This window comes from Lepidothrix coronata, unplaced genomic scaffold (assembly GCF_001604755.1).
Source record: "Lepidothrix coronata isolate B3197 unplaced genomic scaffold, Lepidothrix_coronata-1.0 Scaffold260, whole genome shotgun sequence".
Classification (NCBI taxonomy): Eukaryota; Metazoa; Chordata; class Aves; order Passeriformes; family Pipridae; genus Lepidothrix; species Lepidothrix coronata.
In genome coordinates, this window is record NW_016690440.1 from 530,209 (window position 1) to 600,293 (window position 70,085).

General features: G+C 46.8%; 2 protein-coding genes across 7 annotated transcripts; one reads left to right on the forward strand and one right to left on the reverse strand.

Moving 5' to 3' along the window:
- The first annotated feature begins 319 nt into the window (after positions 1 to 319).
- On the forward strand, positions 320 to 44,910 carry NCOA6 (nuclear receptor coactivator 6). 4 transcript variants are annotated; one of them, XM_017835566.1, is made up of 16 exons: positions 321 to 538; positions 6,466 to 6,568; positions 11,811 to 11,962; positions 12,066 to 12,339; positions 15,180 to 15,335; positions 15,888 to 16,010; positions 17,412 to 17,540; positions 19,203 to 20,015; positions 22,796 to 22,942; positions 23,865 to 24,981; positions 30,772 to 30,893; positions 31,786 to 34,791; positions 36,335 to 36,403; positions 38,278 to 38,314; positions 41,179 to 41,327; positions 44,313 to 44,910. In XM_017835566.1, exons 4-16 carry the CDS (start codon positions 12,105 to 12,107, stop codon positions 44,357 to 44,359), a joined length of 6,150 nt encoding a protein of 2,049 aa, XP_017691055.1. In that variant the 5' UTR covers positions 321 to 538; positions 6,466 to 6,568; positions 11,811 to 11,962; positions 12,066 to 12,104; the 3' UTR covers positions 44,360 to 44,910. The 4 variants fall into 4 exon arrangements, with proteins under 4 accessions (XP_017691054.1, XP_017691056.1, XP_017691055.1 ...); XM_017835565.1 differs by having other exon boundaries at positions 320 to 538; positions 41,179 to 44,910; XM_017835567.1 differs by lacking the exon at positions 44,313 to 44,910 and having other exon boundaries at positions 320 to 538; positions 40,850 to 41,297.
- Positions 44,911 to 47,107: 2,197 nt separating this feature from the next.
- Positions 47,108 to 69,428, reverse strand: TP53INP2 (tumor protein p53 inducible nuclear protein 2). 3 transcript variants are annotated; one of them, XM_017835587.1, is made up of 5 exons: positions 69,241 to 69,428; positions 64,032 to 64,188; positions 59,915 to 60,248; positions 56,386 to 56,695; positions 47,108 to 54,891 (listed from the first exon to the last, which is right to left on the reverse strand). In XM_017835587.1, exons 3-5 carry the CDS (start codon positions 60,036 to 60,038, stop codon positions 54,639 to 54,641), a joined length of 687 nt encoding a protein of 228 aa, XP_017691076.1. In that variant the 5' UTR covers positions 60,039 to 60,248; positions 64,032 to 64,188; positions 69,241 to 69,428; the 3' UTR covers positions 47,108 to 54,638. The 3 variants fall into 3 exon arrangements, with proteins under 3 accessions (XP_017691076.1, XP_017691077.1, XP_017691075.1); XM_017835588.1 differs by lacking the exon at positions 64,032 to 64,188 and having other exon boundaries at positions 56,386 to 56,515; XM_017835586.1 differs by lacking the exon at positions 64,032 to 64,188.
- Between the last annotated feature and the right edge of the window lie 657 nt (positions 69,429 to 70,085).

Here is a 70,085-nt window from a genome sequence, read left to right on the forward strand (position 1 = left end):
GCAGCGCAGGCCGAGCCCGCGGCGCGGCGGCGCCTGGAGGGGCGCGGAGCGGTGCCGGGCCCGCGCCACCACCGGCGCAGTGCCCGGGCCGGGGGTGCCCCGTGCGCTGGGGCCGTGCCGGGCGCTCGGCAGGAGCCTGTCAGCGAGCGGCGGGGCTCGGCCCAGAGCGGCCCGCGGCCTGCAGCCCGCCCGGCTGGGGCCGGCCCCGCTCCGCCGGCGCTCGGAGCCCACGGGCTCGGCTCGGCCCGCCGGCCCCGGGACGGAGCGTGTCCGAGCCGGCAGCGCTGTCAGCCCCGGCAGCTGTGTCGGTGCTGGTCGCTCAACCCCGGCCTTTGTGCGGTGTCAGCCGGGCCGCGTTGACGTTTTGCTTTTGTTCGAATTCCTCGGTACCTCTTAAAACAGTCAGAGGAAGACTCTTCACTCATCCCCCGTTTGGTGTCTGCGTTTCTCTAGAAGATCTCAGGATGCTCAGATTTCTTCCAGCTGCTTGGGGAATGGAAGGAGAGAGCTTTTCTGTGGGTCTGGAAGCTGGCAGCAGGTTGTAGCTTCATGAGCTTTGTCTTTCCATAACTCCTCAGCCTCCTGGTAGACACATTTGTGCTCATTCCCCTGACTGAACACCTTACTAAAACTATTCTCACTGGAATTTTATTAGAGAAAATACAGTGCCTCTTGTTGGGTTTATAATTATTGTGCGTTGTAGCCTTTCTGGCTTGTTCTTTAGCTAAAGCACCTTTCAGTATTTCCATTATATATATATTTATGTATATATTTATGTACATGTGTGTGAAAACAAATCTGACAGAGAACAAATCTGGCATTTTCCAAAAAGGTCACCAAGTGTAATAACCACAACTTTTGGATTTAGCAACTCTTTTCCAGTTACAGCAAGTGGTCCCCAGCTTTTCTATGCATCTTGTGGAGAAAGAAACAAAGCTCTTGAGGCATGTTTCCAAAATGGCCAGGTCTGCTGGCCTGGGGACTGCACGCACTGCCTGCAGCAAGGCATCGAGGTGTCTGCTAGGGATTTGTATGCTCTTTAAATATCCTCTGAGCCATGTGGTCTCCTTGGAAAGTTAACTGGCTTTACGAGGAAATGTTTCACAGTAATACTGTGCCCAGATTCTCCTGTGAGAAAAAATGAGATCAGAACTGGGGAGGCTACACACAGACCTGTCTTCCATTGAGAAATGACATTTTAGTGTTTTAAACCCACAGAAGGACATTCAGTTTGGATTTTGGCTGGAGGATCTCCCAGCAGCGCTCTCCCACCGGTGTCTCCAGAAGGCATGTTCTTCTGTAGTTTTTTTACAACAGGTTTCCAAATGATGCAGTGATTTTACACTTTTCTAATAAAAAAATAGGTGCTTCCTTAAAATAAGAAACAGCTGTGTGCAGGGAAGCCGGAGCAATCCAGCTCCACCTGTGCATCTCTAAGTGTTGGTGTTTCCATTTTTCAGTGGCTTAAGAAAATACAGGCTGTGGAGGTAAATTCTGCTCGACAGCTGTAATACCACTCTTTGTACTGTTTGAGTATGATCCTGACAAAGGTTCCTGCCTTTATGAGAGATATTAAATGTTTCAACATGATAACTAAACTTTTAAACAGTTACAGTATATTTTTTCTAATACCATAGCATAATTTTGTGTGGAAGCTGGAGTTACAACCCAGTTACACAGACGCACTGAATTTAACGGGTTTATAGTGGCAAAGGGTTGGAAGAGTTAATGGGGCTGTAACAGTTTGATTGCTTTGGGAATGGTGAAATGGGGGTGTCTGTTTCAAAATCGTGTGGTCTCTGTTGAGAAATACAAATGCTGTGGTGCAGGGAGGGTGCGAGGGAGCAGGAGGCCTGGTGGTGTGTAGAGCACTGAGTAGCACCTTTGGTGCTGCAAAAACTGGGTTCAAGCATAAACCTTTTCCTTAAAGTGCAGCTAGAGCAAAATAGATGAGAGAGAATGTGTAGGGCTGGAAAAAGGTAAGGGCCAGCAGTGGAAGGAGAAATAATCCCAGATGAGACAGAGCTGAGGCAGGGAAGACGCTTTTTCAGGCTCTAGGTGAGGGGTTTCCATGTCCAGGTAAGCCTCTCCATTTCCGCCAGCCAGAGGAGCAAATCACCTTTGCTTTACTGGAGCCATGGATATTTTGTGTCTTGTCTTGACACTCTTACAGGCTCTGCTGTACCCTCCAGAGTGGGTCACTGATATTCTTCAGCAGGAGCCACTCCTTGCAGGCAACTGAGCGTTTCAGTCACATAGTCAGTGCTCCTAAGTTGTCCACATGGAGAGCTGGTGGTTTGGCTCAAGATGATGAAGGAAACTCAGATTGTCTTGTCTCCTGGCTAATTAGAGTGATGCTGCCGTAGTTGAAAATTCATCTAATCTTTGGATTGCATAGAAGGATAATAGTGGAAGTCTTCCAGAGGTCCAGGAGCCGGAGATTTTTCTCAGTCCATTGGGCATCCAGTGGAACAGCATCTAGCTGACTGGCACATGCAAAATTGCTGTTGTAATAATTGAAAATAGAAATAAGAACTGAATTTGTCATGTATATGTGGCAGCCCTGAGGTTGTGACATAGTAAATAACCCTTTTTATGCATTTGGGGAAAAAGAAAGGCAAGCATTGTGTGTCAGAGTGCTGCTGGTTTGGGAGCTGGAGCGAAGGAAGGGAGGCATGCAGGGGACTCCGCGGCCTGTGAGAGCCATCCTTCCTGGAACTGAGAGGCCAGTTGCCTGTTTCTGCAGCTTGAATGAGTCTCCTGAAGCATAGCCCAGCATAGGGGTTTGGATTGGATTTGTTCGAAAATGGAAAAGTACAGGAAATGAATGATTCCTTGTCTAAATAAATTTGTCTTTGTGTAAACCTATAATTTGGGATGGGAAAGTTGCCTATGCTGAGTTACATATGTAGGAGCCCAGGCTTTAGGTTTGATATATGAAAGGGAATCATCTAGTTATTCCCACCAAAAGATGCATGCTATTGAATTCTCCCAAGTCCTATGCAAATCATTTTAATTTTACAATTTTTATTCTTTTAAAAATAAAATGACCTGCCAAGACCACGCAACTGGTGTGAGATTGTGTTTCTCATCGTGGTTTCTGCATGGTGCTCACAGAGACTGTGTTAAGCCTTTGTGTTCTGCATTCATAGGATCCCAGAATGGTTTGTGTTGGAAGGGACCTTAAAGACCATCTTCTTCCAACCGCTTGCAGTGCATGGCAAAGTGTCCTTCCAAGGGTTTTTTGGGAGTGCTCTTCCCATCCCTGGGAGAATGCATTGCTCTCCGGTTCTGTTGTACCTGCGTTTCGTGAGAAGCTGATTACGTGGTTCTTAATAGCAGTAGTGACAATAAATAACACTTTTGAAATTTGATTCCTCCAAAAGCCCAGAACAGCACAAAATGAACTGCAAGTTTTTATACAGTCAGGAAACTTTCATCACAATCTTGACTTTAACCAAAGCTGTACCTGCTTCTGTTATATAAAGATTAGTTTTTTGGAAGGGGAAGGTCTCCTTGGTATTGAGTGTCTCATATCAAAGGATTTATGTGTTTAAGCTCTTTGTTTTAGCCTCAATCCTTTCTTCATCCTTTATATAATTTCAGAATTTAAAAAACTTCAGTGAGATTTCCTAGACATTTATTAGATGTAAGAAGGAATAATGTTGCAGTAAACAGGAGGTGCAGTTTTCAGTCAAACCTTAGTCCAGTACTGGTGATCACAAGAATACCTGGGCTGGTTATGTTGGTGTTTATGGAGCTCAGCAAGAATTTGCTGATAAAGGAGCACCTATGGGGTATGTCAGCCCAGAAAGGTCTGATAGTGGTTAAATTCAGCTTTAAATAAAAAGTGAACAGATTGCTACTTGAAAAGGCATTTTTTGTAACCTTGGAAGGCAAGATAAAATACAGTCTCTTGTCAAGATGCTCCTGATTTTAATTATCATCTCATTTTGTGTGCTGATAGTGGTGATGGATCTTTGTGGAAAGTTAGGTACTGCAGTATTCATCTGGTGCAAGTGATGGTGTGTTTCTTCCAAATGGAAATATCCTCTAACATGAGAAATTAGTAACTCCACTAATGGAAATTCTTTGACCTGTGTAGACTGCAGCTTCCAAGAGAATAGCTAATTCCCACTTAGCTTGTGCCTTAGGAAAAGACTGGCAGCTGCCTTGTTTGGTATCTTGGCTGCTGAAAGTGGGAATTTCTATGTGGATAACTTAGCTGTGTTTGAGGCTTGTTCTGGAGTTATCATCTTGCTTTTGAGAGAAGTCCCGAGGATCTCAGCAGTCAAATTCTGTTGGAAGAAAAACTAATATCTCAGCTGAGACGTGTCCATTACAGCTTGACTTGAGTCATGGGCTTTCAACAAACCTCATGAAACTTTAACAAACAGATGTTTCATTAAACCTGCTGTCAGAGTACATCAGGCTATCACTGCAAAAGGTGATATATGTTATAACAAGCTGTAATTTTCTCCTTGTGGAAAACGTTTGGCTTTAGATGTTTTATGCTTGAGGGCTTACAGGAGTGCAGTACTGTGTCAGTGTGAGTGAATGAAGCCTGCCTTCCTGGAGACTAACATGTTTTGTTTTCTTGGTGTTTGAGAAATCATTAACGCTAAACAAGTCTTTCTGTAACTGGAATGCTTCACAGGGCTGTTTTTATGGATTCCTTGGGGTCTGCTAAGGTGTGCGCTCAGTCTCCAGGTCTCTTACTGTAAGTCAGGTAACTTACTGTAATGAAAGTTGGACTTAATGAGCCAGTATTGATTGGGTGCTTTCCTTTTAGCAAATTTGGTCTCATCCCAAATGCGCAGTGGGAATGGAGACAGCAGCAGTTAATTGTTTTTCTTCCCATAGCCCAGGCTGACCATCCTCAGTTTCTCACTGGATCTTGCTAAGGCAGCTGGTCTCTCCCAGTCCCTCTTCTCTGGAGCAGTTGGGTGTCCACAGAGCATCTCATGCCCTCCTCCTGTAATGAGGGCCAGTTAGAAGGCAGAATTGGAGGAACAAAAGCCCCTCAGTTCCTTGCACCAAGGAGTTCAGATGATTTTTCTTCCCTCCAGTTCCCCACCCTTCAGCCAAATGTCCGCCTCACCCCGCTGTGCTAAGGTGCGGGTGCTCTGCGTGGGGACTGGCTGCTGCACCTCAGAGGCCTCCTTAAAAACAGCTTTTACAAGGCCTGGCCTTTCCTATCTTGGCATGGCTTTGGAGCTAACCAGCCAGTTTGTTATGTGACTCAATTTTAGGCCATCTAAAATAATCCGTGGAACATTGTTTTATAAAAAGGGCGAAAAAATAGAACTAATGGAGTATCTGCTGTAGAATGTGAAAAGCTTTTTTAGTTTTGGATTACACATTGAATTATATTAAAATTTCCTATTTCAGATTTTGGTTTTGCTCATCAACTTGGTGTCCGATCACAGTGTTTGGGCAGGTGCATATTGCTGGAAACAGGTCACTGCTTGTGATTTAGTCACTCAGATCTTCAACTTGGTGCCACGCTTCTTGAATTACAGTGATTATTTAGAAATAATCACAAGAAGATACTAGAGTTTGAAAAGTGTTAGATGACTATTCAAAGTGCTGCAAAGCATATATGATCTCATTTAATGTATTTAATGTAAATCCTCTTTCCTTCCCTCCAAGTTGCTGGGTTGGCAGAAGTGCAAAGGCTATGGCACAATAGGGCTTTTAAAGCAATTTTGCTTGGTTGTCTGGATAGAAGATGGCAAATTTCTACTTTGTCTTTCTGAGTCGTCCCTCTTCTGCTTCCGCTGTTTGTTTTTGGGCAGTCCCCTTCCCCACTGATGAGCAGGCAGGCACGTAAGCAGAAAATGTGCTTGCAAACCAACCCTGGGCTGTCCCTATAGATCCCGTTGATTTGAGGGGCGGTGTTTTGTTGTCGCTGGAGCCATTGGCTTTACTGCTGCGTTTTTATTACCCGGGGAGGCTTGAGTGCAGTTTAAGGAGCCCGTGAACAGGAGCAGGTTCCGGGGATGGATTCCCCTGCACTAACAGTGTCTGTCTGAGGTTGTCGTGTGGGCTCGGAACGTGCTGCTGGAATGAGCTTAACCTGAGCCAGTTTAGGCACCTGCTTAGCTGAGGGGCATTCTGGTTGTGCTGGTTTCTCTTTTCTGAAGATTAATTTAATCTAGATGTGTTTGTCTTAAGAAACAAATACCTTATTCTAGATAAAACTTGCCCTGTTTCATATAATAAAGTGTTATTTCCAGGCAAAGGGAGTATTCCATTTTCTATCTATAATGAAAGGCTGATTTTTTGAGATCCTCAGTTTTGCTGTTAAAATCCAAACATAGTAACATGTGCTTTTTACATTACTAAGGAGAGAGTTTGATTTGGTACAAAACTGCACATTAAAAACGGAGGTATTCACCATTATATTTCGTATTTTTGTTGTTTTGCATCATTGTCTGATGAAATGTGGTGGTTTTCTTTCAGGATTGCATTTTTGGGAGTTGCTGTTTAACCATGTTTGCCAGTCTGGAATTACCTGAAGACCTGTTTCACACCACAAAATACTAAAGTTGTGGAATTTGTTTTGGTAGGTAAAGTTAGCATAGGATGCATCTAAATACTTCTTGTTCTTACCTGTGCCACTGGTACATTCTCCCTTACCTGTGCCACTGGTGGGCCCTTGTCTTCACTGCAGGGCTGAGCTGCTTCCAGAGCTACCTTCCCACTCTGCCATGCAGGGTTAGGGACATTTGCCATCAGGTTTGTGGCTGTTTCCAGACCTTCCTCCCAAAGAGAACAATTGAGGTGCATTTGTAGTGCTATCCCTCTTTATTACCAAAGTTTGAAATTCCAAATTACTGGAACTACCCCTGGCTAAGTTGTTTCAGAGGAAATTTTACTGCATGTTTAATTATTTTTATTAGTTTATTTTTAGGTATTCGTTCATGTTACACCACTGATTCTTAGCCTTATTTAATCTCCTTGTGTGAGAAAATGACATTTGCCTAGAATATGTTTAAAAGTCTTTTTTTTTTTGTTTAGAAGTCTATCTTTGCCAGAAACAATGTCATTTTAATCTTTGTGTCATGGAAGGGTCGTGGGTATCTAGGTTTATTACTTGTTCAGATTTAACAATTTAACAGATCGCTATGCTGGCAACAAATGAAACAGTTGTAGGAGGATAATGTGAACAAATCTCCAATAGAAACAGTGTTATGATCAGTGTTTCTGGGTCTTAATAGGTACTTTAAATGTAGCCTGTGTGACTGTGTGGAAGTACATGTTATGGATTGAAAGCCATTCTCTCAGCAGTATTCTGGCAATGCTGAACCTCCTCTGCCTCCATCATGAAAATCTTTACATATTTTTCCCACTGGCACCTAAAACAGAGGAACCAGAAAACATCAAGTGTATTATCCAAGACATGCTGTTTTCCTGATTTTTTTTTTCTAATAAGTTGCTTGAAAACTCTCTTCCAGTGAAGGCAGAAGCAAGGAAGGTTCTGTATCCTTTGGAGATTTTGTTGCTACTGCCGTCCAAGACTTTTTCTTCTCACTGTCAGTTCTGGGTTCACCAAGGGATTTGACTGTAACCTCATTTCTTCCTCTTCCTTGTTGTAGCTTTAAATAATGGTCATTGTGGGGATGAGGACTCTCTTCAGTGCTAACTTGAACAAGTGCTAACTTGTGCCATCTGCTAGTCCATCCTTCCTTCTGCTCTCACCCTTCCCAATATCTTGTGTAATTTGGAAGAGTACGGTTAGAAGTGTAGAGCAGGATTTTAGTACTTTTTATTTAATTGGGCTCCCTGAATATTTTTTTTGAGAGAGTGCATGTTCTGATATGATATCAGTTGTGAAAGTGTTTATTTTGAATACATATAAACAGCTTGTAAATCAGTAGACTGTGGGACAGGTGATCTTAGAAAGCATTAGTTTGGTTTGTGTGCTTTGTGTCATGTAAAATGTAGGAGAAATCATATGTAGGCAAGAGATTTCAAGTTCTGTTTAAGAGACAAATTGACATAAGTTTGGATCATTTGAGTGAATCTTGGGATGAGAATACCAATATATCAGTTGTTTTTTTTTTTCCTTTGTGTTTTTTTCACCCTAGAGACCAGCACTTCCATCTGGTGGTGCTGGCACTCCAGAGCCTCCTGGCTTTCCAGTGCTCAGCTGCTCCCCAGTTAGTGACAACTGGCTGTTTCAGATTTTGCTCTAATCCCATCTCTCCCGGGGACTGGACGGGATTTTCCAAGCCTTGCCCAGCCATGTGGTGCTGGGATTGTTGTGCAGGTGGCCTGTTGATGTCAGGCTGGTGGTGGGGGACAAACTGCTTTTGGGGCTTCCCGTGGTGTGCGTGGGACCCAGCTGTCCATCAGCCCAGGAGTTTACTGTGACATCTCTCTATCCTGCAGGAATTCTTCCTCTAGAGGGTCTCCGTTTTTCAGGTTTTAGTGGGTCAATTGTTTTATCCATATGCTGAGTGTACCTGGGAGCTCTAGGCTCTAGCAGCCCAAGCTGTGCTCTGCACTCTCAGGTTGGGCACTCTGGTCTTCATGGGCCACCCCCTACCCCCAAACGATACTGCAAGTGCACTTTGGCCATTTGTCTGTTATTTAGCTACTTATCCCCACCTCTCTTACTTCAGTTTAATAGTTAGGCTGTACTGAATAAGACCAACTTCATAATAAATGTCATAACACTTGTTATGCTGCAGTAGCTGGTCCTGGGCCAGGTTCCTGAGTAGATGGTTGCCGTGTGGTAGCACTGGACTTGCTCTGAGTTTCTAGAAACAATTGTATAATGAGAAATGCTGATTTGGAAACTCTGAAGGGGCAGGTGCAAGGACAGGAAGGAGGCCATGTGTGGTCTTTGAAGGGAGGATGATGGTCAGAGACTTTTTTGTGCTGCCATGTAAACATGAATGCTTGAGTTCCTGAAGTGTGCTGTGGTTATGCAGATCAGTTCAGGTGTGATTCTTACTCATCAGAGACCCTCCATAACCCCCTGGGAGTTCTAGCTTACAGGAACTGTTGAATGACCAGAGTTTTATCTGGGTGTGCTTATGCTGAAAGCATTTTGTATTTATGTGGAAAAGTGTTGAGGGAAGGTACACGCTAATTATGATCACGTACTGGCTCAGGATTTATGGATGTCAACCCTATAACCAGGAGATTACAGAATTTGTTAGGACAAGTGGTGCAGCTGGAATTTATTTGCCCTGAGATGGATGGCGTGCCATGTGCTACCTGAAGATGTTGAAAATCATTGCTTTCTCCTGTCATACTTGAGATAAATGATACCTCATAGGAATGGACTAAATTGCATGTGTTTGAGAGGAAGAGAGGACAGATGGATGTAGCAGAGATCCTGAGGAGCATAATGTGAAGAAAAAATGCAAAAGGAGCTATAGCTACATGATCCAGAAGGTAAAATTTAAAGCTCAGTCTTGGTTTGTTTCCTTAACTCACAATATCCTTGCAGTCCTGTGATTCTCTGAGTCAATGAAACAAAGCCTGTGGTCCTTTGGGATTTAGCAAACTCTATTCTAATAGTGTTTATGAAGGGCCATAATTTCAACAAGTTGTGTCAGATTTTGGTACGTTGAGGTTGATGAAATCTGGTCTAAGCTGCAGCATTTTCATGGATTCTGCAAAACCATGATTTAAGCAGTCTGGGAGTCTTCTGCTCTTTCACAGAGAAGATGGAGGCTTCAGACACTTCCATTCAAAAAAAGATTGGAATTGTTTATTCTCTTGTAGATAAACTCATATTTCTTTGGTGTTAGGGATTGTCAGACATACTCATGTTTCTTGCTGCAGGTGCAACACCCCATCACCTCCAAGTAACTGTGCTTTTTCAACACATAAGAGCCTGTATATTGAGCTGAGATTTCTGTTCCTGAAAAACTTACTCAAGATTTTCAGATAAGTTATGTTCTATACACTTTTCTTAAAAACACAGTGCTTGTATTTCACAGGATGCATTCCTTGCACAGAGTGGCTATGCTTGATCATTAAAAGTCTGCTTGTGTAGGATTCCCAGCTCCTCTGTCCCTGGAGTCAGTGGATTTGGAATGAAAGATGTAGAAGTGCTCTCCTGCTTGGTGCAAAGCCTGCTTGGATAAGGAAGTTTCCTGTTCAAGAAATTATGTGTGAAAATCAATTGAAACAGCTTTTCACAGATTCCTATTAATTGTGATTCTCATTTTCTGGGCACCTGACGCAAAACTGAGGGTTTGACTTAATGGAGGTGGCAGACACTCAGAACTGTAATTTAGATACAGAGCTGACAGCAAGGAGTCTCGGAGAAAAAAAAAAACACGTTTACCTGATAATGATTTTTTTTAAATTTATGTCTCTGTTGCCCATCTTTAAAATTTCCATGAGAATAATAGTGTGTGAAAGCAGTATGAAAATAGATCAGTGACTGTGAAACATTTTAACTTAATTTCTGTTACAGGATTGCAAAAGAGTTTGTGAGACAAAATTAGCTGTATTTTTAATCTGAGGTTTGAGTCCTGTAAGGATGAGGGCTGGTGCTGCAGGATGAGAGGGTACCTCTGTGTAAAATAAGGGATTATTCCTTAGTCCTGTTGGCCCATCTGGTGTGAGGGAGGGTTGCAAGGGAGAAAAAACACATATTTTGTAAAATCACAGTGAGCGTGTGCATAGAAACCTGACCAAAAGATGAGGGGATTTTGTGACTTCCAAGTCCTTGATTTTTCCTTTGTAATATTTTCCCTTCAGCCATATTATATGTGTGTGCCAAAAGAATAGCGCTGAATCTGAGCTTGTCTAACATTGTTAGATTTTTTTATTAGAAAAGGCTGTCAGTAGTATCTACATCTCACCTTTAATCTCCAAGTTGTGGTTTTAATTTGCGTTGGGAACTTGAACCTCTGCCAAAACCCCCGTCTGTGTCCTATTCAAGGGTATGTTGTTCCAGACTAAACCTGGTGGGTTGTGTTGAATACCCACAGCTTTGGAATTATGAGGTCTTGACAGTCCTGGCTGGTAAATGGGTTTGGTTTTGACAGTGGTGGTCAGGAACAGGTCCGTTTTTTGGGTTTGGCATCAGCTTTGGCTGTTGGTGTAGATGGTTTGAATCTCTTAGCAGTACCTGCAGAGTGTTGAGTGTTAGAGCAGATGTCTCACCTGGAAAAGGAAGTGCCATAGCCCTTAGAATGGCCTGTGATGGAATGAGAGAATGTGCATCTTAACTAAACATTAGTGGTGTCCACTGTAGGTTTAGGGATAACTTACCATAATTGTACTTCTGTACACGTAACAGCTTAAGTTACTGTCATAATGTCAAAACTTATTGCAAAGTCTAGACATTTTATAAAGTAAAAACCATCAGGTGTGGGACTTGACTTAACTGAATTCATTCTTATCCAAGCCTGATATGGCGGCATGGGGAGAGTTGTGTGCTGCCACGGGGGGGAGCAGATTTCAGGTTGTAATGTGCAAAAGCAGCTGAAAATACCTAAATCTTTACCAACTTTTAGAAAGTAGGCATAGTATGCCTGAGATTTCTCTGAATGTGAGCGAAGTATTTGTCAAATGCTACATTTCTCCTGGTAAAATGTTCTGTGACTGTCCTACAAACTTCACAATTATTGCACCTTCAATCTCTAAAACTAAATTTGGTGGTTCTTCCTATCTTTTTATAATTAAACTATTGCTGTGAGTCTTACCATTCCCTGGAAGTTGGGCACTGCAGCATTGGTACTGGGTGCTTGCTTGTCCCCTCTATGAAAGGGAGAGGAATGTAATTCATTTTCCTCTGATTTTTTTTCCTTTACCGTCCTTTCTACCTGATTTAGATCAACTGGAATACTTCTTGAGTCACGTGCAGCAGGATTCTCTCAGGAAACACTTCTCTTTGTTCTTGTGGAGGAACAATTTGGATGCTGCCATGGCCACCATTTTTAACCTTGCTCAGTTTGTCTCAGCGAGCCCAGCATGGGGTCACCCGGTAGGTTTTTCTGTCAGTGACTGTGTGTGCCATTGAAAACAGTTGTTAATGTCTTTACATGATTATTATTATACTTATTATAATTCTTTTTTTCCCTTCCAAGCATCATGTTGACAATTGACAGGCTCCCATTGCTGGAACAATGGTTTTGGATGATCTGCCTAACTTAAAAGATACATATGCCTCCTTGTACTCCTCAGCTATGGAAGACTTAGAGGTGGATTTTGATTCAGGGCTGGAGGAAGATGAACTGAAACAGGAGGCTGCTCCTGCGGATTCTACGATCTTTGTAGCTTTTAAAGGAAATATAGGTGACAGAGACTTTGAGCAGAAGCTGGATACCATACTGGAGAATGTGCCCGGCCTTTTACACATGGGTAATGTACCTTCTTGTCATTTTTCAGCTGTCCCCAGAATACTTATTTATGTAGTCATGGTGCTTGCACAAATAAATAGATTATATTGGGTTTGAGTTACTTAGTTTGTAATGAGATTTGTTGGGATTATTCTCGGTGAATTTGGGAGTTTTCTTCTCAGAAACGCAGACTACAAGTGTCTGCAGTTGTTTTGTTGTTCAGAACTGATCTGGTTAGCAAGTTCATTCATTCCTCTTCAGTTCCTCTATTTTACTTGGTTTTTTTCTCTTTCATTTCTCTCCATTACACATGGCTGTGTTATATGAAAGGGAAACCAGACTTATCCACACAGGAGATGTGTTTTGCTGCCCAAACTACCCAATTTAAACCACTGCAGTTCATCTGAGAATGAGTTCACTCTCAGGTACTGTTGGTTGAGGATATAAGTGCCCTTTTGCTGCTACCCTGACCTACCCTGCCTGATTGATTTTTTTCCTGATGGGGGACATGCAATGCTCTCACATACCCCTGTGTGCCCCCCCCCAGCTCTGGAATCAGCTACGTAGCAAGTTAGGGATAACAGGCTTTTTGGGACATCTTTTACCAGCACATCTAGATCTGGCAAAAGACATTTGTCCGCTGTCTGAGCATCTTTGCAAAGGGCCGTAAGCTGATTACTGATAGCTGCTCATTTAGGTAGTCTTGTGTTGTTTTCAACAATATCAAATACCTTTTCAGAAAAATAACCCATTACTTCTGAATAACCAAACTCAATTTCTTTGTCACTTTGTTCTTTCCATTTTGTCCATATAGTCAGCCGGCATCAGTTGTTGGGTCCTTGCTGTTGTTGCTCAGGAAGATAGAAAAGCTGGGATAAGACAAAAATACTATGAAGAAATACCACTGGTTTGAGCTGTATCTTTCAAAAAGTTGAAGTAGATATAAGCTAACAGATAGCTACTGGTGTGAAGGGGTGTGTGTTAATACTGTAGATGACTTGTGTAGTTTTTGAATGGAAATTACTTTAATTGGTAGCTGCACGGAGTCCTGTTGTTATATGGACCATCTTGCGTGATGAGTTTGTTATGAATATTAGTGCAAGGATTAATGAACATGAGTCAGACCTCAGCTGAGAAAGCAAATTTTTAAAATCAATGTCAAATTAATTTGAAAATTACCCATGTGACAAGTTATTTAAACTGATTCAGAGCAAAATAGGATATTCTGAATGTGGAGTTAGTAAATAACATGGGGATAGTCTAGGCAGATGCAGTGTTTCAGAAATGAGAAACTAGGGTGCAAATACAAAGAAATACCAAAACTGATAATGCAATTTTTTTGTGTAAAATATCGGAACATTAATAACAGTAAATATAGGATTGTTCAAACCTCCACAAAAGGGGATTGTAAAACTCCTCCTGTCATGTTTCCAGCGAAAACCAGGTTTATAGGTAGAACGAGGATGAATTTAATAATTCCATTACTGTAGCAGCAGAAGGGCTTGGTGAATTAGTGAAGATCAAGAGATTTCTAAATAGGAATGAGGTATTGATATTCTTAACCAACATGTTCTTTAGAATCTAAAGGTTAGCAAACTTTTGGTAAATCTGATGTTACAGTGGAAGAACTGGCTGCTGAAAATCTGGCCAATGCTTTTGGTTTTCAGAAAGCTTGAAACTGGAAGTTTATAATCCTTTATTAGGAGTATATTTTAATTTTCCTTAAATGCATTTTGTAGCAATCATTTAGGTAGGTATCACTTTGGATAATACATCCAACATGACTGCCCAACCTTTTTGCTGTTACTTTGAAAACTACTGATCTATGTAGAAACAGTCATATGTAGAACAGGTTTTCAGAAAACCTGCAACTACATATTTTGCATGACTTTATTATGCTTTTTGTCAGTGGATTTAACATACTCAGAAAACTTAAATAATATAGTAGAAAGTAATGAAATATTGCTAGGACTCTGTTGGCACTGGTCTTGTAAAAAAACCCCGATGGTTGCACAAGCATTTGTAGAGCAAATATTTCAAAGATTTCATTCCTGTGGTCAGTTTTTTCCCACATCCATTTGGTTCATGAACAGATTTCCTGTATCACTGGGCTGGAGCCCCTCTGGTCTGGAGCCAGGCTGGGAGAGCTGGGGTGTTCACCTGGGGAAAAGAAGGCTCCAGGAGACCTTAGAGCCCCTTCCAGTGCCTAAAGGAGCTCCAGGAGAGCTGGAGAGGGACTTGGGACAAGGGATAGAGGGACAGGACAAGGGGGAATGGCTTCCCAGTGCCAGAGGGCAGGGATAGATGGGATATTGGTAAGGAATTCTTTCCTGTGAGGGTGGGGAGGCCCTGGCACAGGTTGCCCAGAGAAGCTGTGGCTGCCCCATCCCTGGAAGTGTCCAAGGCCAGGTTGGACAGGGCTTGGAGCAACCTGGGCTAGTGGAAGGTGTCCTTGCCCATGGCAGGGGGTGGGACAAGATGAGCTTTAAGGTCCCTTCCAACCCAAACCTAATACATGTAATTATATGAAATCTGTTTCAGTGGATATTTTCTTATCTTTCCAAACTAGTTTATCCACAGAATATTTCAATTTTTGAGTAATACTACCAAGTGATTATGTTGGCTATTGCATTGGGTATTATTTGGTTAGTTTTTTTATTGCTAATATTTGGAAAATCCCTGAAGTGGTTTGTCAGCATTGATTGTGTATATCTGTCCAGGAGAAATCTCCTCTACCTGAGACTAACCACTAACAATTTTCAAAGCCAGTGTTTCAATTTTTTCATCTCTTTTAGCCAAGTTATTTCATCATGCATATTTGAAAACTGCCTTTTCACTGACTCTGACTGTTTTTCTGTTAAGAATCCAACAAGTTAAAAGTACAAAAAATAGAGCCTTGGAACAGCGTCCGTGTCACCTTCAGTATTCCCCGGGAAGCTGCCGAGCGGCTGCGAATCCTGGCTCAGAATAACAACCAACAGCTTCGAGACTTGGGCATTCTCTCAGTTCAGATTGAAGGTATTTCACATGAATTTGCTTCCAAAGATAAAACTTAAGTAGACTCAACAAGCAATTTTGTGTACTTGGTTAATGTTGCAAAACTTCCAAGTTCCTACTTTAGTGTCAGTGAAAAGATAGCTCAAGACTTCTTTTTTTTCAAGAAAAAAATATAATAAAAATGGAAGCTGAAAATCCTCTGGGCATCAGGAAACCGCCTGAAAAATGGTTTTTTGAGTGTTGGCTAGCAAAACGTGCACTGATTTTCTTCCCCTGTTGTTTCATATGAGGTTTTCTTTAAAATGAGTTTTCAGTGGATTTCACAGTTAAAATATCCATTCTGGACAATTGTCCAAGAGCACCCTCGGAATGAAACCAAGGACAGGTGGTGCTTGTCATGGCATTTGTTCTTCTTAAAACTGAAATCCAGAAGGGTAGTGTGATGTGTGTCCTAACATATAGGTGAAGTCTGTTCTTCCTTCCTTGGCATTTTTTAAATATCCTTCTGCAAATGTCTGTTATTCTGCTTTTCTGTCTCTCATTCTGCTCACCCAACCTGCACGTTACTTTTAGGGGAAGGTGCCATCAACTTGGCTCTGGCTCAGAGCAGAAGCCAGGATGTCCGGATCAACGGGCCACTGGGAGCAAGCAACGCCGTGCGGATGGAAACGGGCTTTCCCATGCAAGGGGGGCAAGGTAAACCCTCAGGGTTTATCTGTGGAGCTTTATACACTTAGGAATTTGTTACTGAGCTAATCATGACATTTCACTGGCTATAGCAACTATTGTTTGCGGAATTCTAGTTGCCATTTTAATTAACGTGTGTTCGTGTTTTGTGCTGTCGAACCATGACCTGCATTATGTAAACGAAATTGTTGGCTGCATTTTGTCCCACAAATAGTGGAGTGATTTTGGTGGTGCCAACTGGTTTGTTTTGGGGTTGGTTTTTGGTTTTTTTATGGTTTGGTGGTTTGGAGTTTTCTTGGTTTGGCTGGTTGGTCATTTTGTTTGCTACATAAGGCCTGTTAAAGCAGACGAGTCTAGTGTAGAGAATTCACTTGGAAATGGGCACACAGTCTCACTGTTCTGTTTGACTCCCTTCATGGAAATGTGCATAAGCATTTATTCAATGTACAATAATAAATCCATTAGAATTATGGGAAGGACAGGACACTGTCATTGCTACTCTATTTTCTGATAAACTTTCAAGATCTAGTCATAGAGAAGGAATTTTTGTGAAGAGATGTGGTTTCATTAAACTCTACATTTTATAGTATTGTATATGCATAAGGAATTTTTAACTACAAAATTCAGATTTTACAAAGAGTTTTTACGAAGAAAGCTACTGTATAATTTATTTTAATAGCTGAATCATAAAGCTAATTAATTAATATTTTAGTTAATAGGATTTAAAGCAATTTAAAAAAAACAGGAGCATTTTTGGTCAGTTTATGTAAAATGCATTTGTGGCTGTTGATGAGAAGACATGGAAAGAACATTGCAACCCTGTAGAAACCTGATTAAATGGTAGTGAAGTTATTGTGCTTAACAAAGAATGTAAAACATTTAAAGAAGGGCTCTACTCTCTGCTGTGTCAATCATGACTTTCGTTTACTGTCTGCAGGCCAAACAGTGTAAATATAACAGCAATAACAGGGCAACAGTATCAATCATTTTATAAAATAGCAGTCTGTGGAAGTGAAACATTGAATTTTTTTCTCTCTTGCAACATCTCAGTTACTTTCTAGTTTCAGATTTTGCAAAAATCTGAGTTACATCTATAACTTTGATACAGTCTTGTGACTTGATGACTTCAGTGGCAAGTCAAGCTCACATTATTTCAGTGGTGTTTCCTTTTATATCCTTTTTAAAGGTTTGGTGTTTAAGCTTCAGCATGACCTGAACTTGTTTGTTTGATATCAGGGAATCTGAGCTTTTAGACAGAGGTGTGTCCTCAGGTTATTTCAGACAAACAATTCTCAAAGTCTGAATGTTTTATTGACAAATATATATTTTTTTTTGTTAAAAGAAAAAATCTAAAATTCTCCTCTGTGTGAAAACTGCAAGACTTGATAATTTCTATGTTTATTTTTTAAGGTTTAATAAGAATGAGCAATGCTACAGCTGTCATGATGTCCCAGACTGGAAATGTGCCCTCCTCTATGGTGGCAAGTGGTGCTAGTGCTGAGCTGCAGCCACGAACACCTCGGCCTTCCTCACAGCCAGGTGGTAAAACTTAGTCGCAGTACTGATCTGAAAATGTTCTTGTGTTTTTATTCTTCAACACACAGGCTTGAGCGTGTACTCATGTGAGCACTCCAGAATTGTCCTGGAGCATTTTCCCTGCCCTTCTGGGATCTACTTTCTGAGGAACCCTCTTTGCCCCTATTAATTTGTTAAAACTTTTCAAATAATTTGGATGCCTAATAAGTCACCAGCTTGCTTGGTATTTTATGTTGAGCAGTGGCAGTGGTATTTTTCCAGTTGAACCATTGTGACTGAGCTTTATCTTTAGCTAAAGGTAAGAGAAGGATTGGTTCAATGAGGCAGGAACGTTTCTGGTAAGAAGCAAATGCCCCAGACTGAGCACAAATGCTTTTCAGGAGGGGTAGGCAGATTAGAAGTTTTAGGATTGGGGATCTGGAGGGTGTGAATATTTAGGGTTTGTTCTTCGCAATTCTGATAGTGCAGCTTATTTGCATTTTGGAACTACAGAGAAAAGGGGCAGGTTATTACTTGTCCCTCCATAAAATGGTGGCAGTACTTGCCAAGTTCTGTAGAGTTCTTTGTTATTTATTCTTACAGATAGCATAAATGTTTTAAGTATTCTGGGTATATTAGTGTATGATACTACCTTAATTTTTTAACTGTTAGGAATAGCCCTAACAAGTGAATTATACATACAAACTGGAGGATGAGAGGCTGGAGAGCTGCCCTGGGGAAGGGGATTGGGTGGTTTGGGCTGAGGGCAACTGGAACAGGAGCCAGCAGTGCCCTGGCAGCCCCAAGGGCCAGCCCTGTGCTGGGGGGCGTCAGGCCCAGCATCGCTGGCTGGATGAGGGAGGTCTGTCCCGCTCTGCTCTGCTCTGGGGCAGCTTCACCTCAGGTCCTGGGGGCAATTTGGGCACCTCAGCACATGAAGAACATCAGAGGGCTCGAGTGTGTCCAGAGGAGGGGGACCAGGATAGGGAAAGTGTTTGAGAGCAGGACTTAGGAGGAGCAGCTGAGGCCACTTGGCCCATTGAGTTCAGAGAAGAGAAGCCGAGGGGTGACTCCATCGCAGTCTGCACCTTCCTCACAGGGGACAGCGCAGGCAGGGGCTGAGCTCCTCTCTCTGGGGCCAGTGATGGGACACAAGGAGGTGGAATGCAGGTGCATCACGAGAAGTTCAGATGGGATATTAGGAAAAGGTTCCTCACCCAGAGAGTGGTTGGTCCCTGGAACAGGCTCACCAGGGAAGTGGTCACAGCAGCAAGGCTGCCAGAGCTCAAGGAGTGTCTGGACAATGCTCTTAGTCCTGTGGTTAATTCTAGGTGGTCAGTGGGGAGTTGGACTCAGTGGTCCTTATGAGTCCTTTCCAGCTTGAGATATTCTGTGATTCTACAGTTCTAAGTGTGTAGACGGCTCACATTAAACTGTAGCAACAAGCACTGTAGAACTGTCGTACTGTATTTTAGACGGTATAAGTTGATAAGACTTGGCTTCCCAGGACTCCCAGACATTTTAAAAACTTCTAAAGCATTGTCTGTTGGAGAAATTGGAAACTAGAGTGTGAGTTTTTATGCAGAGTAAGCAAATGCAAGCAAGCAATTTATCCTTTCTTGTTTTGGGATGAGTTTTGTCTACAGTAGGTTATTTTTTTTTTGCTTTTCTTTGCTATTTTAATAGATGCAATGGACCCACTCTTATCTGGGCTAAATATCCAGCAGCAAAATCATCCATCGGGATCTTTAGCTCCCCAGCTCCATTCAATGCAGTCAGTTCCTGTAAGCAGGCAGATGAACTCAGCCAACTTTCAGCAGCTACAGCAGCAGCAGTTGCAGAATCGTCCTCCCCAGCCACATCAGCAGCCACAACAGGGTATTCGACCTTCATTCACTTCACCAGCACAGGTTCCAGTTCCCCCTGGCTGGAACCAGCTTCCTTCTGGAGCACTTCAGCCTCCTCCAACCCAGGGAGCATTGGGTGCATTGACAGTAAACCAGGGTTGGAAAAAGGCCCCGTTGCCTGGACAAATGCAGCAGCAACTTCAAGCAAGACCATCTCTAGCAACAGTACAAACTCCTACTCATCCTCCACCTCCATATCCTTTTGGAAGCCAGCAAGCTTCCCAGGCTCACTCAAACTTTCCCCAGATGAGCAATCCTGCTCAGTTTACCGCTCCTCAAATGAAAAGCCTTCAGGGAGGGCCCTCACGAGTTCCTACGCCACTACAACAATCCCACCTGACCAACAAGTCTCCTGCTTCCTCTCCCTCCTCCTTCCAGCAGGGATCTCCTGCCTCATCTCCAACCGTTAACCAGACGCAGCAGCAGCTGGGACCAAGGCCTCCCCAGAGTAGCACGCTTCCCCAGGGATTCCAGCAACCTGTCACTTCTCCTAGTCGTAATGCTATGGTGCAACAGGGGAATGTACCCCCCAACTTCATGGTGATGCAGCAGCAAAACCAAGGTCCACAAGGTTTACACCCTGGTTTAGGAGGTAAGAAGTACTGAGACTTGTATTTTAAAAAGAAAAGAAAAGAAAAATAAAATGTCTAGAACAAAGGTTGCTGTTAGTTCTGAAAAGATCCTGTACAAGACAGAATATAGGCACAGATGGAGTATGAAGTGGGCATGGATGAATTAGCATCAGTATCACTTGGGTTCTCCTCCCTGTCTGTGTCCTGCAGTGTCACAGTGGCTGACCTAAGGATAGGCTCTGGGCCCCTGCAGAGTGGAGTTGCTGTGTACAGTTGTTACTGGTCATTACTGACAGTCACCCTCTTGACAGTTCTTCTGTTGCCTTTAAGCAAGCTTAGGATGTTTCAGAGATGATGGAGGGCTTTTGTTTTGGTTTGGGGTTGTTCTTTTTTGGGGCAAGGGGAAGGATTTTTTTGAGAGAGAGTGTAATGGAATCAAACATTTTCTTTCTCTCTTCAGCTTCCTCTGTCACCATTTACATTTTCTACTACAGAAATGAGGTGTTGTTTTACATCTTCCTTTCTAAGCTGTGGATGTCTCTTCTTGACCCTGTCTTTATTTGTCAACAGTTTCTTCCCATTTAAAGAGGAAAGAGCTATTATTGCCATGCTGTTATACTCTCTGCTCTGAAATTAAGAGGTTAAAGGATGTTTTAACTTCTCCTTTGGCTGCGTTGTCTTTAGTTTTCTCTTCAAACCAACGCACTCGCATCTTTTCCGTACTAATTCTGAAGTTCTTCTCTAACAGTGAAGGAATTTCTTTGGTCAGTCCCAAGATCTCTTTTGTGTTTTTTTTCCCCTTCAACCTCTTGTAGTTCTGTGCAGACTTGTGCTTCTCTCTGCTCACTCATTTGTTCACCTTTCTCTTGGATGCCTGCTCCCCGGCCCCATACACAAGCTCTTGCTTAAGCCATTGAAAAAATTTCTTTGTGTACTTATTCTTTGTCCACCTACGCATACATAAATATATTCTAGTGTCTTGCATTCTCATGCTGTACGTCTGAAATCTGCCCCAAACCTGTAAGGAACACCTGTTTCGTGGTGTGCTGATCAGGACAAGCTTCTTGTTTGCACTCTTTGTACCATGGGTCTCTTTTGAGTTCAGGTGAATTGTCTCAGTTTCAAGGTTCTCCTTTTAGGATCTGCCAGTGGCCTGTACTTTGTGTTTCTTATCTTGTCTCCATCTGGAAGAAGTTATTAATTGTTTATTATTGTCATATTTCCCTACAATTTTGCCTCACCAGCCGTATGTCCCCATCAGGAATCACAGCCATGACCTCTAGGCAATATAATCTTTGCATTCTCCTTCCTTCCTGAGTAAACCTACTACAAACACAACCCTACTTTTTTTGAGTTAAAAATGACACTGCAAATAACTATTAAAATATGTTATGTGACCTCACTGTAGATCTTACTGCATAAATTAGCAATCCTGCTGTGAGCTGTACCCTCAGCTGATATGAAAAGACAGGATTCTTTGGTTTCAACAAAGCTGTGTTGCTCCCACTTGCTGAGATTTTTGCCTTGTGCTCATTCTTTGCTGCAAGTTATATGTTAGTTAAGTTGTAATTATGGATCTATCTGTTTTTAAGCCATCTTGCATTATGTTAACTAAGTTGTAATTACAGATTTTTTCCTGCTTGCATTTAAAGGTTTGGTGTAGATGAATGCACTCAAACACTTTCCATTTCACACAGTTAATTTAGCAAATCAGAATTTATATCAGATTTTGAATAGACCAGGCTAACACTTTCTTTTTTTCTCAGTTCAAGTGTTCCTATGTGGAAAACTTCCCTAAAAGTTGAGCAGAACTAAAACTAGAGTCCAGTGATGTGGTGTTTCAAAAAGTCTATGTTTCATATTTATATCTTGTTGTTTGACCTGTAGACTTGATTACCTTGAAATATTAATTACAAACCTAAGACCAGATTAATTAACACAAACAGCACAATTAAGTGTGCAAGAAAGCTGTGACTGTGGAAGGAACCAAAGTCACATTCTGGCCCTAGGTCATAAGAATAAGGAGAGGGGCAGGGCTGGTTCTAAAAGTCTCAGGCGTTGTCTGTTTGACAGTGAGGTAAAAAGAAGTGGTTCTGTGGAATCCATCCATGCTGCTGCTGATGTTGGCAGGTAGAGGGAAGGTTTTCTCTCTGTCCGAGAGCAGCAGTGATGTTTTGCCGTGCCAGAGTGTGAGCGCTGTGCCAGAGACGGCCCTGACAGAATTCCTTGCTCTTGCAGCAGGAATATCAGGATTACTTGAATGAACAGCGGGTCTGGACATGCTGAACCTGGAGGTTCCTCAGCCACTCTGGGATGAGAAGATCTTTTGAGTGTGTGTGCACACAGCAGCACTGATAAGGAATGTGTGCCTGGTGTGCTGCTGTCAGAGTTGTTGAGAGGAGCACACCACTGTAACAAAAATGCCGGTTGTTTGTGTATATGGAGTAAGTTAAAGGCCTACTAAGAGTTGAGATGAAGTGCAGCAGAAACCAGCACAACTACATTACTTTAATTTCTAGTTTCTAAAAGTCAAACGTGGACTTTTCACCTCCTCTATGTGGTAAGTTTTGTACTTAAATTACAGATTGAAATGAGTCATAGTAATTTGTTAGGCAGGATTATTGCACAGATAATAACTATAAATGTCTTCAGTGGGTTTTGTATATTGGCAAAAAACACTTTCTGCCTAAACCTGTAACGTGACAGCACAGACTCAAAGGTATTCTCCAATTATAGATTTTCTCATTTTTTATTTCTTCCTGTTTTCCATATTTACTAATAAGAAAATTCTCCTGTTCAGGAATGCCCAAGCGCCTTCCGCCAGGGTTCCCTGCAGGCCAGGCTAACCAGAACTTCCTGCAAGGGCAGGTGCCTTCCACAGCTCCAGGAACACCAGGGAACAGTGGAGCACCACAGCTGCAAACCAGCCAGAACGTGCAGCACACAGGTCTGACTGCAATGAGTGTTCCTCAGCTTTTTCCTTCCAGAGCATGGGATGCCTTTACCTGTGTTACACAGACCCCAAACCATAAACTCTTGCCATTAAGAGGGAGTTGCTGACTGGGGCTGCAGCAGCATTCTGTGTGTATTGCTGGATGAGGAAAAGCAAAGCATGAGGCTGCTGTATTTTCTCAAACAACCCAACTATTACTGATGAGGACTGCGGTCCTGAGCTCCAGAAGTAGCTGTTAAGAAACTGAATGAAAGGAGCAAATTTGAAGGCAAGGGGTAATAAAGATTCAACACAAAAGGAATTTCTTGTCCAGAAAAAAAAAAGGAAAATTATCTTAGAAGCACAATAACAAAATAATCTTGTTCTGCTTTGAAAAAGTTATTTATTAGTTCCTTAATAAACTTTGGAAGTCTGCTTACAGTGTGAAAATGAAATGTTTAGTTCACAAATGTCTCCATTTAACAATTCAGTTATTAGTCTTTTGTCTGGATTATGGAAACCCTGATAATGTAATTTCATCAGTATTCCATGTGCATTTATTCTTTAACCCATTATAAAGTAACCTCAAGGTTTGAAGCTTATTTTGGTTAGGAATTACTCTACTGACATTATGGAAGATTTTCAAACTTAGGTACAGATAACAACTGAAATTAAGTTTCTATTCTGTCTCCTGCAGTGGGGTACAGGGGAAGGACTAGTCCAAGTTCTTATTTTGAGATGTATGATCTTTTGTTTTGGCAACTAACATGTATCTATAGCATCAAATATCACATTCCAGAACTGCAAATATGAGAGATATTTCAGTTCCTTGGAAAAGGGAGGAAAACAATTCTGGAGTAATTACTCAACATCAAAAGGTGTGAAAACTCTTACGCCAATTAGTCTCTTACTTGTGTTTTCTTTTTATTTTCCTAAGGTGGCCAAGCATCTGGACCTCCTCAAACTCAGATGCAAGCAGCACACGGCCCACCAAATATGATGCAGACCAATCTAATGGGACTTCATGGAAATATGAACAACCAGCAGGCTGGTGCTACTGGGGTACCACAGGTTAACATGGGCAACATGCAGGGACAGCCTCAGCCAGGACCACAGTCCCAGCTTATGGGGATGCATCAGCAAATTGTGTCCTCTCAAGGACAGATGGTGAACATTCAGGCTCAGGGATCACTGAACCCTCAAAACCAGATGATACTTTCGCGAACTCAGCTCATACCACAAGGCCAAATGATGGTGACACCACAAAACCAAAATCTTGGTCCCTCTCCCCAAAGGATGACCCCACCTAAACAGATGATTCCCCAGCAGGGACAGCAGATGATGTCCACACACGGTCAGATGATGGGACCTCAGGGCCAGGTCTTGCTACAGCAAAACTCGATGATGGAACAGATGATGACCACTCAGATGCAAGGAAATAAACAGCCTTTTAGTACTCAGAACCAGTCAAATGTTATGACGGGGCCAGCTCAACTGATGAGAGGACCAACGCCAAACATGCAAGGAAACATGGTGCAATTCACTGGGCAGATGATGGCACAGCAAGGCCCCGTGAATGGGAATCCTTCTCAGGTGATGGGAATTCAAGGACAAGTTTTAAGACCCACTGGACCTGGTCCTCACATATCTCAGCAGCTTGGGGACACTACTCCTACAACAAACAACGATGTGAACTTGACACAGATGTTACCTGAGGTTCCTGTGCAGCAGCCAAACATGGTGCCTTCTCATATGCAGGGAATGCAAGGAAACAATGCTTCAGGGAGTCATTTCTCTGGCCATGGGCTGCCTTTCAGTCCAGGGTTTAGTGGAACGCCAAATGGGAATCAGGTTTCCTGTGGGCAGAATCCTGTGTTTCCTGTCAATAAAGATGTGACACTCACAAGTCCACTCTTGGTTAACCTTCTCCAAAGCGATATATCAGCAGGACACTTTGGTGTGAACAACAAACAAAATAATCAGAATCCCAACAAGCCAAAGAAGAAGAAGCCTCCAAGGAAGAAGAAAAATAATCAACAGCTAGAACAAACAACGTAGGTTTAACATTACAGTGTTTTTGATAAGGGGCATGGGGAAGCTCTACAGGCGCCTTATCAATATTTTATCAGCAAGTTACCGGTGAGAAAGGAGCTGTATTAATTCATGTTGTAGCAGTTCCTTGCAACAGTTACTTTCAAGAGTCTGTCATTGGAATGTTTGTTCAAGATTAAAAATAACATGCAAATATCCAAACTCAGTTATAAACCCAATTATACCAGCATTGTTCCTTACCTTTACTAGGTGAAGGAAGTTTAGCATGTGGCCCATGGTGCCACAGCCCTTGGAAGAGGAGGCTGCCTTATTTGAGCAGTCTGATAGCTAAAATCAAAGAAGTACTTTCAGAAGAATTAGAAGCCTCCATAAACATGTGTAGTAGAGATTTTTGGGGGTTATTTCCTGAATTATATACATATCCTGACACATTTCCACCTGGAATTGAGCTGGACTTCTCTCTTAGTTGAAGCTGCAGCTAGAATTTAGAGGGAGGAACTTGGTACTTTCTGGGGATGAGGTTAACGAGTTAAGCAGTGCTGGTCTTCCTGGCCTAGGAGAGATTAGGAAGGAAAAAAAACCCCACAACTCTTGAGTGGGAGGAGGCAAATGGATAATACTGGAAGATAATGAATGAATGTGCCTGTTTAGGGGACATACAAGATTGCAGAATCTCTTCTTTCCCTTTTGGCCAGTACATTCTTCCTTGGCCAGCTGTCCTGTAACCATTTGCCATTGACAGTCTGCTAACACCAGCACAGGGCAAATCCTGTTGCTGTCCCATTATTCATCTTAAATGGTGAAGGCAGATACACTATATCTAATTATCCTGATGCTGCAGATGAGCCCCAGAGGCATTGACAGGAATCCACCTGATGGAACTTCTGGGGATTGTTTACAGTTTGCTTTAGGAAAAATGGAAAAATTTAGCACATAAAATTATAACTCAGGAATATCCAAATATCAAAATTAAATTCTTAAAACCAAACAAAAAGGTAGCAATGGTACATTAAGCTCCTAATGTGGCTCTGGTTCCACCAGTCCCACTCCTCTGAGTGATCGTTATGTGTCTAGACTGAAGTTTGTGCTGCCTTTCCCAGGGACACATATACAGTTCAGTGCAAAGAGAAGATGGCATCAAGTACTGAGCAACTGCTTAATATTTTAATTTTTCCCTTAGTTATTCAGTGCATAGCCCCAACCTGCATTTTCTGCACAGTGTCAAGATTCCTTCATGAAGATGGAATTAATAATCTCACAAACATTTTAATTCTGGACTGAAACAACTCACATCATCTATAGCAAGTGATCTTTTGTGGCAATCATTAATTGGCTTAACTAGTACAAAAATAAAACGCAGAAATGCTGTAAGGTAAAGCAAAGCATGCTAATTTAATAGGCTGTGAAAAAAGCTTTTCAGATACCTACTGTGTAGTTGTTTACAGTCATGGTATGAGGAGGACACAGTCTGTGGCCAGCTGTGGAAACCTGGGTAAATTAACTTGGCCAGAACCAAGGGACCGGCATGTGGCTGGTCTGCAGCTTCAGGGGGACTTGGAAACCGTATCACAGACACAAGCTCCTCCAGTCCAAAGAGATTCCAATAAAATAATAGTAACCACTGCTTAGCAAGCGCCTTGCCATGGAAGTGACAGAGGATTCAGAGGAAGCAGAGGAGTTGGCATTGTCTTCTGAAAAGAAAATCCATTAATCATTAAAAAAACCCTTGTTAGGATTTTATTTTCATTGGCCTTACTGATGAGCACCCAGCCTCAGTGTGGCCTGGGAATATCAGTAAATGGATCTATAAAATTCTCTCCTCTGAGCTTACACAGCCCCACAAGACTATTTGCTTATTAAAAAGTTTTCTCAGTAGGAGAAGCCTAAATTGCAGCTTTTCTGTTGAACTATGACAACTCAATTCTAGCTCCTAAATAAGGCTCTGAATCAGATTTCAGTGTAATTAACAAAGGAAATACCACTTGGTACTTACTCTATTACTTAAACTTTCAGCTCATGTTCTCTGCTATTGCAGAATGTTGTTCTGATATGAATTAGCATTTTGGTTCTAAATGGACTATATCCTTGCAGAAGCATAAGAAGGGAGCTGTTCTCACACATGTTTCTGAGATTAATCTCCAGAAAAAGGAAGGTAACTGCAGTGGAAGCTGGCTGCAGTACCTTCCTGCTTCCCTCGCTCTTGGCTTCCCTTGCATTGTTAGGCAAGCTCAGCATTTTCCTGCCTTGGAATTGCTGATTCTTTTAAATCTGATTTGGATCACTTTCTTTGTCATCAGAAGCAAATACGATGCTTTTCAGCATCCTCTCTGTCATTCTTACTCAGAAATTTTATAATTCAGAGCAGCAAACCTTGTGTGGAAATGCAGCTAATTTGATAAATGCATTAAAAAGAAATAATTTCGGAGAAGTAATAAAAGTACCATTAGTAATATGGATTGCAGACTGAGCATATTGGAATGTAAATAGGGTAAGTGATAAGCTATTGAAAGAGTTTATTCTGCTAAGTCTAAAATAGTTTTAAGGGTTTGCTTAATTGAGTAGCTTGGCATTGAAATGAAACCCAGGACATTTTGGAGAAGTAGGTTGTTTAAAAGTGTTCCCCATGTTTGTTCTGAACCTGAAGACTGTAGGTAATGGGATGTAAACTGAGGACGAAGATGCTGGATGAAATGGGATTGCAGATCAAACGCCTTGGTTAATTCTATTAAATCCATGCACAAACAAGCAGTTGTTTAATGTTACCCTGTGCACAGGCCATGAACATCCTGTGTGCTGCTAGAATAGAACTAACCTGCTGGGTAAGGCCACTGCTGGCATTTGGGTTTTCAGGGCCCAGAGCAGGTGGTGACAGCCCTGCAGGACAAAGAGGCTTTTCTCAACCAGACTCGGAGCGTTTCACCGCAGGTCTGAGGGTGACAGACCCCAGTGCTCTGGGAAGTGCCCCTCCCTCAGCAGCAGAGGACGAGCCTTTCTGTACCACAGGAGCTGTTGCAGAGCACTGTACTGAGCCAGCAAGGTTGACTCTGCCACATCTGTGCTGTCATGTTATGTTTGCTCGCTTTGTTACAGCAGCTACTGCCTTTTGTGGTTTGGTTGATTTTGTTTGGGTTTTCTTGGGGTTCTCTCTCCACTCTGACAAGGGATTTTGTATCTGAAGGTTGTACTTGAGAATGCAGCTGGTGAGCAGAGGGTTTGCTGATGACAATCCAGACTGTACCTGATGTGCAGTTACCTTTTTATATTTTTTAACATTCAGAGCAACAGAAAAGAAGAATAAATGTAGAATATTTTGTCCCTCTCACACAAACTTCATCTTGTTATTAATATTCATAACTGGGGGGGGTGTTGATGAGTGGTGGTTGCTAAACATGCCCCGTGAATTTCAGCTACATTCAAATGATGTTTAAATTTTCCAGCAATGACAGCAGCAGTCTCTCCTACCATAACTGCTCTTCTTTGTGAGCAAACCAACCTTGGGTCTGTTTTGCCGGGTTTGCACAGCTGCCTGATCAGATCCATCTGGCAGGAGGTGTTTGCTAAGGATCCATCTTGCACCAGTATTGTTTTCAAGGTTAAACTTGCCTGTGCTGTGGTGCTCTGTATCAGCTTTTAGCTGGTCTTTAACTGTTGCATTTTTAATCTCCCACCATTATAAATAAATCGTAAATAGCAAAATTGCAAATTTGAGATTGTATTCACAATTTTAGACAGTTCTTTCAGTTCACATGGCTGGTACATGCTCCAAAGGCTGCGACTCCTCTGGGTAATTTTCTTGCCAGAATTTTTGTTCATTTGTGGCTGCTAATATAATGCTCTGGGGCATACCTATCCATTTTGCCAGTTTTCATCAAATTCATTGGTGGAGGCAGGTAAGTCTACACCACCTGCCTCACAAAAACTGGTGGTGTGCTGGATTAGACACAGAGTTTTACTCCAAATGCTTCCTTGGCAGTCCTTGCCCTCAGCAGCAGTGCTTGGAACAGCTCTGTGTTTGCCCCATTCCTCACCTTTTCTTCCTCTTGGTTTATGTTCTTCACAGTTGTGACCCGTGAAACCCAGGGATTTCCAGTCACACACTGCTTTTTGAATATTGATTCGGTAGCTGATAGAATGTTAGGACTGACCTGGGTCTCTCCATGTCAGCTCTACAGGTCCCGGAAACTGTTACTCTCAAGTAAAATTAAATAGGATAGATCTCTCCATCCTTATGTACTCCACATTCTTATTTTGCTGAAGTGTCTTTTTCCGTGGCATTTCTGCATGATTCTGCCTCTCTTAGTTGGAAGTGGACTGACTTTGATGTCTTTAATTTTAGCTTAGAGCTTTTCTTATGTAGATCTCCCCACTACATTCTTATGCAGATGATAAGCAATTAAGGTCTTCTGCTCTTCATCCCTCTTTATTTTACGTGTCCTGACCATATTGATAGGTATAGAAATTTTGGTTTTTTCTAAACAGGCAAAAATTGTCTTGTTTCAGTGGAAGTATTGGGGATCGAGTCTGAGCAATTTTAAATTGTCCTAGAGAGTCTCCTGGAGCATCAGGTACCCTGGAAGAAGGACTTGGGGAATGCTAGGGGATGAAAAACTGAATGTGACCGAGCAATGTGCACTCATAGCCCGGAACACCCTGTGTCCTGGGCTCATCCCACAGCGTGGGCAGCAGGTCAGTGGGGCATTCTGCCCCTCTACTCTGCTCAGAGGAGACCCCACCTGCAGTGCTGCCTCCAGCTCTGGGGCACAAGAAGGTTGTGGGGCTGTTGGAGAGAGTCCAGAGGAGGCCATGGAGATGCTCTGAGGGCTGGAGCCCCTCTGCTCTGGATACAGGCTGAGAGAGCTGGGGGTGTTCACCCGGAGAAGAGAAGGCTCCAGGGAGACCTGAGAGCCCCTTCCAGGGCCTAAAGGGACTCCAGGAGAGCTGGAGAGGGACTTGGGACAAGGGATGGAGGGACAGGACAGGGGGGAATGGCTTCTCCCTGTCAGAGGACAGGGATAGATGGGATACTGAGACAAATCTTCCCTGTGAGGGTGAGGAGTCCCTGGTTGCCCAGAGCAGCTGTGGCTGCCCCATCCCTGGAAGTGTCCAAGGCCAGGTTGGATGGGGCTTGGAGCAACCTGGGATAGTGCAAGGTGTCCCTGCCTGTGGCAGGGTTGAAAAAAGATGAGTTTTAAGGTCCCTTCCAAACCAGACCAGTCTGGGGTCACTTATGAAGCCTCAGTCCCACACAGAGGCCTGTGCTCTGGAGGGTCACTGGCATATCTGACGTGTCAGTGCAGTTTTGCGGTGATGGGATCGGAGGTCTCTGATACCTGAGCAAGTCACTTTTGGAAGAAATGGTTAAGAAATTAATTTAAATTAATTCATTAAAATTCATTAAGAAATTAATTAAAAATGCATCTACCCATAGCACTTGCTTATCTATACAGATGTCATTCTAGCCTGTTTGGCTGGAATAAATATATAGCTATATTATTTGGAATATCCATTGGCATTTTCTTTATTATAAAACTAGGATTCAAGGTAGAAATAAACGTTTTAAGATCAGTAGAACACCAGGCAACTTGTTTCCTTTTCTGTAATATTTTAGGCAGAGGAGGGACTATACACAGACCTGGGATCTGTGTTCCAGTTTGGCATGTTGCATCAGAGGCATTTTAGTGGGTTATTCTAGGTCTGTGGAAAGTGCTAGGAATTAATTGAGTACTTAGTTATAGAAGCAGAAATCAAACACTGATTTAACTGGATCTTAATTGCAGTTATGTTTCTTTCAGTTCTTCAGAACCACGTCCAGCTGGCCTGGAGGAGAGTGATCAGTCGTCGATGTCTGGAGACCAAGGAATGAATTTAGATAAGTCAGGCCCTAAACTCTCAGATTTTGCAAGTAGGCCACCAGGTAGTAGGACTGTTCTGTGGATTATCTAAATGTAATAAGGAGAGCTTTTAATTGATCTTTTAACTGTTCTATTTTATTTGTGCTATCACACATTCAAATTTAAACCTGTTTTCCTCCTAGTAAGTAAATGATACCATTGTTTAAGTGTTCTCTTTGAATTAGCTCAAAATGAAGAGGTGGCCAGGTTCTCATGAATCATCTTGCAGGTACCATGCTGAAAACTGCAGAGTTATTCAGCAATAACATAATTGATTAAAAAATTTTGTATTTCTAGCTCTAGCACAGACTGATGTCTTAAAAATTTAGCATTAACCTATAATTGATTTTTCAGAATAAATAGGGGTTGTAGTTAAAATTATCCTTTGCACGTAGAGAGGATTAAATCTAACGTCTGCAACAGGATTTCTGTTACAAACCACACAAGTGATTCTTAACACTGTTTTTGGCCAAGTAATACATGTCAGGTTCTGCTTTGTACACCAGAAAATGTCAGGTCTGTAGCAGATATACTGGTCCATGACCCTCGGGGGCTGTCAAACTCTGCAGTTGGTTTTAAGGAATATTAATTAGTGAAAGTCCAACTCTGCATTTGTCAGTGAAATGACATGGGCTGTTGCAGAGACTTTTCTGGTGGCATGAATCTGAGTTAATAGCTGATACAACACTAAGAGATCTCCAGTTAAATCCCACACATCATACACTAAGTAAAAATATTTTTATGAATTAAGTAAAATCTTTGGCCATGTTTGCATAGCCTGTTCCGTTAATGTGGCTCTTGCACAAGATAAACAGGCTCCAGGCTGTACTTTCTATCCAGTCCTGTTTGTTACTGAAATTCTGCTTCTCCTGATATTTGGTTGGTTTTAATGAATGTGTCATCCTGTTGTCTTAGGTTACCCATCTCAGGCAGTGGAGCAGAGGTCACTTCAGCAGATGCCACCTCAGCTCATGCCACACACACAGCAGCCCCAACCCCAGCAGCAGCAGCAGCAGCAACCCCAGCCAACACCACAGCCAGCCCAGGCACCCACACAGACGCCACAGCAGCAGCAGCAGCAGCAGCAGCAGCAGCAGATGATGATGATGCTGATGATGCAGCAGGATCCCAAATCGGTCCGGCTGCCTGTGCCACAGGGAGTTCACCCACCCAGAGGGTCTCTGAACCCAGATGCTCAGCGAATGCCAATGCAGCAGAGTGGGAACATGCCAGTAATGGTGAACCTCCAAGGGCCTGGATCGGTGCCTCCATCTCCTGATAAGCAAAGAATTGCCTTGACGGGCAATCCTCCTCTGGGAAGTAATGCAAGAAAAATGGTTTATCCGGATAATGTACAGAATCCTTCCAGCTCACCCCTCAGAGAGGTTTCATCAGTATCCTCACTTCCAGAAGGAGGTGGAGCTGAGGGTCCCCCAACATCAGGAGCTCAGAATAATTTGACATCTCATTTAGTAGTTTCACAGAACCAATTAATGATGACAGGACCCAAGCCTGGACCATCCCCACTTTCAGCTGCCCAAGGTGCAAGTCCTCAGCAGCAGTCTAGTTCTCTGCCTAGTGCTCTTACACACCATTTTCCAAATGTTGCTGCCCCATCACAAACTTCAAGGCCTAAAACCCCAAACAGAGCAAGCCCAAGGCCATACTATCCTCAGACTCCTAATAACCGTCCACCGAGCACAGAACCCTCAGAAATAAGCTTGTCTCCAGAGAGGCTCAATGCTTCTATAGCTGGTCTTTTCCCTCCCCAGATCAATATTCCTTTACCTCCCAGGCCTAATCTCAATAGAGGATTTGATCAGCAGGGTCTGAATCCCACTACTTTAAAGGCCATTGGACAAGCCCCATCAAATCTAACAATTAACAATCAGTCTGCTTTTACAGCCTCACAGTCACACAAATTGGAAGGTGTGGTCATTAATTCAGGCAAACAGACCAACACTGGAGGAACAAAGAGAGCAAGTCCAAGCAATAGTCGAAGGTCCAGTCCTGGATCCAGTAGGAAAACTACACCAAGCCCTGGCAGACAGAATTCAAAAGCAGCTAAATTATCATTGACAACTCAACAGAACCCATCTCTCTTGCAGAACATGGAATTACAGAGAAATATGATGGCTGGTCCCTCTTCTTTGCCAACACCTGTGACTACAAGTTTTCAAAATAATCCCATGCAAAATAACCAGAGTCCTGCAATTTCTGTACCTGCTGTGACCGGCATTCCTGAAGATAATAAGGAGCCCCTAAGTGTGCCTCAAGATACTGAGAGCCAAAGTGCACAAGGTGTCCAAGGTAACAAAGATCAGCCCGGTATTGAACTGAAAGGTATCCCTACTCCAGAAATGAAAGTGTTGATTCCAGAAGAACAGTCAAAAAAAGATGGGCAAGGCTTAGACACTAGCAAGCTTCCAGTCATGGAGGAAAGTAAAATCATGGTATCTCCAGCTATGAGGGAGGCCCCAACTTCTTTAAGTCAACTTCTTGACAATTCTGGAGCTCCTAATGTAACCATTAAGCCCCCTGGGCTGACTGGTCTTGAAATGGCACCGATAGTCACCACTGGTGAGGAGCTAAAGAAGATAGCTGTCATTCCGCCACTGCAGGATTCATCCTTGAGCAAGGAGCCCTCCAGTTCACTTAACTTACCTCAAAACAATGAGCCCTGTCCAAATCCAGGGCACCAAGAACTGGGAGAAGTAAACTCAACCATGGCACAGAGTGTTCCACCAGTAATGCAGAGGCCTGTCAACTCTTCTTCTGTTTCAGGTCCTTTAGCCCCCAACCAGATAACAGTTTTTGTGACTTCCAACCCTATTACATCTGCTGCTAATACATCAGCTCCATTGCCATCTCACTTGCAACCTGCATTAGTATCCACTGTTGTCACAATGCCCAATGTGGGGAGCAAAGTGATGGTTTCAGAGGGACAGTCAGCGGTTCAGTCCAATGCCCGGCCACAGTTCATTACACCTGTTTTTATAAACTCATCCTCAATAATTCAGGTTATGAAGGGCTCTCAGTCCAGCACGATTCCAGCAGCCCCCATGACTTCCAACTCCAGCCTGATGCCTCAGTCGGTCGCAGTTGTTGGTCCTTTGCATATCCCACAGAGTATCAAGTTCTCCTCGGGGCCCACTCCTCCCAGTACATCATCCAGCAGTCCTGTGTCCAGTATTCCCACCAGCAGGTCACTGGTTCTGAATCCCTTGGCATCTCCTGTTCAGCTGCCGCCTTCTGCTACAACTTCTTCCAGTGTTGCTTCCCACCTTCCTGCTCAGCAAGTCAAGGACTTCAATCCAGAGGAGACTTCCCAAGGTGGTGAGTCGGGTGACCAGAGCTGTCTGCCAGCAGTGCAGTCAGGACCTGTTGTTTCACCTCTGCTTACGAGCAGCCCTGGATCTGGGAACAGACGCAGCCCTGTTTCATCGAGCAAGGGAAAGGGAAAAGTAGACAAGATTGGCCAACTCTTGCTGACTAAAGCATGCAAGAAAGTCACTGGCTCCCTGGAGAAAGGGGAAGAGCAGTACGCTTTGGATGGAGAAACAGAAGGTCAGGGACTGGAAACATCAGTTCCAAATAGTTTGGGAACAGAGCAACCACCAGCAGAACTAGATAACAAAACTGTGACCCCTCCAGCACACAGTCTTACAAAACAGAGCACTTCTGGGCCTGGCAGCTCGAGCCTCAGCCCCACGGCTCCTGCTCCCGCCTCCACGTCCCCGAGCACACCCACGAGCACTCCTGCCCCCACCGCGCTCCCGGCTGGAGCCCCCCCGGCAGCCCCGGAGCCCCCCGGGCCCAGCGGGAACAGCAGTGCCCCAGGCGGGGCCCCGGCCGAGCTCCCCGGGGGCGCCGGGGCGGAGGAGAAGGCGGGAGCACCGCAGGAGCTGCTGCCGAGCGCAGGTAAGTGCGGTGCTGCCCGGGGAGGGGAAGAATGGGATTGCTGCTGTAAATCCCCACATGCTGCTTTCCGTGAACATCATAAAATGTAGGCACTGCAGCCAAGGCTGACACTTTTTTGTTTCTAATCTCTGAGTGATACACAGGCTGGTATTCACCAGAAGTTTTATTTCAGTTTCCATTTGCTGCTTAAGTGGGGTATTTGTCATGAACATATGGTGCAAGAACAGAGGAGTAACTTCATGTAAATGTTGGAAGCAGGGAGAAAACGTGGACGCATCAGTAATGACAAATATTTAAGGTGCCTTTTATATTGGTAGATACACTGGTACTCTGCCTTGGTCTTGCCAGAGACTTTTTTAATTTCAATTTATTGATTTAAATATTATAGTTTTAATTAATCCTGATAATACTACTTTCCTCTTTGAATAACCTTAATCCTCTAGGGAAATAACTGAATAACCTCCAGAAGAGAAAAAAAATCCAAACCTGTACCAAGTCCCCATTTGTCTAGGGAATAACTTAAATAGCATTTCAGACAAATTCCTGAAAAAGTGATTAGAATTGCATCTAATATAAAAACATAAAATACCTTCACATATGAGCTCTTTTCTCCTATGTTATTTTAATTTGAACATCTAGCAGACTTTATATATGACATTTTTAATTTATTAAATATGATGTGAAAATAAACCCATCACTCCTGAAGTGAGCTGAGTGTCTGTTCTGCTTTACAACATGAATTAGACATAGAAGATAAAATCATGGAAAATAAAATCCACAGAAGTCAAGGGAACTGAGAGATTCAGCCTCAGTGTGACTTTCCCTGTGGCTATTGGATGTTTTAGCTGTATGCCACTGGCAAATGAAGCCTTTGAGCTTCAGAGAATGAATTCTGGTTTTTTAGGAGAAAAATGGAAGTGTATACTGTTTATTTAAACAGGAATGTTTAACTTTTTGTCTTCCTGTTCTCCATAAGTTTGTTAGCACATATAAGAGAAGACTAGAAAGCATTAGTGCAGCAAAAATTATTTTTCCATCTTACTTTTTTTACTTGGCAGTCTAAGAAATGTGAAGTTGCATCGTCTTTTTGCCGAAGGACTTCAAGGGCAACTCTGGAGCATATTTTGCACTTTATTTGAAAGAGTGAGGGCATTGATTCGTTAACAAAGATGCCATTTTCCCCCAGAACTTCTGTTGGAATGAGCATTAAAATGAGAAACTGTTGAATTTCTAGGACTTCTTTTAATTTCTCAATCTGCTGAAAAATCGTTACCTTTAAAAATGTGGTTTATATACTCAATTTCATCACTTATTCTACTTTGAGAAAACTTGCTGGGGAAAGTTTTGCCAAAGTTTATTTTAAAATGGGGAGATGTGTGTGGTGGGGGGGAAGTGGAGGGTAGGTTAAAAATATTGCATTTCTAAATGCCAAAACATAGTCAGCTGGAAGATAGAGAATTTTGTACCAGTGGCCCAGTCACACCCCAAGAATTCCTTTGACTCCCTTTGACAATAATACTTTTTCCCTCCACTTTTATTCTAGCATCCTCTCAACATTTAACACAGAAAAAAAGTTCAGTTGCAACACCAGAAAGTACTGTTCAAAGAACAGGTAAATCTTCCTTCGGAAAACCAGAATAGAGGTGAACTAAACCCTTTATGTTCGGAACTGAAAATGTATTTATTTGAATGCATATTCAGTGGTCACTAACATGCTGGGTAGTTTGGGGCTTTGGTGGGGGGTTTATTATTATTTGTGCTTTGGGGATTGTTTTTCTTTGCTAGATACATTGTGCTTTAGAAGTCTCCAAACCCTTGTGGGAGATTCAGCATGGGATCAAGTAAAACAAGAAAAAATCACTAAAGAAGTTTTTAGATATTCAGTGATAAACTGGAGGGAATGGATTTGTAAAAATATGCTGTGTTTGAGTTTTGAAGTCCTGTTCAGTGCTAATAGGAGTTTTTCTTTTTTATTATACCATTTTGAACATATTTCCAAAAGCCATGCTGGGAGTGTTTTTTTCTGTTCATCTTTTAATGCCCCCTCAGCAGTGTTTGTTTCAAGATGGAACCCTGGCAGATGACTTTTTGGTGTTGCCATCTATTATCATGGTGTTTCACCATCAATTTCTAGGAGTTTTAAAAAAGTAATTCCTAAGATGAGTAGGGAAAATGGATAGATGTGGGCTTGCTTATGGGAAGTGCCGCTCTCCATCCATTTGCCATCTCTAATCTGATTAGAGTTTTCAGAAAGTAAAAATTGTTTTCTTTGACCTTCCACTAAAACAAAGATGGTCATACACTCTGTTGATTCACATCTGACTCATTGCCCCGTGCTGCTCTGGCTGTATTGTAGAGTTCCTACTGGGGGTAAGCACTGATTCCATCCATTTTTTGCTATTGGATATTCTCCCTGTTCAAATTTTGGTTAGGAAGAAAGGTAATTCTTTCCTTATGTTGCTTAGTCTCTTCTTCCTTTGTTCCCAAGACATCTGTTTTTCCCAGATGGTGCTATATCCATTTATACTGAAGAGGCTGATGTGCCAACACTGCAAGTTTATCCTAAGAGGACAGATACTATCCATTTTTGTACTTTTTTTACACCTTTATTCCTTATGCACGCTCTAGGAAACTTTGGGTGCTAAATTGATCTCAAAGGCAAAGCCCCAGTTTGTGCCCCAGTATCCCCGAGGTTTGACTGGGGGGGATTGAGCTGGAGCTCACTGAGGGCAGCATGACAAACCACAGGGAGTTAAGATATGACATTGCAATGGTAATCCTTAAATCTGTGGCAGTTTCTCAGGAGAAGGGCTCTGTTTAGGTATAGATCCTCCCTTTCAACAAAGAATCTGGTGGATATGAGGAGAATTAAAATATGGACAGTAAAAAGACTTGACATTTTATATGCTGAAAAGGAGAGCTGTTTATTGAGGTGAAGACTCCAAAGGAAACCTGACCTGTATGTGTGAAATCACTGTGAGAGACAGAGAAGGCAGGTCAGACTTCTCTTTATAACATCTCCCCTGAGATTTTCTCCCATTCTGTACAAATATAATTGGACTTCATAAATTTGTCTTCCTCTGCATTAGAAGATACTGCTGAGAGACAGTTGGGTTAAGGCAAAATTTTACATGCACAATAGAGCCAGATGGGTATCTTTTGATTAGTTTAAAACTAATAAAACCTAGAAGTTTCAGAAGAAATTAACTGTCTAAAATGGAAGTTAAAAAAGGAAGAAAAGTATAGCCCTTGTCAGGGAGTTTCTCTACAGTTTTTTTTCTCAGGGTTTTAACTTTTCCCTGTCTTAGCTGGTGCAGGCTGTAATCAGACCTGGCCGATATGGTATTTGATATATTGACTTGCTTTGCTTTGAGAGAAGTTTATTCTTCTGACCTAATACCTAGTAGAAAAATGTGAGCTAGTCATGCCTTGTCAGCGGTTATGTACTGCTACAGCAGACTTTAAAATTATCTTTTTCTCTTGTAGAACTTGAGACAAATGCTGCAGTAGTTGCTGGTCAAAGGTAAGGAGATAGTTTGTATAGATTCAGAGTAGATATAGCTTTTGTGGGAGGAAGTCCCTTTCTCTTTGCTTCAATTGCTCAACTTCATTTTCTTGGCCATACCCTTTCTTTCCTGCTAAGAAATCAGGCCAGCTGAGTGTTCCACACCATTGCTGAAATGTAGAACATAAAGTAACTTTTTCCCAAGTCTGTGTTTTTGGCAATGTTTCCTTTCATCCCTTCAGGCCTGGATGTTTCATGTCCCGGAATGGTCTTGGTGGTTCCACAGCAAATCAAAACTAAACCCCCCAAAGCCTGTGGTTTAGCATGTGAATTTTTGTTTTCTGAAAGGAAGTCTTTCAAAAGTTTGTTCTTCTCCTGCCTTCGTGATTGTTTTCAACAGTTTTTCTCTATTTGCTTGTTGACATTTTGCCAAAACCTGACAAGGTCAGGTAGAAACTTCATGTTGTCCTGGTTAAGACATTCAGTAATTAAAATATCGTATTTCAAATGGTTGTGTTCTGTCAGAAGAAAATGACAGTTTTGAAGATCTACTTCTGTAAGATTCTAAACACACTGGGCTCTTACACTTAGTCTGTAATGATAGACCTTAGTAAGGTTTTTGGCTAAACTGTGTTTTTTGGCTAAGCTGGCACAGCTGACAGGTTTTGGATGCTGCCCTCATCAGTGGAACAACCCCTAAGCCAGGGCAAGAGGTGCAGCCACCCCGCTGGGTTCCTCGGGAGATGAGGCAGTGTCTTCCTTTGTAAGGGAGGGAATGCAGTACGCTTCCTTAGATCAGGAATGACTCTGAATGGGACACTTAACTGTATTTACCTTCACCTGGTAAATACAGGTTTGGCATCTTTCAAGTTGTATCAAAGATGAACTGAAATTTCACAGCAAGTTTTCTTCAGGGTAGAATTTTTCTGAAAAGCTGAAGGTGGAACACTTGGCAGCTGAGCAGATTCTCCAAATAAAATGTCCTTGCGTGACCATCTCTAAACTCAGCACATCAAATTACCACAAAGGCATTTTTCTGGGTTTTTCTGATTGATGTTTTTCTGAGCAAGACCAGAAAAGAAGGAAAGTTTGCAGGCAAACTGAGTCTAGTGATGGGTGATATGGTGGGCACCTTTGGGCTCCTGGAGTTAAATACCACATGGGACAAACCTTTATAGATGGTTTGGGTTGGAAGGGTCCTTAAAGCTCATCTCCTTCCAGCCCTCTGCTGTGGGCAGATAAACCTTCCACTATCCCAGGTTGCTCCAAGCCCCGTCCAACCTGGCCTTGGGCACTCCCAGGGATGGGGCAGCCACAGCTTCTCTGGGCAACCCGTGCGCCTGTTTCTCCCTAATATCTAATCTAAACCTACTCTCAGTTCAAAACCATTAAAAAACTTTAAAACCTTAGAGGAACCTTGCAACCCACAAAGCACTAGAAATATTTTCACTTGGACTAACTTGATTTCCTCCTGTAAAACAAGGGAAGTGATATGTTGGTTCCTGTGAGACAATCCCAGCTATGGATTTAGTAATTAGAATCTGTAAAAATTACCTGTACTAACTGAACTTTAGCTGCTGATGCCTGTTTGCTTCCCTCCTCTGTGGTAGGTGACTGCTGATTCAGGTGCCCCCATTCCATAGGAGAAGACCAGTTTTAGGCCTGTTTGGGGGATCCAGTTTATAGATTGCACATAGTCCTGCCTTACGGGGAAATAGATTTCAGTCTTTATTTTGTATCTGAGACAATCCATGTGCCTCCATAGTCTCCTCTGCTGTGTGTGTCCTTGCTTGAGAATGTTTGTCTTTCCTTCCATTGACAAACTGTTTTATTTCAGATACCTGTTACTTAACCCTACCAGTATGTGTCATAGTCTCTCCCCTCAAAGCAGGACTTCCCTGAAGGGTGACACTGCAGTGGGACCTCTGTCACACACAGGTCGCCTGCACTGTGTGTTCACTCCAGTCTCTGATTCAGGCAACCTTTCTTGAAATCCTGCAAGTATCACCCAAAGGGCCTGAAGTGAGCTTTCTTTTGCCTTTTCCATTAGCAGAGTAATTTATTTGGTTAATTAATTACCTTTGAATTCACAGGAGATAAGTTTAGCTTAATCTTCTGAAACTGCTTAGTCATCAGAAATTGTCTGGCATTAAGGAGAAAACATCCAAAGTTCAGGATAAGTTTACAGATTAAAGAGTGATAAAATAAAAGAGGAGTTTAATAAAAAATGGTAGCACTCCATTTATTGTCTCAGTGGCAAGAAACACAGATTTCCACAGTACCTAAAATTATTTTTTTATAGCGGAAAAAGCTTTCTCTTGCAAAAAAAAAAGTATTTTAACTTCAAGCTCTGAGGCTTGCAGAAAGTTTTAAATAAAGACTTTTTAATATGTGAAGAAATCACTTGGATCAATGAAGTGAGTCCTTTTAGCAAACACAAAAGCTGTCATACTCCCTGAAGAGTTCCTAATTCCTCCTGATGTTCATCTGCAATTTCAACTCTGTATCCCCATACTGCAGCAGTCTCTAATGTAACCTGTTTGCTTTTCCTAGACTTCAGTAATGGTGGCACCTGTGGAAAACAGAGCAGACAATTTATAATGCATCTAATTTCTTGGTCTTCTAATGTTGAAAATATTCTCTTTGAGGACTTCTCAATTCTGTATCCTCTGATAATTTTTGATAGAAATGGACTATACTCTGGCTTACTCAGGTCATTCTTCATCTGATAGAACTTCTGATATCTCTAGCGTTTCATATCTCCAGTGCTAATAGTCCGGAACTGGCACCTGTGTCGGGCCATCCTCCAGCTTGTCTGACTTGCATAGAAAAACATTATTCTTCTTACACTTCATCAGAAATATTTTGTCCCACTTTATTAGTAATGAGACAAAAGAGAATTGTGAAAAGTCTAAAACTCCAAATAGAAGAAATTCAAGAACAGAGGATTCTGCCGCTTCACAGGAAGCTGTAGAGAACGGGCAGCGCAAGAGATCCTCCCGACCTGCCTCTGCGTCCGGCACGGCAAAAGGTAACGTGCACAGCATCCTCTCTGTGGAGAGGGCAGGACCTGGCCTGCTTCCCCAGATAATGCCCTTGCAGTAGCTGCCTCCTATTGCTGGTTTGCAGCTTGTACACGTTGGGTTCTTTAACTCTAGTTTCAAGGATTTAGCCACAGGTTGGTGTTGAAACATTTACTGACATCTGCACTGGCAGTAAATCCTGTATGAATTCCCCTCTGTTGCATTTGTGGAACTTGCTCTGCAACACTCACCACCATAGTGCTCAGCACCTTGCCTAGTTGAAGTTGAATTCTCTTGGCAGAAATGTGTGGCCGTTGAAAGGACTGTACTCAGATCAAAAAGTGACATTTTCTTTTTCCTGAAGCCCGAAAGACACAAGATTTAAGTCTTCCCAAGTGCACGGTCAGCTCTTGCCAAATCAAATGCTGAGGTTCAGGCATGCTCTGAAAGCTGCCAGGATGGCAGCCTGGAGCATCAGGGAGTGCTGTGTAGTAGCACAGAGCCTCAGCTCCTCTTTCCAAGAACACCTGAAATCCTGAAGTTAACCCATGGCATTAGCAGGTGCTGACATACCATATTCCTACCCAGGTTACAGTCTTTCACAATTATGCAGCATTTGTGTGATACGCACAGCCCAGTGCCAGGCTGAAGCTAATTCTGTCAGAATCTTGTGTTTAAAGGGTCAGAAAAATGCTGATGGACCAAAGTTATGCAAGAAGGTAGAGAGAGACCATCAGGAGGCAACACTCTACCAATATTTTAAAGATAATATACAGAACAAAGAGGTATTTATATAAAATGATTATAAAAGGAAGTCAAGTTGAATTCAGCAACCATTTCCATACTGGAGATACTAAAGTGTGATGGTAAGAATATTGTGCTTTAAGAGTTTCAGAGAAGCCTTCCAGCAATACGTCATTGTGCAATGACTCCCAAAGATTACACAGGGGACCTTTTTGTTCTGCACTTTTGTGGCTGCTGAATTTAAGTACATTTACTTCTTGTGGCAGGATTGTGCAGAGAAATCTAAGTCTATTGTAAAAATAAATTCTCTTTCATGATTGTGAAGAAAAGTTTGAAAAATGTGAAGCCAGTGTAAAATCTCTTTGGTGATACCTGCCTGAGTTTGAGGGGATCTGAAGCGTGTGACCTGCCCCACACACTGACTGGATAAACCTAAAGATGACAACCAGTGACACGTCAGATTCTGAAAATGTGGGAACATGAAAGTGCATCAAATTTAAATAATACCAGAACTCTCATAGGGGTTGGTGCTGACTGCGTAATTCATTTACCTCTGTGAGTAAAATCCTTGCTTTTAAAACATGCATCTGAATCTGCTCCAGTGTCTCAGGGGTTTGCTGGACACGTGGGTGCAGCTCTCCATGGAGTACCTGGGCTGTGGCTGCCTTATCTCCAGGCTGTAGAGAACAGGAGCCAAACCAGGTGCTCGGTGGCAGAGGGTAGTGAGGTGGCTGCGAAAGTGTGACCTGCCTACAAATTTGCCACTTGTGCCTACTCTGTTGTACATTTTGGTTAGTGAATCAGAGCTTAATGATTCTGGTTTGGGTGCCCCAGGCCTCAGTGCATTACCTGTATCCTGAGAAACCCCCTAATGCATGGTAACAGGAATGTGGGAGGAGTTATGTCTTGAGACAGAGGCCGTTTAAGGTCATTATAAAAGCAGCAATTAAGAAAAAAACTGAAATACAGCAGGGAGAAAGAGAGCAGACTTTGACCGGTGGGAGTAGGAACTCCCTTGGGAAGCAGGAGGCAGAAGGGTCACTGTGAGAGAAGAGAACACATGGAGAGTCAGCCCTGGTCCATGGTTTTGGGGAGATGTTGGGGATGCTCCCAAGGGACTGGGACAGGGACTGAGCAATGCTGACCCATTCCTTCTCCCAAACACAGAGCTTGGAGCAGCAGCACGGGTGGTAACAGCTAGTGCTGAAGCTACTTCAAAGCCAACCTTGCTGCTTGGAGGGGCTCCAGGCTGTAGTTGTGCCTGTGGAGGTCTTTCAGTCCTGAAATTGGTACTATACTGCTATTTTTTCCCTTTCTGGAGTACTTTTCCAGCAAGGGCTGTTTCAGCATTTACTGTAGCTTCAAGTTTGTTAAATTTTGAAATTTTGATTGTTTATTCAAATACCATATGTAACAGTCATGTACTGCTACTGTTCTGGTTTTAGGTGGACTTGGAAATTTTTTCCCTTTTGACTCTTAAAATATACACAGCTGCAATAGCTTTTGGAAAACATTGTAAAGAACCAAAGAGACATTGCCAACATTTTAAATCACGTTTTTTAAAAAAATCTAAAGATGCAAATGCCCTTGGTCCTTACTCTTTTTTTGTTTTGAAATGGAATCATAGTGCCTTGGTAAGTGCACTGGCCATGTCATCTGCTGTCACCATGGCTCTGCAGGTGTTAATATTTGTGTCTCTCTGCATAAGCGGTGTTCCTGTGACTCAGTGTACACTGAAGAGACTTGTTTTCCAATGACTTTCCAAAACCTCAGACAACCAGGTTCTTAACTTGCATGGCAGGCTCCAAAACACCTTCCCTAGCTGATGTGTGGCACCATCTCCTTGGTGCCTGGGGCTGACGGACACAGGTGGTGCCCAAGGCTGTGCTTCCTTCTGGGAAAAGGCCCAGCAAGCTGTGGCACGTGGGGAACTGAACTTAAAGAACAGTTAAAAATATCTGACTCTTCTTTTGAAAGCTGTTATATTAGGGCTTCATAAATGTCAGACTCCCAGCACTCGCGCCTGGAGCAGTGCGGGGACCGCGGTGTGTGTGGCTGCTGATGCTGTCGGGGCGATGGGTCCAGCTGTGTGACAGCAGCTGAGGAGTCAGTCCCAGTGCTGGGAAATCCTGGTCTCCAGAGGTTTCCACTCTGGTGTGAGTTTGGAAGAATAACAGGGCAATCTGTGCACCTCTGGGGAATGGCTTACCGACTCCGTATCCATGCTTTTTTTCTTCTCTTGATTTCAGAAACGAGTGCCAGTGCAATGCAGTCAAAAAGAAGAAAATCCAAGTAAATTACTGCATGGAAACATGAGACTTGTAAATGAGTGTGAATTTACCAATAGCAATTTTGAGCTGTGATTTTTCTTTTTTAAATAAAATTCTGTACAGTAAGTCATTTTAATATTATACTGTTCCCAATAAAAGACTTTTTTTTCTAAAAAACAGATAAATAGTTATAAAAACTGGGTTCTTCTAAAACCCCTTGGACTTACAAAGTGAAGTCCAGGGTTAGCACATTAGGGTTATGTGTTTGTATGAAATGGACGGGGAGGGGAAGACAATTGTAAATTTATTTGTTTTCACTTTTCATAAACAATTTAGAATACAGGGTTGTCATTTTTAGGTATTAAAATAATGTATTGTGCTGTTGTTTAAGTACTGTATGTGAATAGCAGTCTGAGGGTTTATAAACAAACCCCATCTTGTTTGGAAATGTAAATAATTTTATTATATAGTAGATCCGATGTATTTGTTGTAGAAATGGACCAGTGAAACAAAAAATAAATTTAAGGGTTTGTATAATGTGGAATCCCTCATGCTCTAAATAAATGTTATTGTCCTATAAATTGGGTTGAATTATTATTAGCAACAGCGGCAACATCATTCCAAACAGGAGGACTGAAGGGATTATTTAGAGCTCTGGGCCTGCAAGCTCCTTATATGGAGCTTTAGAAAGGAATTTGTTTAACCACAAACAAATTAACTGATGCAGCTGTTCCTGCGAAGCAAGGAAATACGGGAGGGCCACCCTGCCCCCCGGGATCTGTGCAGGGAGCACCGGGCGAGGAGGCTCCCACAAAGAGCTGCTCAGCAGGGAACAGGCAGGGGAAGGGCCTCGTTCCATGGGGTGAGGGCTGCATTTATCTGGTAACGCTGCTGCCATCAGTGGTGCCGGGTGGGGTTGTGCCGCCGCCGAAAGTAGGTCAGGCTTGGTGTTCCCAGGAGAACCAGGAGCCGGGCTGTGCAGATTCCTCGGGGCTTTGTGCACAAACACTTTCATCTTTTCTCTTTCTTACTGAATTTTAAAAATACATATCTCAAAAGGCCAATTAAATATAAATTGTCATTAAATATAAATTGTCAGCTTTGATAATGACAAATTGCCTATTGGTGTACAAGGTAATAGTCACTGAAGCCAATGTCACATAATCACAGAATCATTTAGGTTGGAAAAACCATCTAAGACCATCTGTTACCCCAGCACTGCCAAGGCCACCCCTAAACCATGTCCCCAAGTACCCACATGTTTTTTAAACCCCTCCAGGGATGGTGACTCCCACCACTGCCCTGGGCAGCCTGTTCCTGTGCCTGACCACCATTTCCATGCCTGAGTGGGGAGCAGCTCTGCAGTGGGAGCTCTGGAGGAGAGCTGAGCCTGGCTGTGTGCAGGGAGGGCTGTGCTGTGCGGGCAGGATTGGCAGCCTGTGGGGAAGGGAAGTGTTTGTTCCCCTTTTCTTGGCACTTGTTAGACCCCAGCTGGAATATTATCACCTGGTTTCCACCACCACACACCCACATACAGAAGAAAGATGTTGCTAGAGGGGACACACGAGAGGGCCACGAGGATGGCCAGGGGCTTCATCACTCTTTCATGTCTTGGAGAAGATGCAGCTGGGCTCTTACAGAGGTGGGTGCTGGGACACCACTAGAATAAACAGAAGGAGAGGATGTTCTGACTGGATAGAACAAAATATTCCCCCTGGGATGTGGTGGTGGATCTCTCTCAGATGAATTTCAAGCTTTGGCTGAACAAAACCCTGTACCACATGGTATGAATTCTGTATTTACCCTGCTGTGTGCAGGATGTTGGACTGGACCTCCCAAGGTCCATCCATCCCAAATAACCCCATGCATTGTCTCCCACTGCTGAATTTGGTTTTCCAGTGAGAAAGCTTGTCAAAACTCACTCCTGCCTATTTTTCATTCCCAATTCCTAACAATTCCTTGAAGTGCTTCTCCCAGCTACTGGGATATCAAGTGTGTGACATCTGGAGCACCCCTTGCCTTGGCTCTGCTGGAGGAGCTGGAGCAGCTGTTGGGCTGGGTAAGCCCCGTCCCAAGCTGCTCAAGGCTGTGTCTGCTCCCATCTTGGGTATCTCCAAGTATGGAGACTCCTCAACCTCTCAATCTGCTTCTGTGGCCAACCACTCTAGAAGTTTCTAGAGGAAAAAAAAACATTTTCTTGTGTTTAAATGACATTTCTCTTTCTTTTTTTTTTTACTTCAATTTATGCCTCTCACCCTGCCCCAGGCTGAGAATGTTCTGGCTGTCTTCTGTACTTCCCCCATCAGGAATCTGCACACATGGGCGGGATGTCCCTGAACCTTCTCCAGGCTGAGCAGTTCCAGCTCTCAGCCTCTCATCTGCTGGATGTTCCAAGCCCTTAATCACCTTGGAGGCATCTCTGCCTCTCAGTGGGTGGTGAAAACGTCTCACACTGCAGAGTATGTGCTTGGAGAAACAGATGATGCTGCAGGGATCAGCTCATCTGGGATTCTGTGCTTTCCCAGGGCAAACCGCATATGCTTTAGCTCTGTCCATCGCCTACTGAGTTGTAGGGTTTGGGAATGCGGAAGGGAAAAAAATCCCCTCCAACACCTCAGCCTGTGCCATCCCCTCTCCTGCGCATCCCTATTTTCAAAGGGGACATTCTTCTGTTACCTGTCTCTTACAGAATTGACTTTTAAAAGCTTTTTTACAAAAACAGAGCTTTTTGGAGACAGATTTACTTGCAGGCTTTAAAAGGAATACACATAAAATAGAGTTTAAATAGATTTTTTTTATTATTTCTTGTGATTTTTCTTTATATTAGATTTCTTTTCTCAGTCAAGAGACAGCATTACAACCTAACAACCAAAACCAGGTTACATACACACAGGCACACTACACAACGTATCCCAGGCAGTCGTGTCCTTCACTCTGTTGACACACAGCAAATGTTTACACAGTGTCCTACGAGGAGGAGACGCCCTTTCCCTACTAACCTCGCTCACGCCGACTGAACACATAACACACAAAAAGGGCAGATTTTGTTAGCTTTGAGTTTCGGACGAGGTTTCAGTCCTACAGCATAGGTGATGTAGAAAAACATGGACCTTGTTTTTGCCTCTTCTCCAAGGTCCAGAGTGGCAGCTGGGCCCCAGTTAAGGCATTCAGCAGAGCCTGGTGATGGAGAGCTGCTTGATGGCCACGTGCCAGCTCTGCCCCAGGCTGGCAGTGGGTGCAGGGCGGCTGGGGATGGGAACATTCTCCGATGTATTTTAGGGAAGGTTTAAGGCAACCTTTTCCAACCTTTCTCTTGAGAGGAAACACCGGCTGTGGAACATGCCAGCTGTTCTGGTGCTCGTCCTTCCTGCTGCTACTGCTCTTGCTCTCCATGCATGGCCCAGTGAGGAAATGGGGTTTAGGCTGAGCTTTTCAAAGCTGCTAAAAGATTTAGCATCCAAAATACTAAATGCTTTTTAGCTAAAAAAAAAAATAATAATCTGAATGTTTTGGGGGGTAATCATTCTGTTGAGCTTCTCTGAAAAGTCTTCACGGCAACTTTAAAAACAACACAGAAACACAGAAATATCAAAAACTGACTCCCCAGTCACCTCTTGCATAGGACTTGTAACTGCAGTTCAGTGATTTATTCAAGTTCTGTAATTGTGTTAAAAAAAGATGACAAACCATGAAAAAGGGTGAAGGCACATGTACAGTCAGTCCAGCACAGGGATGGATAATGTGCAGGGATGAGTTTTACAAGAAGAATACTTGGGGTTGATACATACAGACAGAATATTGCAGTGCTCGGTGACTCTGTACAAGAACAGTTCTGATACAAGAGAAAATTTTACTAGTTTACTGGTAGACCTTCTGCAGTCCCCTCATCCCTCGACTTCCTGAAGCATAAGGCTGAGGATAAGATTTCAGTGAGATTTGGGCACAGCTGCTCCCAGCTTCCCCAACAAGGAAACATGAGGTGAATGTGAAAGAGCAGAGGAATTTTGGGCTCCCTGTGCAACCCATTTTTATGTTACACTTAGAACTTACTGTGCTGTTTCCCCCTCCATTTGCAAGGAATAAAATCTTCCCCAGATACAGGTAATTAAATAGGATCAGAGTGGAAGGCAGAAGGATTTTCAGGTTTAGCTGTAACAGAACCAAAGCTTTGCAGCAGCTTTCATGCTCTGGGACATGGGGTCGCATACCTGTATCTCTGGGGCTGGGAAAGCAACCCCCTTGGCAGCCCAGGAGGCTCTGAATGACTACGGGGGACACGCCTGGGTGTCACCGCTCTGCACAGAAGAATTGAAAAGAGAATCACATGTAAGAGCCATCTTTGCTATTAAATGGAGCTGCTCATCCTCGTCATCCTCATCCCTTTAAGGAAAGTTGTGGGTTTAGTTAATGACACAGACTCTTTTAAGAAGCAAAAAGAAAAGCTGGTGGAAGACACATCGATGGACGGCAGGGAAGGGGGAGACCTCCTGCCCAAGCTATGTCCGGCTGTCCAGAGCCCACGGCTGTTAAGTGCTCCCACCACTGGGGTCCTGGAGACAAGTGGAGGAGAAAGTGGCATCTCTAACAGGTTTGAGGACACCTCTCACCAAAGGAGGGACTTGCCAACCAGGCAGAGCCTCTCCCACTGCTGCATTCAGCTTCTTCCTACAGCCACATTCAGGCGACCTGTGGCAGCCACTCCGATCATGAGAATGGGATGAGGATGGAGCCCGTGAGGATGATGGGAAATTACTGACTTTGTATTGAGCATATCTGAGAGAAACAGGCAGAAATAGAAAGCTCCACCCTAAAGAAGACAAGCCCTAAGGGGATCAGCCCCAACTAAGGCCCATTAATGTCCCCAGAAGGTCTGATAGGTGGGTCTGACCATGGCAGATCCCCGGGATGGAGAGGCTGCCAGTGCCGTGGGTGTCTGTCCTCAGATTCCAGTCCCTGTGAGCAGCTGTGCTGAGGAGGTCACCAGACACAGTCCTGTGGTGGAGAAGGACTTGGTGGGAAGCTCTGAGAACTTGGGGACAATTGTGGGGTGCTGGCACATCCCTCCTGCCACCAGCATTTCTGAGTGCAGACAGCAAAGGAGCAGCAAACTTGAGGCACATCCAAGTCGCTTGTGGGAATGGTGGTGGCTGACAATCTCTGGTGGCTCAAGAGTCCCCGTGGCACCAGCTGGACACAGATGGCCTCTCATTTTTACTTGGACACTCAGGAACCGTCACCACCCATTCCCAGGCCAGCAGGGCTCAGTGCTGCCTGCTGGCAGATGCTGAAAACCATTTTGCTTGACTTGAGGTGACCTATCACTTCTTACTGTCCGTTTCCTAATTATTAGATGTGTAATCTCTGGGGACTCAATTGTTTTTCAATAAATTCACATGACATTTAATTTCCACTTTATGCAGGGCACTGAAATTTATACTGGTCCTCCACAGGAGTGACTGCAAAGCTGTGGGAGTCAAGCTTATAACCTCACTGTAGGTTTTTTTCATGTTTTTTTTTGTTCTGACTGGTATGATAAGACATCTAAGTGGGTATTTTTCTCCCCACTGGGGTTGGAGGGAAGAGGAAAAGGTATCAGTATGATGTAACATTATTGATTAGAAACATGCCTAAAGAGAGAAAATTCCCACAGCGGTCTTTGGGATGAGCCATGCATTTATGTTATCCATGATGAGAAAGAAACACCGACTCCCATGAAAAGAACTGTTTTCCTCCCAGACGAAGTTTTTGCAGCAGAGGTTTTTGGAAAGCAGATTTGTGAGTGCAGATTGCAGCACTCACACAGGTGAGGAAGGCTTCTGCCACTACTCCCTTAGCAGCCCCCCCCCGGCCTTGTAGCACAAGCAACAGCCAAAATCCAGGGTGAAGACTTTGTTGTGGCTGCCAGTGAGTGTCCTGCATGTGCCGTGGCCTCCAGCCTGGCATTGACTGGTGCAGGAAGCACAGCTATGGGAAGGTGGGGGGCACGGGGGTGTCCTGACGCATCCCAAGAGCCGGCACTTCTGCAGGGGGGCCACCCTTCCCGCTCCCGTCCTGCTGGCTGGGGGAGCCTCGCCACACATCGGGTTCATCCATCGCACGAATACCAGGGCAGCAGGACCAAAACAACTCAACTGAGATGCAAATCTTGCTTGGAGAATATTCCTACACCATGGGGGCTTCAATGGTGGTGGAAAGATCCTTCCCACTGTAGAGGGTGTGCTGCCTCCACAAGCTCCAGCCAGCACTGACAGCACTGCCCTCCCAGCTGCCCGTCCGTGCCCATTCCGCACTGCAATTCCAGAACAGGGCTGCAAAGCTGCTGCTGTAGCTGGACCCATCTCACCTGTCTGAACCCCAGCACTGCCATGCTGCCCAGAAAAGCTGGCATTTACTGAACAGGGATTTGCCCAGGCCTCTCCACCAGGAATTCTTCCTTTTTTTATGCTTTCAGTGCAAGAAATACAAAAATTTCTTCCCTCAAATCCACCTGTCACCTACATCACCATTTTTCCAGGTGATTGTTCCAATGGCTTCCTCCATCCTGGCTGTCTCCTGATCCCAGTGATGTCGTAGGAGTCAGGCCAGAACGTCCAGCTCTGCTGCACTTCCCAAATCCTTGGAGGCTCAGTGCTGAAAATCTGTACCTGGTTGTTCACAGAAAAGTCCAAAAAGGGACAAGCCACATTCTAGCAACTATAAGGTGAATTCTCAGGACATGAACAAACAAAGAGGGGCTGCTGCCCAGGAATGGCCCCACCATGAGGGGCCACAGCTTCTTTTCCACACCGGAATGTCAGAGCACCAAACCCTGCAGCTCCTCCAACACAGCCTGGGCAGCCTCTCACCACCATGTTCTGCCACAGGCCCCATCCCTGCAGCATCCCTCACAGACCAAACCAAACCCCACATCCTAGCAGAGAAGCCTGGAAAAAAGACATTTTTAAAGACCCCAGCAGATTGGTTTGTCCCTGAGTCCATGCTGTAGTTTCCCCCTACAAAAGTAAAGAAAAGAAAGCAAAATCATCCCAGTTGTCCCAGCAGGACCAGCCCAAGGGCTCCCTGTGAGTACCTTCCCATCAGGAGCACCACCCAACTCATCACAAAACTGGGTGCAAAAAAAACCCCAACCAATAAACCCCCTAAAAAACTCAACCCCACCTACTGAACACCCACACCAGGCTGTGAAGTATCTACACATGCACACAGGTGCACACACCAAAGTTCTCAGTTTTTAAGCACCTTTCATTTGTTTTAAGATTCGAGGAGACAAATAACCTCAATGAAAAGGAATTTTCTTGTTCTGGCAACAGCGGGCAGGAGGTCTTACTGCTGGGCAGGAGCACAGGTTGAACACCCTTTTGCCACAGCACAGGGAGGGTGGGTCACACTAGGGGGTGACAGTCACCTTGCAGGGGGTTGGCAGGTGAGTGTTAGGTGTTAATACACAACAAGTGTGCAAACAACAGAGGGGGGGTCGCAGGAGCAGAGGTTTGCTGTGGTACATGCACTCTGCTAACCTGCTTGGACTCTGGTTTAACCTCTTCATGAAAACATTAATAATTTATTAATCCTTTATAAACATACTCTGGATATAAAGTGTGATAATAGTTCTGCTTCATGTCCTGTGCTTGCTGGGCACAGCATGAGGAAAGACACCTCAGACTGGCATGGAAAGAAGAAAGGAAAAGAACAGTTTGCATTTGCTTCTGAAAACCAGCATCACCTGTTGGAAATGGGTGCTTGGGAGGCTGGGAGCTGGGGGCTGGGTGTCAGTGTCAGTGCCATGGCTGCCCCAAGCTCCCCAGGAACATGGCCAAGAGGTTCTGGTTCACAACAGATGAGCAGGACACAGAGGAGGATTTCAATGAGGGATTTCTCCTGGGGTACCATTTCCATGCAGACCAGTGGGCACAGGAAAGCCTGGTAGGTGAGACAGGGCAGGATCTGCCCTGAGCTCACTGCTGCCTGTTCCTCTGGGACCTGTGGAGGGTAATGGGGTCGCAACCAGCCTCTGATTTCTGGAGTGCTCTGGAGGGACTGGCGGCGACTTGGATGTGCAGGAGGAGAATTTGCAGTGGAGAACAGGCTGGGGGGCAGGGTGCTGTGTGGCTTCTCCACTTCTTGATGTGTTTTTGGGCTGGAGAGAAAATGATTCCTCTAATGGTTCTGCCTGGTGGCCACAGAGCAGATCATCCAGCAACATGGGAAGAGCGGGATAGGGAAGGCAGCACCTCATCGGACATCTGGGAGCTTGGGCTCAGCCCCTGCTTGTCATCACAAGCACCTTTGCCAGAGTCTCTGCACATCCCATGCTCCTGGTTCACACCAGGCATCACTTCAGGGGGAAGAAAAGGCATTTAGTGTGAAGCCCAGGAAGCCAAAGGGAGTAAACGTTCCCCTCCAGTCAGTGTCTTCACCAAGAAGATACTAGAGGAGGGACAGGGCGATCTCCAGTGTGGTCTCAGGCTCAGCAAGGGACGGAGGTTGCCAGGAGGCCCAAGGAGTGTGGGACAATGCCGAGGGCAGGGGGTAACATCGACTTCCCCAGCTCTGTGCTTTTGGGAACACTATGTCATCGGAGTGGAGGAAAAACGCTGCAGGTGAGCAGCAGCATCTGGCTCCTGCAGGCCAGGCTCCCCAACCCAGAGCCTGGACCAGTTTGTTTTTTAATCTCTTTAAAAGAATTAATAACTACCAGCTGTCTGAAGTTGGGCTCACCACAATTCCTTCAGCCGAGGTCCCCGGCTAATATTAAGGGATGTAACATGGTGAATGGAAGAAACTCCCGTGAAATCAGAATTTTTTGGGGGGTTGTAAGGGTTTTTCTTTTTTCAGAGGGTAGGAATTCAGGCTGTGAGCTGGCCACGAGCCAGATACTTTCCCAGGTGCAAAACCTGTCCCTAAAGGGAGGGAGCTGGGGGCGATCAGCAAATTTCTGCTGGGTTTAGAGCCATCTCAGCTGGTGCTGGAGCCAGTGAAAAGTCTAGACCATGTTCTTCCAAAGGCAGAATGAATCTGTCACAGGGAGGGGAGGGATTTGCATTAAAAATCAATGTTTTCTACAATGGGATTTGGCCCTTCATGGGAAAGGATGCAATTTTTAGTGGGAATGGGGAAAGAAGATGCACCTGTTACAGCTCCTGTTACAGCAATCCTCTCACTCAGGCCTGCCCCATCCTGACCCTTTGCAGCCACTCCTAAACCCATCTTTGTCCTTACTTCGGCCTCTTCCCTCCGGCCTCTTCTTCAGCATCTCTTCACCACCACCATCGACATGCTTTTGCCACCTCAGGGAAGCTGTGCAGATCCCTGCCTCTGCTTCCCTCCCAGGGACTGACACCAGGCAGCCGATGCTCCTTGGCTTAACAGTGCCTCTTCCAAGTATAAAGGTATGGAGGGAAATATATACACAAACATATACAGGCGCATCTGTAGGGAAAGAGGTGTGGCTGGGGCAGGCAAGTGGCTCCAGGAGGAAGGGGCTTGCTTGGGTGGGGCCACCAGCCACGGTGATGCCACCACTGCCCTGGGCTGGCCACCCCTCCCAGCACAGTGGCCAAGGGCTCCGGCACGGTGCTGGGATGGTGCTTTGATTCCTGAGATTGCTTTTAAGGTTGATTTAAAAAAAACACCGTGACGCATCAGGAGCCACCTGGCTGACCCGGCCACAAAGGTTCCACCAGTGCTTCCCACCACGAGCCCCTTCAGGACCTGCAGTGGGGGTTTATCATGGTAAAAACATAACTAAGAAGTCAAGGAGGGAGGGGAGTATTTGCTGGTTGTGCAGGACGGAAGCATTACTTAGTGTCATTGACGAGATTTTCCTAAAAATCCCAGATCTCGTGGCTTTGTTTCTCTTTTCACCTTTGCTCGGTGTCTCTGTGACATCCCAGCCTGGCTGTACGTGGAGTCATGATGTGGTGAGGAAAGGCACTGTTGTCACAGGCTTGTCAGGACAAACAGGCTTCGCCATGGATTTCGGGAACAGATGATTTCCCAGGGAATACCGATTTCCTGTGTGAAGGCTGGCGAGGCTGTGAGGGTGGGGGGGTCAGCATGGCCCTCCATGCCGGCAGCTCCAGAGGTTGCTGGCCCAGCTGGCATCGAGGGCGAGGGATGAGGGGAGCAGTGAGGGCGGGTGGAGGAAGATGAGGAGTGTGGGCCAGGCGTGTGGGAGTGGGGGGCGTGGAGTGGAACCGCAGCCGGTGTCACCGGTGTCCGTGGGGGCCGGCACTCCCGGGGGCCGGTGTCAGGGGGTGAGGGCCCCCTCGGCGGGGCAGCGGCAGCGCAGCCGTCCCGGCGACGTCAGTAGTTGCAGTGGCGCTGGCAGGGCTGGTGCACGAAGGCCCCGGGGAGCTGCTTGGCGCGGCGGGGCGGGCGCTGCCGGGCGCGGTTCTGCCGCTGCAGCGCCTTCTGGCCCAGCCGGTGCCGCTCCGCCAGCTGCTTGGCCCGCTGCACCCGCTGCGCCTGCCCCACCTTGTCCAGGATGGCCGCCTTCACCGCCAGGGACCGGCCGTGGTGCGCCACGTGCCGCTCCAGCCGCGGCTCCGGCACCTCCCTGCAGAGAGAGGGGCCGTCAGCGGCGATGGCATCGCCCTCACCCTCCCTACCAAGAAGGGCACCAAGGGCACCGAGGGCACCAATCTCCTCCCCACACACTGTGCCCTGGGATGGGCCGGGCACCTCCTGCCCCAACAGTCTCCTGAGGGCAGGGATGCTCCAGCACAGGCAGGCTCTGGGACACCTGGAGAAATCCAGACACCACCAGGAATGGGGTGTTCCCACAGCCCCTTACCGTAGCTAAGTCCCTTGAGCCTGGTCTGTCTCCATTTCACTGTGACCCCTTTTGTCCCCTGGCTAGTCTTGAGTTCCCTTTGGCCATTCTCTGCCCCCTCCATCACTGAAGAGCCTCTAAAGCTCTGGAGATCAAGCTGTGGCTCTCAGGGAGACTTTGGAAAGAGAATCCTGGAGGAATGGTGTCACTTAGCCAGGGGCAGTGTCCCCTAATCAAGAATGGGTTCCCTAGCCAAGAACGGCATCCCCTAACTATGAGTGATGTCCCCTAGCCAGGAACAGTGTCCCCTGACAGGATTGGTGTCCCCTAGCCCAGGGTGAAGTTTACCCTGAATTCTTACTCCTCCCCTGTCCCAGTGAGGGGCTCTTGGGGGAGATGCTGGAGGGCTGGGACTGGGGGGCAGCAGGGACCCCATGGCACGGTGGGAGCCGGGACTCAGCCAGCAGTGGCAGGGCTGAGCACACGCACAGTTCAGGTTTTCCCTGCGTACTGGAGGCAGCCCTGGGGAAGGACAGAGCTCCAGGCTGTGGTCCCAAGAATGCGTGGGGAGGACTCCAGCCCACAAGCCTTGGGGAGCAGCAGGCAGCAGGGCCATTTGGGGCATTTCTGTGCTAAGCTGTAGCTTGGGGCAAGAAGCTGGTGGTGTCCCACTCCCACACAGCTGTGGGATACCCCTGTGCTGGGCCAGCATGGGGTCAGAAGCGGGATCAAAGGGGGCTTCAGCACCTTCCTGCCTGGGGGAGCCAGGGAGACCAATGTGCCCAAAGGCCACCCTGTCCTATTGGGTTTGCTTTGCTTGGGCCATACCTATGGAAAACAACGGTGTAAGCCCAACCTGGCAACCCCCTAGACTGGTGATGCGGTGACAGGTGGTATTAGCACAGGTGGCATCAGCATGAGTGGCATCAGCCACACCAGGAGACCCTGCTTGGGGCAGGGGACACACCCCTCTCCTGCCAGAGCCCAGTGCCAAGCTCACGGTCCTGCACCCATGGCCGTCCAAACACGCTGCTGAGACCTCCTCAGCAGAGGATTTTGGGACACAGGGGCTGCCAGCCTTGCACGGCATCTGGCCAGATGTGCAGAGTACTCCCTTGAGATGGGGCATGGGGACACTGATGTCCCCCACCGCTCCACTCTGTCCATGGGACACGCTCTCGGGTGTACGAGGGGATTTGGGATGCCAGGGCTGACCCCGGTCCCTCAGCAGGTGCTGGGGCTGACAGTCCCTAACAAACACCCTCAAAGTGCACTCACCCGGCAGCATCGTCCTCGAGGCCCTCCCCATCCACCTCGAGGGTGCTGGTGACGTAGACGGACATGCTGGGGTGCTCGATGAGCAGGTCCTCCATGGGGCTGCTCCCCACGCCGTCAGGGCCGGGCTCCTCTGCAGTAAAACAGGGGGGAGGGGTGACAAACCAACTCTCGTCCATCAAGCAGGGACCGGCCGGAGCCAGGGAAGCGGCTGGTGGCGGTGGCGGACCGGGGGGCGTCGAGCGGGGCCGCGCCGAGCGCCCGGTACCGCCAGCACCCCCTCGCCGGGCTGGGCCGGGGCGGGCACGGCTGCCTGGGGGCGGGGGTGCAGAGCCATGCGGGGCGAGCGGGGACACACACACATACCATGTACAGTGGGGAGGGGAGGGGAGGGGGGAGAGAAAGGGGCATCGTTAGTGCAAGAGACACCCCACCGCCACCGCCAGAGACGGGCGCGGCCCCGCGGGGAGGGACACGTCGACCGTGCCCCCGCCCCAACCAGCACCCACCGCTGCCGAGGGACCCGGCTTCAGCATGGAAAGGAGCCTGGTTAGGCAAGTTGAACTAAAAAGTGGGGGAACCAGCAGGGTTTACTGCAGCAATGGGTTTTTCTCAAAAGGAAGAAAGTTCAGGCAGCAAGAAACGCTGCTTTTGCCTTTTCGGATGGCACCTGAGCCGTGCCGTGCCGTGCCGCTCCAGAGGAACGCCAGCATGCCTGCGCCCACAAACACCACCCAGCACTTTGCAAACATGGAAACCAAGCACACACAAAGGGGAAAAACAGTCCACACCTTTTCTCTGGAAGAAATCACAGGAATAAATTCTTCAGCAAAGGTTTTCGCTGTGCCTTCAGCTTCAGTCCCTTAGAGGCCAAATTTTGCGTGCCTGATACGGGAGCTGACCCCCCTACCCCTCCAATGGCCAGCCTTCCATGCTTTCCCTTCCTCATCTCTACCTGGCAAAAGCACTTGGGCTGCTGCTTTCCTGGGCTGCTTGTGCTTGGAATTATTGGTGGTGTAATGGGAGGGGAGCCTGCACCTAAGGTTAGGTGAACCCATTCCCAGACTCATCAGGGGGATTTGAGGGAACTGGTGTCAGTGAGGGGGGAGGCAGTGCACTATCTATATGGATGCATGTGACCCTGTGACTGGGTGAGGGAGCATGAGGAATCAAAGGTGAATGTGTTCTTGCGTGGAGAAATGCAGTGCATGAGCATGAGCATGGTATTCCCAGCTCTGTGCATCTCCAGCTCCTCCCTTAGCTGATGCCCCAGCCCAGGACTCAGGACAGGTCACAACTGGCCTTGCAAACATGACAGTGTCTTTCTCCAGGTCAGTGGATATCAGGCTATTAATAGTTGTTGACATGATGGGCTGTAGATTATTTGTCTGCCTGGAGACAGCCATTGAGCCCAGCTGGAGCGTCCCCAGTCCAGCAGCACTCCCACAACAGGGGTCTGTGGGCACAAGGGCAGGGGGCTCAGTGCAGCCTCTCCAGGGCTCCCTGTTCCCATCCTTTGCCAACCTGGGTTTTAATGTCACAAGCAATTTTTCAGGATCCTCAAATCCCTGGGGATATACTCCCAGCCATATCCTGGGAAATGCTCTTGGCTCCCTCTCTGGGTCCTGACCAGAGCCAGGCTGGGCAAGGGGGTGAGAGGAGCATCGGAAATGCTCCTGGAAGATCTGGGTAATTTGGGTGCATTTTGGGGTAATGATCAGGCTGAGAGGGACCGAATCTGGAGGCTCCCTAAGCTGCTGGGAGGGAGCCAGGTTGGGAACTGCTGCTGGCCACCACGGCTCCAAAGGGAAGGATGGGGCTGGAGCCTCCACATTTCGCTTTTAAAGTGCTTCACATAACTCCAGCCTCAGAAATAGGGCTGAAAGAATCTGGTCCCTCACTGCTCAGGGATTGCTGTGGGAACAGAAGGCAATGGAATTAGCAGTGGGATCGTCGCAAGCAGACATGTTGCTGGAAGCCAGCACTGCACCAAGAGCCCAGCCACGTCACTGGGAAAAAAATGGGACTGTTTTGTACCAGAGTCAACCCTTGGTCCCCTCGGAGCCAGCTGCAGTCTCGGACCCAGGGATCAGGGCACAGGCCAGTGTTTCTCTGGTTGGGGAAACTCCTGGCTCCTTCTGGCATGCTTTAGGCACGCTGCAGCTGCTGCCAGCTGGCCCAGACTCCTGGCAGCTGCACACCCGCTGCTCCAGGGACGTCCTTGCAACCAGCCCCCTCCCATGTCACTGCTGTGACCCACTCCAGACAGTCAGCTGAGAGCCCAGAGGACAGGCAACAGCTGCCCATGCCCACACCACCCATCACCTCCACCAGCTCTCCATAGTGCTTCCTCCCACGAGGCACAGAGATCCCTGTCCCCCATCCCAGGCTTGTTCCTGCTCTGGTCCCCTCTCCAGGGGATATAGGGGAGAACTCTAATGAACAACTCCCATCACAAAAACAAGCATGGTGGGGACAGGCAGGGAACATCTGCTCAGAGGACTGCTGCCTGCAAGAGGGAGGGAGGACAAAACTCTCCTCCTAAACCCCCTTGGCTGGGGCACCACAGCTAACACAGCACAGGCACCAGTAGCTCCTGCACAGGCAGGCGAGTTTGTCTATGGTCACTGCTGGATTTGGAATGAAAAGGTCATAAAAATATCATTGTAATTGGCTGAGTCACTAATGCCACAACAGAAACTCCAAGGTCTGCGTGGAGCTGGAGAAGCACAGGAGGAATTCAATTCATCTGGTTGGTGTCAAACAGGGCTCTGGACGGTTGTCACCATCCCTGGGAAGGGGGAGCCCTGTGCGTTCTCTAGGTACAGGGACCTGGTGCCAAACATCCCTTGTGCTTGGCATGGGCACTGGGAATGAGTTTGGAAGATAACCCCTTTGGAACTGAGATTTGCTCCCCTCAGATAACTCAAACATAGCCAGATCACTGGTGGCATATCCCCAGCTGGGACAGCCCTGCCACCTATCCTCTCATGGGGACAACCCTGGTGTCCCGCCAGCTCCTGCTTTGCTTTCAGCAGAGGCAGAGCAGGGAGCAGCTGAGCCTGGCTCCTCCTGGAAAAGTGCTGGCCAGGGCACAGCTCAGCTGCAGCCGGTGGGCAGAGCCTGCAAGGGCTGGGTTCTCCACCCCACTGAGCCCTGGCGGGCAGGATCACATCAAAACTCTGGATAATCTCCCTGGCTGGTGCCATGCCAGGGTCCCATCCTGGCACAGAGACACCTGGAGGATCCTGAGCAGCTGCAGCCCCGGCCAGGGATGCTGACACTGCTCTCACACTGGTGGAAAGTCAGGAATCATCACTGGGAAAAAGGAGGAGCAGGTCAGGGGCTGCTGCGGTGACCACAGGGCTGGGCACCATGGACAGGGCAAGGGGACCAGGGGAAAAAGGATGAAGGGCAGAGCTGATCCCATGTGGTGTGAGCTCATCTGCTGACATCTCAAGGGGTTTGCCCTGCTCTGCAAAGACAAAGTTCAACAGAGGCTGTGGGAAGCCAGTCCTGCTGCTTTCCTCACCTGCAAGATCAATTACGAGCCAGCCATCCTCCTCCTCTTCCTCCTCAACAAAGGGTTTGGGCTCTTCTAGGCCCTCTGGCGCATTGCTGTCACTGAAGAAGAGGCTGGTGAGACGCTGAAACATGGTGGGGAGTGGTCCAGTGGGATGGACAGTGAGTTAGAGCTTCTGCTGGGCACCAGCTTCCAGGCACGGAGATGGGAGTGATGTGCAGGGAGGGGAAAAACAGCCCTCGAGGTCTTGTTGGTGGTGGAGCCGCTTTGCTGCCAGAGGAATCAAAGTTAAGTGGTGTGTAGTGCAATTGTGAGATTCTTCACTTGGCTTCAGTGCAAAGGCCTGTAAAAGGAGAGAAAAAGGAATAATGGATTAGAACTGGCTGGCAATATGGCCCTCCTGTATCCCAGGAGCTTGGACGGGCTTGAGGGGACGGCAAAAAGGTGGCTCTGGCACTGATCTGTGCCATGCGCTGTCCCAGATGGTGGCACCTCCAAGGGCATCAGGCACGGTGTCTGAAAGCAGCAGTGAAGGGCTGGGTGCCTGTGCTCTGGAGCCTCCACCAGCATCGAGCCCCATATCATGTCCCCTTCCTCATGGGCAGGGTCTCCCAGGGGATCCGTCCACCAGAGCTGGCAGGGACAGAGCCAAACACTGTCCCCAAGTCAGGTGAACATGCCAAGGCCCTCACAGCAGGCAGAGTGAGGACAGCGTTATTATAGAATCACAGAATGGCTTGGATTGGAAGGGACCTTAAAGACCATCCTGTTCCAACCCCCTTTGTTATGGGCAGGGACACCTTCCACTAGCCCAGGTTGCTCCAAGCCCTGTCCAACCTGACCTTGAACACTTCCAGGGATGGGGCAGCCACAGCTTCTCTGGGCAACCCTTGCCAGGGCCTCACCACCCTCACAGGGAACAATTTCTTCCCAATATCCCACCTAATCCTGCCCCCTGTCAGTTGGAAGCCATTGTCCCTTGCCCAAAGTCCCTCTCCAACTCCGTTGGAGCCCCTTCAGGCACTGGAAGGAGCTCCAAGGTCTCCTTGGAGCCTTCTCTTCTCTGGGTGAACACCCCCAGCTCTCTCAGCCTGGCTCCAGAGCAGAGGGGCTCCAGCTCTCAGAGCATCTCCATGGCCTCCTCCAGACTTACTCCAATAGCCCCACATCCTTCTAGTGCACCAGAGCTGGAGGCAGCACTGCAGGTGGGGTCTCACCTGAGCAGAGCAGAGGGGCAGAATCCCCCTCTCACCTGCTGCCCACGCTGTGGGATGAGCCCAGGATGCTGTTGGCACTCTGGGCTGCCAGCACACACTGTTGGCTTATGTCCAGCCTGTCATCCCAGCCCTTGGTGAGTCTCTGCCCCATCTATGCTCATCGTTGTTTTACCCCTGGGGAAGCACATCTCCCTTGGTGGGGGCAGAGGTCAGCACTCACTAACTTCATTAATGACTGCCAAGCTTCTGGCAAGGCACAGGGACAGCAGCCACAAGGTGCAGACTGTTATTTGTGTGGACAAAATACCTTTTGGTCGAGAGACATTAAAGGGCATTAAAATGCCATCAGGAGCTCCATGAAGGGAGAGGAGCGAGTGGGGTGCTGCCATGCTTGGCACACTGACATGGGTGCATTCAGAGGATAAATCCCCAGTTCATGGCTCTGTCGACCAAGGGGCCATGGAGCCTGTGAATGTTCCTCCACCCTGGTGAAGCCCTACCTGCTCTAGGCAGTGTGGAAAAGGAAGGGTGCAGGGAGGCACAATGTGTCCATACACATCCCAGTCCTCCAGTAGCTCAAGTTTTAGCTCAGACCTGCCTCCCAGTGAAGTGGCTTCTCCAGCCCCAGCATCCTGGGAAGGTGGTTGGCCTGGGCACTCTCTGAAGTTCTGGGGCTCAGGCATCATTCATCCCTGTGGGATGGTTGTGCCTTTTGCTGTCTCTCAGGTGGCTTGGTAGGTACAACATCCGCTCCACAAGGCAGAAAATGAGAAATCAAGGGAGCCTTACCCCTGGATGGGATCCCCTGGGCATCATGGGCTCTGCTCTCTGCCACCCCCAGGTGCAGAAGGGAGTGATGGAGCAGCCCTGAAGCACACAGCTCTCCCTCCCCGGCATGGCCAGGGCAGCAGTATGACACTACCTGTCCCCTTGAGCAGCTTGCAAGCCCCAGGTGACTCAGTTGCCCCAGAGGCACAGGGCAGACCATGGGCTACAGCTGTACCCAGCTCCAAATCCCAGCGCTCAGGGGTTCGGCCCAGCTTCCCAGTCCCTCTGGGATGGCTTGGCTGAGGCTCATGGAGCATCTCACCAGGATGAATCAGAGGTCAGGGAGGACTCCCTACTCTGTGTCCTTAGAGGGTCCCTGGCTTCCCCTGAAGGCACTGAGCAAGGAGGTTTTGGGCACTGAGACATGACAAGAGTTGTTTCTCTGACTGCAGCCTGAGCCCTCACCTCCCAGCCCCATCACAGCCACAACTGTGGCAAGGCCTCAGCTATTCTGTTATCCTCCAGTGCTCATGATTGAGTTATCCAGACACTCCCTTTACCACATCATTAAAGCATAATAGTATAAGTTAGGGAAACAATGGGAAGAGGGGCTGACACCCAGCTGGGCACTGAGCGAACCCGGCCCATTGGGCTCCCTCGAGTGCTCCACACTGAGGGAATGGGATTCCCCTCCCACAGGATGTCCATGTGCACCCATCCTCCTCTGGGCCAGGCTGGCAAAGGGCACCAGGGTTGGCCCTGAGGGCTGTGGCACACAGCCACAGCTTCATCACATGTCAGCTCTGCCTAGAAACCTGGCATCTGCCTGAGCACTTGCCTATTCAGTAAATAGCTTTTAATATTATATTAATGTTATTTATTTAAGAAGTTTATTAAATATCAAAGAGTGGCAGAAACCCCACAGCTCCCAGGTACCCGCTGGTGATGTCTCAGGGCCTCCTGCTGTTTTCTCCTCCCCAGCTCCCCAGGCAGGAGGGAACAAGGCAGCTTGTGGCAGGCACAGAGGCCACGGGGGGCTCCAGTCCCCCAAGGCTCTGGTCCAGTGTGAGGCCAGGAGGGGGTTCCTATGCTTATTGAGCCGGGGCATTCCCAGGCTGGTAGAACTGCCGAGCCAAAGCTGACCCAGTGTCATGAGGCAGGTCCTCAGGGTGACACACTGGGGCTGGGGACAGCAGGGTCCCTTGTGCTGTACCCCAAGCCCTCCATGCTGGAAGGACACTGTCAATGCTCTTGGCCTGCCTCATGCAATTTTTAGTCTTTCCCCCTGCCTAGATGTGGATGTCACCCAACAGCAAAGCTGGGGACAAGAGCTGGCACATGGCAACAGGGGAGGGCAGCAGCCCCAGTTTGGCTTCCAGGGAAAGGTCACCCAGAAAAGCACCCAAGCAGCTACCGCAGGCCAGGGGCTGAGCCAGGCAAAGATTCTCCCTGTTGCCTCAGCAAAGCCAGTCTGGCATGTCTTGCTGCCAGGGTTGGCACCACCAGAGTGCTCCCTTTGCTCTGTGGGCTTGGCTCATCCTCCAGCAAGCTCAAAGCCAAATTACCAATGACACAGTCAAAACCTTTTAGTTTTCTTTCATTAAAACATGACAACAGCTTTAACTGGACAGTAAAAAGGCTGTTCCCTCTCTGCCCCCTCAGGAACACCTTAGAGCATTTGCTGCTTAAAGGCTGGTCCCCAAAAAATCAGAGGGTGCAGGCAATGGGCCAGTCAGGAGCTAAGGTGTCTGGACTTCCCAGGTACCCACCCCAACCCAGAGGTAACCTGCCTTTTCTGAAGACACAGCAGACACTATTATTTTCAATTGTCTTCTCTCCCAAATTTAACTTCATTTTCCTTCTCTCAATAATTAAAGAGCCTGGGACCACGCTCCCATCACTCACAGTCAGCGCTGTGATAAGGGGTCAGCAGGGGCTGTCCTGCTCCAGAGGAATCCCACAGCACTACGGAGGGTTAGGCAAAGGGCAGGGGGCTGCAGGCAGAGCACAGGAGCTCATGGGCAGCTGTGACAGCTCTGGGGGAAGCAGGAAGAGTTAAAAACTGCCCCAAGAGCAAAACTTGATCATTTTAAAGGATCATTCCCCAAAGAATTCAAGTAAGCCACCAGCTATCACCCTACCTGAGCCAGGGAGCGTGGGGTGGCCTTGAACTCCTCACTGGTGCAAGGGGGTCCATGCTGTACCGTGGAACATGGGTGGGCTACAGTGCCATAGTCAGCCCCATGGTGGTGCCCAGGGAGCTGTGGAGAGCTCCTGACAGAGCCCTCAAGATCAAACCTGCAGGGTGGAGGCAGGAGTGAGATCCTGGCAGGCAAGGGCCAAAATGAGAGTTAATCCTCCCCCTCACTTTATCCTGTCTGCTCTGAAAAACTTGGGTTAAAGAGGCAGGATGAGGTTCTGATCTCAGAAACTCTCAGCACGTTTGTGGATGACACCAAACTGTGTGGTGCAGTTGATTGAGCAGAAGGAAGGGATGAGGCATCCTGAGGGACCTGGGCAGGCAGGAGGAGTGAGCTCATGTGAACCTCATGCAGTTCAACCAGGCCAAGTGCAAGATCCTGTATCTGGGTCAGGGCAACCCCCAGCATCAGCACAGGCTGAGGGCTGGGTAGGTTGAGAGTAGCCCTGGGGAGAGGGACTTGGGAGTCCTGGTGGGTGACAAATCGGATGTGACTTGGCCATATGTGCTGGTACCCAAAAACGAGGCATGTCCTGGGCTCATTCCACACTGTGGGCAGCAGGTGAGTGTGGGATTCTGCCCCTCTGCTCTGCTTAGGTGAGACCCCACCTGCAGTGCTGCCTCCAGCTCTGGGGGCCCAGCACAGGAACGACATGGAGCTGCTGGAGAGAGTCCAGGGAGATGCTCTGAGGGCTGGAGCCCCTCTGCTCTGGAGCCAGGCTGACAGAGCTGGGGGTGTTCACCTGGAGAAAAAAACACTCCAGAGAGACCTTAGAGCCCCTTCCAGTGCCTAAAAGGGCTCCAAGAGAGCTGGAGAGGGACTTGGGACAAGGGATGGAAGGACAAGGGGGAATGACTTCCAACTGACAGGGGACAGGGTTAGGTGGGATATTGGGAAGAAGTTCTTCCCTGTGACGGTGGTGAGGCCCAGGCTCAGGTTGCCCAGAGAAGCCGTGGCTTCCCATCCCTGGAAGTGTTCAAGGCCAGGTTGGATGGGGCTTGGAGCAACCTGGTCTAGTGGAAGGTGTCCCTGCCCATTGGCAGGGAGATAGGAACAGGATGGTCTTTAAGGTCCCTTCCAACTGAAACCATTCTGTGAGTCTGCGATCTCCCAGCCACCCGAGAAGGGAGCAGCTTCTGGCCAATGTGATCAGGGCATCATCCTTCAGCTGCTCCAGATCCTCTCTGCAAGCCACCAAGAACATCAGCTCCTCCATCAGCTCATCATGGAGCGCTGGGGGTGACCTCTTCAGCCTTTCACAAGGTAAAAGACTTCTTGGCCAGCTGCTACCCAGACAATGAGATTGCCATATGCCATCTCAGTCTCAGCAGGTTCCACCAGGCACTTCTCTGGCTGGGACAGCCCACAGCCATCAGCAGATCAAGCTCTGAAGTTTCTCCAGGTATTTGGAAAGCCTCTGCTTTCCCTGTGGGAAATGTTTGCCCCATTTACACCAGGGGAACTGGGCCGGCAGCCTCACAGGAACTGCAGCGCAGGAGGGACCCGAATGTGTCCCTGCCAGGGGATTTAAGTCACTACTGTGCCTTGTCACCAGGCACAGGTGATGTCCACATAAGCAGTTTGGACAGGCTTTTCTGCCTGGAGAAGGTGTGTCCCAGGTGTCTTCCCCCTTGGGACACAAGGGGACTGCCCATGCACCACATCCTTGGGGCTGAGCTGCTCCAGAAACCACACGCCCACCTCCTGTCCCCTGCCTCCTACCAGAGCCACCACCACAGGACAGCTGCCATCCTTCCTAGGCTTCCACAAACTTCCTTACTTGGCATGACAACTCCATCCCAGCCACTGCCAGCATGAGGGGACAGCCCACAGGTGACACTCACTTGGGGACAGATGAGTTTCTAAATGAATGTTTATCAGAATCCTTCCACAAAGTCCAACAGCTTTTACAATGAGCCAGAAAGTATTATATATTAAAAGTTAAAGTAGGAGTAAGGAAACCACAATGCATCAAGTTATTCTTTCCCCTTCAGAAACCTCAACACAGTAATTAGTTTTCTGAGTCACCATTGCTGCAAATAACCCCAGGAGCTAAGAATAGGCAACAGGAGCAGCAGTAAAGCCCCGGGATGCGCCTGGAGCTTGCCAGGGTGGGAGCTGCAGCGTCGCAGGACTGGCAGCTCTTAAAAGTCACAGTCTGCAAGAACAACAGCAACTCCCCTTGGAAATGGCAACAGGCTCCCTGAAACTTTCCATAAATACTTGGCGGCAGGAGGGATGCTGCTGCCAGGCGGCAGGAGCGGTCCTTCCTTGGCAGAGCTAAGAATACCCCACGCAGTCATCCCGGCAGGCGGTGGAGGTATAAATCAGGTGCCTTCCTCCAACCCACTTGGGAAATGGGATTTTCAACTCATTTTACCTAAATTAGACAAGCGTTTCACAGGCTCTCTGTGCTGGATGTATCAAAGTCCTAAACCTGGCACAGAAACACAGAACAAAGAAGGGAGTGCAGCACCTGGACAGCTTAGGGGAGCTCTGCTCATCACCCCCAAAAATGACTGGTGCATCATCCCTGTACTGTCCTCTATCCATCCCTATCAAGAGAGGGACCAGAGTGGACAAGGGCCTGCCTGGGACAGTTTGGCAGGGCTGGATTAATTGTGGGACACTGGTCCCACAACAATTGTGCTGCAGCTCCGACTGATCCCCTTGCTTTGCCAGCAGCCTCATTAAGGGGATTCCCCTGGGGGGAGCCCTGGGCACAGGGGCAGAGTTGCACCCTAAGGCTGCTGCCAGCATGGACAAACCAGAGGCTGATTCACAGCTAGAGCCTCTTCTGCAGCAGATCAGGGGAGTGGAGAGGTGAGAAAGCAGAGAGCAGTTAGAAAAATACCAAAAAAACCTCTTAATCATGAGACTCTTCTTAATAATGGCAGATCAAGCCAGCACCTGAAAGGGCTTTTCTAAGCCAGTCCAGGAGCTCAGTGGGGACTGGAGTCCCCACATGCTCCTCCAGATCACACTTGAAGGAGGGGGACCCCGCACAACTGGGAGAATATGTTTTTCCTGGAGCTGGTGTCCCCATTTGCATCAGCTGATGCAAATGCATCAGTGTGATGTCATCACACACAGTCCTGGAAAATCTGTCAGTGTTCAGCAGGATCTGAGCAACCAGGAAATTTTAGATTTGCCATGAGCTGTCCTACGAAACTTTAGAAGTTTCCTCTCTAGGATGCACAAGGTGAAGCACCAGGAGGGGAGCAGCCCAGCGTTACACCCTCACAAATCACAGAGGCTGAACTACCTGGCACATTGGACTTTGACACCACAGAAGCCCCAAGCTCCCCACCATTTCCCCCAAGCCCACTTGAGCCCTCCCCTTGCTGGAGCAGGGCTTGCTGTGCCGTCAGCACTAAAAACCTCTTAGATACAACTTCACATTGCAGGTTCTTCCAGTCTTGCTACAACCAGGAGCTATCAGTTTATTATCCAGGGGAAAAACTTTCATTATGCTTTTCCCTTTGTGTTCAGCCAGATAGGCACCAGTTTCATGCAACAGGTTCCTAACGGTGACAGTGAGCTACAGCAGACAGCTTTTGTCTTTTTTTGTTGTGTGTTCATTTGGGGGTTTTTTTTGGGGGGGAGGACGAAAAATAAAAGGAGAGGAAAGATTTATTTTAGAGAAAAAAAAATAGTTCCTGGCACTTTGTAGACTAAACCCAGTGGGAAAGCAGGTTCAGCACAGTCCTGTACCAGAGCCCAACACCTGCTTTTGGGAGGGTTTCTGGGATGGTTTCCTATCCCAGCAAAACCTTGGCCAAATGAGTGACAGCACTTGGCACCTGCCCAGCTCAGCCCTCGCTGGTGCAGCTTCAGCACTGCGTGTTGCTGGGCCCAAGAGAGACACTTAAAACCAGTATTTTGGGATTCCAAGGTGCCAGTGCCTTTGCTCAGGCACTCTGGGAAGGGCTGTAGCTCCACTGTACTCAAGACATATGTATGAAAGAATTAAAAAAGCAATAATGTACTTTTTAACACATTTCTACAGTTACACTCCACAGAATCCAAGTTTTAACACAATGAGCCCCCTTGGATGGAAACAGGAGTAGTTCCCAGGGCCTGCCAGGCTCAGCTGAGCTGAGGCGAGAGCCATTAAGCCCAGAGGAAAGTTGCCCGTTTAGGATTTATGTCATTTTTTAGCTGTCTCAAAGCAGGTGCTCTTAGGGCAGCAATAACAGAAGGATGTGGTACCTGATGGACTCCTGGGGTCAGCATCCTGAGATGTGGTGGAGCTGCCCCACAGCACAGATGTCAGCATGGCACTGCCAGCAGCCTTCCCCTGCCACGCATGGCCCCTTCCCAGGAATCACAATTAAACTCAATAAAAATATGAAAGCACACATCTGATTCTCATTAAAACCAGTGGGATTTATGAAGGAAAGCAAGAGCTAAAGATGGAGGGATTCCAAAGCACCAAGGATTTGCTGAAAATCAGTTAAACAGATAATACATTTCTGTATTCTAGATTTGCATATATTTACATTCTTTACACGTATTTATTTTATATAGTATATTATATATACTATATTTTATATAGTATATAATATATACTATATAGTACAGGAAGCTGTCCCTGCCCATGGCAGGGGGTTAGAACGTGATGATCCTTAAAGTCCTTCCCAACCCAAAACCATTCTGTATATTTTGTATGTTTACATATATTTATATTACATTTATAATTATACATTCACATTCTTTTTCCAAAAAGCCAAACAGCCTCTAAACAACACAGGGGGGATACACTCATGTTTCCTGCTGGGAAAGAGCCACAGCTGCGACTGGCACGGGAAGGACACGCGGGGCCACCCACGCGTGGCCACTGCGGGTACCTCCCACGTGCCCCCATGTCCCCCCCGGGCCCGGCGGGGTCACCGCGGGACAGGGGGGGGACAGTTACGACGTCTCAATGTCATATGCAAATGAGGCAACGTCACTGCAGCGCAGCCAATGGGAGCGCGGAACGGCCGCGAGTCTTAATCCGGTGATGAAGAAACAAACAACAGGCGGGGGGGGACGCGGCACCGGGGGGTCCCGGGGACACCCCCCCTCAGGGTGCCCCCTGCCCGCACGGGCAGAGAGCCCGCTGAGCCCCAACCCCACGGCCCGACCCCCGTCCCGCGGGACTCACCGGTGGTGGCGGTGTCGGGGCGGCGGGAGGCGCTGAGGTAGAGCCGGTGCCGTGCGCTGGCGGTGGCGGTGCTGTTCGGTGCTGGTGCCGATGCCGGTGCCAGGTGGCGATGCCGGTGCCGGTGTCGGTGGGTGCCGAGCGGACCCCCCAGTTGTGCCGCGCACCCGCCGCTCCCCCGCACAAATCGGGACCTTCCCACAGCTGAGCGTGACGTCACAAAGAGGCCCCGCCCCCTCGCGCCCGCAGCCAATGGGGGGGCGCCGCCGGAGGGCGGGGCCGGCGGGGCCCGGCCCGGGTGGGGACGGGGGACGCGGGGGGACACGGGAGGGCAGCCCGGGCACCTCCGAGCCACGGGGCACAGCCCGGGCACCTCCGAGCCACGGGGCCCAGAGTGGGGCACAGCCCGCGGGAAGGGGGCGACAAGGGGCTGGGGGACCCCGGCGTGCGGGGGGAGAGGGGAAGGGCTGGGGCCCCCAGGGCCACTGGCGGGGAGAGGGGCTCGGGGAGCGGGGGCAGGGAGGAGATGGACGAAAAATAGGAGTTGAAGCCATAAGAGCCCCGATGGCGCCCAGCCCCGCCCGCAGCGCCCCGAGGACGCGCGTGTGGAGGACAGGAAGGGTGCGGGGGATGCGCTGACCCTGCCGAAGGGACGGGATGGAGTCTCGAGGCTTCTCGGACACCCGCTCCCTTCTCCTGCTGCACTGAGGGAGCCTCATACAAAGAGAAACTTTGGTGGGACACAAATGAGGGGGTTGGGGGGGAGTGAGGGGTTGAACCCCCTGGGTGGGGCACACGGTCATTACCCCACCTGCGAGAAGAGCAGAGGTCTGGGGGGACCTGCAGAC

Coding starts and splice junctions, on each gene's coding strand:
- NCOA6 (XM_017835565.1), top strand. CDS start 12,105: ATGGTTTTGGATGATCTGCCTAACTTAAAAGATACATATGCCTCCTTG. Junction 15,336..15,887: donor TCTCTCAGTTCAGATTGAAG/GTATTTCACATG, acceptor CGTTACTTTTAG/GGGAAGGTGCCATCAACTTG. Junction 34,792..36,334: donor GGAGCTGCTGCCGAGCGCAG/GTAAGTGCGGTG, acceptor CTTTTATTCTAG/CATCCTCTCAACATTTAACA.
- TP53INP2 (XM_017835586.1), bottom strand. CDS start 60,038: ATGTTTCAGCGTCTCACCAGCCTCTTCTTCAGTGACAGCAATGCGCCA. Junction 56,696..59,914: donor GCTCGTAATTGATCTTGCAG/GTGAGGAAAGCA, acceptor CCCCGCCCCCAG/GCAGCCGTGCCCGCCCCGGC. Junction 54,892..56,385: donor CTCGAGGACGATGCTGCCGG/GTGAGTGCACTT, acceptor CTCTCTCTGCAG/GGAGGTGCCGGAGCCGCGGC.